At 39.5% G+C, this 65,069-nt stretch overlaps 4 protein-coding genes across 6 annotated transcripts; 3 read left to right on the forward strand and 1 right to left on the reverse strand.

The window, feature by feature from the left end:
- The first annotated feature begins 360 nt into the window (after positions 1–360).
- On the forward strand, positions 361–34,353 carry LOC119548218 (cGMP-dependent protein kinase, isozyme 2 forms cD4/T1/T3A/T3B). 3 transcript variants are annotated; one of them, XM_037855354.1, is made up of 10 exons: positions 361–442; positions 1,995–2,303; positions 14,216–15,749; positions 21,042–21,208; positions 30,083–30,302; positions 31,639–31,875; positions 31,940–32,089; positions 32,535–33,154; positions 33,222–33,411; positions 33,467–34,353. In XM_037855354.1, exons 3-10 carry the CDS (start codon positions 14,278–14,280, stop codon positions 33,630–33,632), a joined length of 3,222 nt encoding a protein of 1,073 aa, XP_037711282.1. In that variant the 5' UTR covers positions 361–442; positions 1,995–2,303; positions 14,216–14,277; the 3' UTR covers positions 33,633–34,353. The 3 variants fall into 3 exon arrangements, with proteins under 3 accessions (XP_037711282.1, XP_037711283.1, XP_037711284.1); XM_037855355.1 differs by lacking the exons at positions 361–442; positions 1,995–2,303 and adding an exon at positions 8,047–8,288; XM_037855356.1 differs by lacking the exons at positions 361–442; positions 1,995–2,303; positions 14,216–15,749; positions 21,042–21,208 and adding exons at positions 23,531–24,138; positions 28,500–29,841.
- Positions 34,354–34,545: 192 nt separating this feature from the next.
- Positions 34,546–35,276, forward strand: LOC119548221 (serum basic protease inhibitor). The gene is made up of 2 exons (XM_037855358.1): positions 34,546–35,003; positions 35,072–35,276. The coding sequence occupies exons 1-2, from the start codon at positions 34,886–34,888 to the stop codon at positions 35,245–35,247; spliced, it is 294 nt and encodes a 97-aa protein (XP_037711286.1). The 5' UTR covers positions 34,546–34,885; the 3' UTR covers positions 35,248–35,276.
- Positions 35,005–37,245, reverse strand: LOC119548220 (UDP-glucosyltransferase 2). The gene is made up of 3 exons (XM_037855357.1): positions 36,028–37,245; positions 35,683–35,899; positions 35,005–35,623 (listed from the first exon to the last, which is right to left on the reverse strand). Exons 1-3 carry the CDS (start codon positions 37,121–37,123, stop codon positions 35,332–35,334), a joined length of 1,605 nt encoding a protein of 534 aa, XP_037711285.1. The 5' UTR covers positions 37,124–37,245; the 3' UTR covers positions 35,005–35,331.
- Positions 37,246–51,992: 14,747 nt separating this feature from the next.
- On the forward strand, positions 51,993–54,445 carry LOC119546604 (protein odd-skipped). The gene is made up of 2 exons (XM_037853042.1): positions 51,993–52,442; positions 52,683–54,445. Exons 1-2 carry the CDS (start codon positions 52,370–52,372, stop codon positions 53,810–53,812), a joined length of 1,203 nt encoding a protein of 400 aa, XP_037708970.1. The 5' UTR covers positions 51,993–52,369; the 3' UTR covers positions 53,813–54,445.
- The last annotated feature ends 10,624 nt before the right edge of the window (positions 54,446–65,069 follow it).

Raw genomic sequence — 65,069 nt, forward strand, 5'->3', positions numbered from 1 at the left:
TTATTATTAATATAATAATTAATAAGTTTGTAAAAATGATAAGTAATAAATTTACTTCGGGAATATCAAATGTACATATATCATATTATTTTTGTGTGCTTTTACTCTTGGTCTGGTCCAAATATATTTAGTAGTGTATTGTAAAATACTTTTTTGTAATATAAGCAACGCAATGGGTTTTCGGGGTCTTATCCAATTATTATATTATTATTATATTTAGCGTTCCACTTAGAAGAGTCTGACTGTACTATCGCGAGCTACCTGCTGCTGATTACGGGTTCTCTCAGTGGGGCCTCTCTGGCGCTCTCCTCATCGATTTGTGGCTCCACTGAGTTTTCTCGCTGCGCAGAGCGCTCAGATTGCTTTTCGCTCTCGCGCGCTTCACATCGCGATCCCAATCGGCGGTTTTTCAAACGACGCGTGCTTGTGTGCGTGCCACTTGGTTAGTTGTTGTTGTTGTTGCTTTCCGCTAGTCGAACGATCTAGCGCTTGTGCTCAATTCTGAATTCTAAAAACACCAACTAGCCTTTTCCATATGTGCAACTATTTGCCTTAGAAGTTAATTAAAGCAAAGGCAACGGTTAAAGTTGACTGAATGTCGGGAAAATGTGAAATGTGAATGCAGTTTTAGTGAAATGAAATGCAGGAAAAGAAGAGAGTGGGAGGGGTGGGAAGAAAGGCCAAAGAAAAAGAGAAGGAGAGTGAGAGAGCGGCTCTCTTTCGGTTTTGTGATTTAAAAGTGAAAAATTAATAAATTAAAATGCAGTCTAGCCAGCAATTAAATGCATGGAAAATCACTTGTTTGTTTCTATCTCTCTTTCGCACATGGGCATGACGCACTTTTGTGACTGATTTTCCCTGAGAAATTCCCACAAACTGGACACTTTCCTATGCATCAATCAAAGCTTTTATTGCATTTCTAAAATTCCTCTCTCTTTCTCTCTCTCTTGAACTGCATTTTTGCGTCGCATTTCCTTCTTTTGGCTTTCTTCTGCTTCTTTGCTTTTCTTCGATATATTTTGATAGAAGCCCACTTGTTGTTGTAACTACTCCTCTTCTTCTCCTTCTGTTAGTTACTCCTTGTTTTTGTTGCTCGTCATATACAATTTTTTCCAATTTGTGCGCGTTGCCGCCTTCGCTTTTTTTTTATACATATTTTTTTCCGCCGCTGCTGTTTTTCTGTTTTCTGTTTCTGTCTCGCCGCCGCGCTTCTATTTTTAGCAACAAGTATGGCTGTTGTTGTTGCTGCCGCTCAAGTTAACTACGCTACGCTGGCAGAAACAACAACAAGGCAAACTATGCGGAGAGAGAGAGCAAGTTGAAAATAAAAGAGAGTAGTGTAAGCGATAAAGTTAAAGAGAGAGAGAGAGAGTGTGCAGTACAGTGGAGCATGGCACTTAGAGTTTAGAAAGAACTAATGATCGAGATTTAAAAAATTAATAATTGTTTTTAATTGCTAAAAACTGTAAAACACATTGTGTGGAAAACATAGAAGGAAAATAAATTAAAATTTAAAAATTAAGGCCTTGGCATTGACTTTAATGTTTATCCTTCATACGCAATGTTGCCTTAACAAAATATTTTATTTTTATACTTCTGGCAAAGACTGTTTTTGTTTTCTTAATTTTAACTCTTTCTTGAGTTAAGTTAATTTTAATTAATAATTAATAAATAATTAATTAGTTGTCAAGTTTGGAAATAATTGTACGATTTTTTTGTACAAAATTATAATTGGCATACATGTACATGTTATTTTTTAACAACTTGGACCCAATTACCCTACACCTTAAAATCAAAATGCAATTTAACTAAAATTTAAGTCGAGGCCCCACTGTACTTGACTCAGGTGATAACAATAACAGCGATGAGTGAGTGAGCGTAAAAGAGAGATTGGAACGCTGCTCTCCCAGTGACTTTCTCGGCCTCTTCTTCGTTTTCAAATCTTTTGTGTTCTGCGGCTAATATCATTTAAATTTTAATGCCCAATTTGATAGAAACGAAACGCTTTTTTAGACTCGAGAAAACAAAAGTGCAGGCTCTCTAAATTGATGACGAAATTTCGTGTGCCGCCTGCATTTAGTTTATACATATAAATTTTCGGCCTTAATTCTGTGCTTCCTGTGAATTAACGAGGAAACTAAAGAGTGCGCGAGCGAGAGAGCCGATCAAATCAACAAGTGGAACCCGAGAAACTTTCTTCGCAAAAGCCGGCTGATCACAAAAACCAAGAAGAGGTGGGAAAGAGAGCGATTCTCTTGGACTTTTGCATTCGCCTCTGGAGTTTCTTCACTGCTCGTCGACATGTAAGCCCCATTTTAATATGCAATTACTGTCCGCTGTTTGTCGAACAACAGCTTATTTATTATTGTTATACCCGTTACTCGTAGAGTAAAAGGGTATACTAGATTCGTCGGAAAGTATGTAACAGGCAGAAGGAAGCGTTTCCGACCCCATAAAGTATATATATTCTTGATCAGGATCACTAGCCGAGTCGATCTAGCCATGTCCGTCTGTCCGTCTGTCCGTCTGTCCGTCTGTCCGTCTGTCCGTCTGTCCGTCTGTCCGTCTGTCCGGATGAACGCTGAGATCTCGGAAACTATGAGAGCTAGGCTATTGAGATTTGGCGAGCAGATTCCTGAGCTTCTTACGCAGCGCAAGTTTGTTTCAGTAGAGTGCCACGCCCACTCTAACGCCCACAAACCGCCCAAAACTGTGGCTCCTACAGTTTTGATGTTAGATAGAAAATTTTAACTGAAATGTATTAGTCTTGTCCATACCTATCGATTGACCCAAAAAAAAATTTTTCTACGCCCACTCTAACGCCCACAAACCTCCCAAGAAAAAAGCTATGACGTCAGAGCCAGACAGTGCGAAATGTTTTTACGCGTGTATGTGTGTGTATGTAAATAGTTGCCGGCCGAACTTAGCGGCAAAGAGAAAAGCACTGCCGGCGCTCAGAGAGAGCAAAGTGCGCGGCTAACTTATTCTATTGAACAATGAATTTGTCACGCCTACCCTAACGCACACAACGCTTAAATCTGTCTTCCGCCGGTAGGTGGCGCATTTAAATCTCGCTTTGCTGCTTGCATATCTCCATTTCCCTTTGGTCGCTTAAGCTGAGTAACGGGTATCTGATAGTCGAGGTACTCGACTATAGCGTTCTCCCTTGTTTATTTATGGATTTATGCCGCCTACAAAATATGCGATTGCACAATCGTTTTGGCCTTTGAATATTTTTTTGCGATGGCGCCCTTAAACCATTTTAGTCACTATAGCCCTCTCTTTCGCTGCTGCAGTGCTGTCTCTTTCTTGTCCGTGTCTGGAATACTTAATTAGGGCTCAGCGTTTTTAGCCCTTTTTAATACCGAACATTACAAGATATCGTAGAGAGATAAGGAAAGACACCATATCACTTCAACAGCCTTGAAATATTAATAATAATTTATATTTAATTATAATAATATGAATATGCTAAATGAAACTTAAATTAACTTTTAACTAGATTGGAGGATCCTTTTTGGCTTCTAAAATAGATTTAACATATTCATTCAAAACGTATCTAAAATTGTAAAAACGATCCATTAAGCTAAAAAGATTTAGTTATAGCAAACATAAACAACAAATAGTAAGCATTTCATAAGGTCTTTTCTAAACAAATTCACTTTATTGCATTATTGTCTTATCCATTATATACTGAAAACGTTGTATTCAAAAAAGTATGCAACAAAAAATGTTTCCTTAAAACCGAATGTGAGTCCTGGATCCCCCTGGACTTATCTGTAAAAAAAATGTTTTCAAGTTAAAAATAAGCTATAAAAATTAAAAATACGTTCTGATTGCAAATACATGTGAGTCCTGGATCCCCCTGGACTTATCTGTAAAAAAAAATGTTTTCAAGTTAAAAATAAGCTATAAAAATTAAAAATACGTTCTGATTGCAAATACATTTAGGATGCGTAAGAGAGTTCGACTAGTTATAATTTTTAAACCGATTAATGTGTACAAGTTTTTATAGTATGCGTTTTCAAATATAGGATGCAGTCGCTTCTGATAAAACTTATGGCTTATCGACCCCTTTTCTCAAGGGCACTCCAAGGATAAGTCGGGAATCTCTTTCTTCGTAGTTACATACTTGTATATTTCTTTGTGCTGATTTATATTGCACATTCATAGCAAATCACGGCGAACAAAGATCAGTTGTTGTTTTAGTTATTGCTTCTCATTTTTCTGCTTTGTTTGCTAGTTTATTTTTAGCTTTTTGTCATAAAGTTTAACAAACAAACCAACCAGGCAACAGTGAAAAATAGCTGACACTGTGTGCCATTAAAATGAATGGTTGTTTTGCGATTTGTTTTCGATCGTTTTTAGGTGTGAGGGTTTATTAACTCGGTTTTACAACTGCGCAGATTTCAAACGTAGACACACATATTGGGTAGTAATGAGGAAAAGATTTTCTTATCGGAAGTAATTCTAGAAGTCGCACAACACATGTTCAAAAGGGGAGGAATAAATTGCAAACTTTATTTGCAGGGCCTTGGAATGTTTCACTTCTTGAAAGCTAAGTCGCAATAGGGAATTGGTTTCCAGGTTTGGAAGGTAATATTTTCTTATCTGAGCTTTAAAAGATAACCACGAAATTGTAGAGATTCGAACTGGGCAGTACCTACAAATTTTATCATTTTATTTTAATATTAGCACAACAAATTCGGTTTTTTTATAAAAAACAAATCCTTAAATTCAAAAAAATACTATTTGCATAGGGGTTTTATTTTGCTCTTGAAAGTTATTTGTTTTTTCATTATACCTACAATTTCATAAATCATAAATTTGTATATCTGGTAGTAAACAGCAAAATGGATATGTTTGCTTATTCAAAAAATAGTTTCCCAAAACCATTTCGCCCATTTATAGCCCGCAAAATAAACAGTTTCGTATGCTAGCATTCTATCGACTATTCGAATTCTTCATCACTCTGTCATAAACAATTGTAATTTTAACCGCTAAAAGATTTTGTTAGGCCATCTTTTTGCAGACGTGCCCCTCTTTCAGTTCGAATTTCACGAAACGAAATCTTGAATAAGCTACATATCAAATTTATGTCAAATTGACAAATTTTCAGCAATAAAAAACGACAATGAAAATCGCTTTGCCAATCAATTTACGAAAAAATTAACACCAATTTGATTTTTCATCAATGAAACTTGTTTATTTAAAGAGAGTTATTGGATGGAAGTTGTGCTCTTACCTAAGATCTCTTTGGCTTGGAAAATATTACTCTTTAATTCTCTTTCATTCGCTCTGATCTTGAGAACAGCTGTTGATGATTTTCCTTGACATGTTTGTAAATAAATTATGGGACTCTCAATGAACTTGAAAGCTTTCCCATCAAACAATTATTGCTAAAAGTCAATGAAAAATCTTTTTTATTTATGTTCTTATTTCGATGTTTAGCCGTATTGTTTCCTATCGATATATTTAATTTTTTTCCATCACCAATAACGAAAAGCTTTTAATGTATAAGCTTTTATAAATACTTCAAGCTCTCTCCATTGTTGTTTAAATTAAAAAGCTGTCCTAAAACTTAACGGTCTAACTTGTTTTAAATTAAAAAAAAGGTAAATAAAATATTTTTAAAACGTAGTTTTTGTTTTAAAAAATATTTTTCTTCACTTTCAAAATTGTTGCTTATTTCTTTAAATATTAATATTATACAATTATGTTATCTGATTCAATAATATAATTCTGTTTACTGCCCAACCCAAATTGCATTCAGCAACGTAAAAAAACAAAAACTGGGCGGGTGCTGTGACCACACAAATGTTGCTGCTTTGTTGCCGCCCAAGTAACCTTTCCGTCCCGATTGCACCAATTAAATAAAATATATATAATTATTAACTACGCTCACCAGCGATTCTCATGACGCCTTATCAATAGCGTCAATGTCGCCAAATACAAACAAACGACAACTTGTATCGAAGCAATCTAATAAAATTATACGCAGGCCACTGAATAGATCCTCATGGGTGGAGAAACTTCTTTTAAAACAAAATTTGTATTATTAAAACCCAATATCAATGTTCTCATTACAGACATAATCATAAATAAGAAAATATTATGATTAATATAGGTTTTGCAAACATTATATATTTATAATTTAATATTATATATTTAAACCCCTTTCCGAAAGCCCATGTCTGCCAATCAACTCAATTAAACAGACATGGAAATAAATGCAATTTCCTTTATATATCCACACAAAAAAATTATTGATAAGATATAAAGGTTCTATAAAAAATGTATCAGTTTCGATCTGGGAAAAGAAAAAATAAAATTTGTTATCTTAAAAACATTCTAATACTTATGTACATGATAAAAAAAAATATTTTTCTCCTTAATAAGAAGCTCTTCAAAAAAATAGTAAAGTTATTACTAAATATGACTAAATAGGTTCGGAAAAATGTTCAAAAGCACCCAAACTTTTGTTCAGTGGTTGAAAATCTTCCATTGCTCTTTTTTTTTACTATTTCCAATTGAATTTCCATGTAAACAATTTAATAATGTTTTGATTTTTGCTTAAATCACGTCCCACGCCAAATAATTGTTGCATGCTCGACTCAATTTCCCCGTCCACACTTTTCGTGCCCCTTTTTCGCCTGCATTGAGTTGATAATATTTCCAGTTCGGCTTTGTTTACATGCCCCGTAATATTGTTTGTAATAAATAAATCAGTTTCCCTAAACGTTTTCCGCAGCAATATCGCACAAGTAGCGGCCAATTATGACATAAAAAAGAGAATAACCAGCGAACAATTTGGCTATTTCGAAATTTGGCTGAGCTACGGGATATGATTTATTAAGTGATCTGCACTAAATCATCCATTGAGTGCCGCCCCGAGAGTTTAAGTATAGTTTACAATAAATTGCCTTGGGTTGTCAACACGACGTATGCGTAATATTTTAAAGGAGCATGCAAATTAAGAATTGGCTTAAAAGAACTGGGAGTGAAAAAATAAATTGGAAAGTGTCAGTTCCTCTGGGATAACTTACAATGTTTCAAAAGCACCTGGCGTATGCGTGATATATATTTAAAATCGATTTTTAGGTCATAATAAAATATTTCCTATTTTCGATATATCTTTTACTTGTAAATATTAAAATCCGAGATTTAATTAGGTATACGCTCTGAACAATTTTGAAAAACTTTTTTTTAATAACTTGATTTAAGGTTTTTTTTTTAAAAAAAAGTATTAGGTCAACATAAATATCGAATGTTTAATAATAATGTATAATATCAAACTTAAGACATCTACTAAGTCAGTATTCGTTATTTATTGTTTTAATTTCAGCTAATTTTCCTAAATTTAAAAATCGAAATGATATACTTGAATTCAAATATTTTTTACCTCCAAAAGCTACTCGCAATTAAGATGTCTGGTGCATATCCTTTAAATTACCGGCGAAGCTAAGCTATCTTAACAGCCCAGGGCGGTTCATAAATATGCAAGTAGGGGATCTATGGAAACGATAGTGCCGGTCGATGGTGCGTGTGCCTGGAAGTAAATACTTTCGATACTAGATGGTGTTATTATTTGTGATTTTTTTTTGCCCCGAAACGCTTTTCATTCTAGCATGCCAGCCAGCAATTAGATCGCTGCCAATGCAATTTTTCCATCACACTGTGTGTGTGCCGCTACGTTACTACTATTATTTTATTTAAACGATCGGCAAAAGCCAACGCACGAATCACAGGCGAGGCGTAGACATATTGATATGATTTTATATATAGTCTATGTGGTCGTGTGCGTGCACTCAACTGGTTTCAGCCAAATTCCGAGTTTTAATTTAAGCGACAACCACAAACGAACGACAAACAAACGCTTCTGGGGTTTGGTTTGGGTTCACTTCGATAGACGACGTCGAACGCCCCGACGTCAGTCAACTACATGTACTATCGATAGGCTTACGATCTTACGATCTTACGATCGTTGCTTCCCAACACTCGCGGCGAAAAACAGTTCTCGAGCGTCGTTCAATCGGTCAACAACGAATGTTGTCGCTGCGCTGAAACAGGCAATTTTGTGCCTTAGTTTGTGAATTACAAAATACAAAATACCAAAAATAAAAATAAAAAAAAAGGAAAATAAAGCGCGTAGGAATCAACGGTTCCAACTAATTAAACAGCGGATCGGAATCTTAACGGCAATCGGGTGTGCTTGTGCGTGTGTTACACTTTGTTTTGGCTCATTAAAAGTGCAAATTGTTTACGAGAATTTTGCCAGCCTTTCAAAGGTAAAACAGCCAATTTCCTTTTACGACTTTTTTTTTTATTTCACATTGCATCGCTCCCAGGCGGGCAATTTTCCTTACCAAGTTTGTGTGAGTGTGTGTCGATGTTTTAATTAATGCCAGAGAAAAAAGGAAAAATAAGTTCTTCGGGAAGAGTTGCTCCTGAAGACAGTCATGTGACAGGCAAGGCGATCTTCAAGTCTTGAAGTGACCACCAGATATCCAATGTGTAGAGCCACGCAGAGAAAATTAGTTTTACTTTTGTACTTTGAAAAATATAAAGAGAGCACTATAGAATGATTCATATGATATGACCGTAGCACTAGGATTTTTAATTTATGAACTCATTAAAATATAATTGAACAAAATTTACTATTTGTGATGTTTTCTCGCAGTGCAACAACTGTCATACTTCGAAAAATATATATAGAGCAATATCGAATGATTCATATGATATGATTGTACAACTAGAATTTTTTATTTATGCACTCACTAAAATATAATTGAAAAAATTTTACTATTTGTGATGTTTTCTCGCAGTGCATTCGGTAGCCAACAACTGTCATAACGGATGGTATAAGGGGTCCGAAAAGAAGACGGGGGAAAAGCTACAGGCACTTGTTGTGGGGTCCAGAATCCAGAAATCTTTCCATGGTTGTCGAGTGAGTTTGCTCTGAGGAAAATAGGAACAGTGTACAAAAAAGTGTGACGGTTGATTAGCTGGTTTGATCATCGTTAGGATCATTAAGGAATGCATTAACAACTCTATATTAAAGAGGGGACTTTGGAGTCTATATAAAGATGTTTGAAATATGGCAGCAGTCATTGCATGAGTTTAACATGATTGTACAAAGGAAGTTATTTGTTTTTTCTTTATACTAGTCACACAACTTAGTTATCCCCTAAACAACATTTTTTAAATAAAAGGAATTCAACAACAATAATAACCCAATGACTTTTTTTAGCTTAGTTAAATGTGTGAAAATTGGGATAATTTGAAAATCATTAGACACCTAGGATTATATTCATGATGTGTTTAACTTTTAAACAAAGCAAATTACACTAATTTATTATAGTTTTTTTTACACATCTTGATATCTTTTTATTATTTATCCATTTTTAATCGAGTTACCACATGACTGGCAAAAGTTTCAAGTAATTTGAGTGGCTCATGAGCAAAAAGTTTGATTAGAACTTGTTTGATCACAGGCCGCGGCTCTTTTGAGTTGGCCTTTTCGTTAAGAACTTTTATGGTCTTATAATTGTCTTGTGCTTTGAAGAAACTAGAATTATCAGACACATATTGTAAACACAATATTTTACGAGGGATTGGATCATGAAAAAATGCTTTTCTAGACTATCAGAATGTAGTTTAAGTTTGCAATGAAGCTGTTTTCATTTTAATCTCGGCTTATTCATTTCTTTTTCTCGGCCCAAATATCTTGGTACCTAGCTTGGAACCATTTTCTTTATTTCAAATGGCTATTTAGGTTTTACTCTGCCAACTAATGGCTTAATGGTACTTAAAATTTTCTCTACAAAAGAAATCCCTAATAATTCCAACAGCAAACCCTTCCTCAACCTTCGGTGAGTCACCTCGAAATGGGACCAACTCCGAATTTTGCCCAACAAAACCAACTGGAATTGCAATCCAGCTGTGCGAAGGTTTTAATTGATTGAACGTGCGTTTCATACCAAACGATTCGCATGCGTTGCGCCAATTTTTGCCATACAAAATGTGGTATCCGTATCCGTAGATAGAGCTCACTTAATGCCCACTAGCCGCCTAAATCGAGCCACTAGTCTGGCCGTATCTGAATGTCTTTCGAGTGTTATCAGGCGATCAATTGCCTTCGGCATGGCGATCGATCAACGGACGTGTCGCCGGGACTAATGAACATTTGTAAGCCAAAAATAAACGATAAACAAAACGACAGAACTGAAAACTAGCCGCAAATTACACTGAATACATATCTATACATACGATCCTCGACATTGGCTCGATTGCGAGGGGACTTAAATCACTCGCTTTGATAATATTTGTTCGCAGGGGTCGGTCAGGTCGGTCTAAAAACAAACTTCTTGTGAAATTTACGACTTAGACTCACGATTCAAGTTTAATTTTTATTACATTTTTATTGATTGTTTATGCAACGTACAAAAATTGAAAATAACTTGAATAATTGCACGCCAGCGGCGTAAATGGAATCGAATCGAATGGAGTGAAATGGAATGAATTCCCCCGTTGAATCAATTTATATATGTTCATACGTATACGTATGTATGTCTAGTAGAAATCCGGAGAATTCTTGTTTCAATTTGGTGCTGTTTCTTGTGAGTTTGTTTGCTCGCATTTTGAGGAAGCGCCGGGCACTCGCCAGTAATTGAAACCTATAATTATAGCAGTCTCGGAACATATGTATCTGTTTACAGAAGACGGCGTTCCCAAATACGGTTGACATAACTCTCAATTGATGTCTCAATTCGAGAGAAGGAAAGATGGGATCGTCATTGGGCCTGACTAACCGCTTAATTATGTTTAAATGTTTCGAATGCGGCGCATTTTTGGCATGCCCATTAAGTTTATGTTGCTATTTGTTGCTACCGGTGTTTAACATGCTGTCTCCGCCTGTCACTCTCTATGCCCGTCTCTTTCGGCACGCCCTGTTGCCGTCTCTTTCTCTGATTGACAGGCGGGACATTCGGAATATTTGTTCGGGATCTCCTGATGATCGCAAATGTCAGTTTTGATTAGCCAACGTCGACAATGATCGCAATTTGCCAGAGGGGCAAGCTGAAAGTTGAAGAAAAACGATTTAAATGTTGATCATTGGAATTGACTTTGATGGATAGCAGACATCAAGGATGCAGGCTGTCAGAATAAAGTGGGTTTCTGTGGTTATTTTTTTAAGGATGGTATTTGTAAAAAAAATGTAATCGTTATATAATAATCATGTATTGTTACTGATTACAATTAATATGCAGGGTTTTGCAATCTTATTAAAAGTTTCTAAAAGTATGCTATGAAAATAGAACAGTAGAAAGAAAACGCGTATACAAAGCCCCTTTTTTTAGGAAAAAAAGGAATCAAGAAGAATGCCTGATACATAATTTTGAAAGGCTTTTATTATTATTAAAATAGTTTATAACATTTTATTCTGTCATTTATTCAAAATTCATTTTGAAATATGCTTGAGTACCATTTACCTTTTACTCCACTTCTTGCAGCAAGACAAATCGAGATCGCTTAACTCAACACTTTAACAGCAGCTAAATATATCTTGTATATCAATCTCATCTCCTGCTAAAAATATCAGCAGATCCCGATCTATGCAAATTTGTTGGCCAGCTGCTTTAATTGTCGAGTGCTCACAACCTGTATCGTTATCTGCGATCATAATGACACACTAATTGCGCTATCTGCCATCGTGAGTTGCTGGGGATTCGCAATTTTGCATGGCCAGTCACGCCGAACCGCAGAACTTCCCTAAATGGTCAGCAAAATACGATTCGATGCGAAGACCTCCCTACAATTACTCATTATATATAAGCAGTAAACATATATTTGACTCGGCTTTGGCCTGTTATCAGAGGCATGAATGAACTCACGATCGGTCGATGTTATTACCCTCCACCCAAACCGAGTTGACATTTGAAAGAATTCGAGTTTCGCGCTGTCGTTTAATAAATGTTTTCATAATACTAATTAAAAATAAACGGCAACCTGTTTGCCAGAGTTGCCACCAAAACGATTGGGATCATTTAAATTACGATAAAAGCATAAAATCGTTTAAAATATTACGTATACGCCTCGGAAGAGACCCCTTCTGTCTGATTGTCTGCTTCTTTCTTATTTATGCGCCCGTGATGAAAACAAATTGCAATCGTAATTGCGCTTAAGTGGCCCAAAAGCTGCCTCCGATCACGAGCAACGAATTCATTGAAAACCCATGGAACTGAACAGACACAAAAATATGGGGGGGAAGTAGATGAAGATGATTTTGAGTGGCCCGTCAATTGTGTTCTATAAATAAAAATACCCACAGACAATTTCTTCCTCAATTGTCTCAATTTGTTGTGTCAGTTTTTCACTATTTCGGTGTGGATCGAGAATGGCATTTAGCGAATTTGCGGGTAATTACAGATCGGTAATTGCCCGCACTTTGAGGGCATCCGTCCGAAGTTCCAACCCATTCAGCTCCCCCACCTCAATGCCGATTTCGTATTGTTTATGGAGTGTCGGTGCGGCGTATAAATAGCACGGCATACAAATCGCACATTAATCCGCTGTGCGATCATTAACATGCTAATGCCCGTCTAAAACGATCGTTTTCGTTGTAATCGAAGTCAAGAGTCTTGCGAATTCTCAGACACACTTGGATGAGCCCAGAATCAAGGTGGCGAGCTACTTGAACAAATGATCGCAAATGATCTATCTTGATTTAAACGAGTTTCTAAACGGATCTAATTTTTTTTGGCAAACATGTTAAGCGATTATGGTTGTTGTATCTTCAGAAGAATTCTATTCTGATGTTCCCAACTTGTCTTCTAATTCTTAAGTAAAGAAAATATTTGCTTAAATCAAAATGAAGTTAATTTATTGGTTTGCTCTCAGTTCAAGCATACGTTAGTTTTTGGTGATAACATTTTCACAGGACTGATAAATTAAAGCTACATGATTTTTTTATTATGTTTCTTATCTTGATAATTGTCTTAAATTTTTTTAGATTATTTTCTAAATGAAGTAATATTTTTATGAGATACAAAAATATGAACAAAAGTTTTAGTGTAATTTTAAAGGTTGATCTTGTTCAACAGCTTTTTCAAAATTTCATGTCATGTTCAACCGCAAAATAATTTAGGTGGCTGATCTTTAATTTCCCACTCTTTACCCAAGTGATCATCCCACTTGCGAATTTCGGCTGCTTTTTCTATGCTCCGCTTCAGATTCGCACATTAAATGGAAACCGAAACCAGCCACACTTGTTTATAGGGTTTCGGTGTGCTTTGTTTATAAGTTGGCCAGGCCATGTTTAACTTTTGCTGGATTTATTTTTAGCCGCGTTCATTCCACTTGAATTATTGTCTAAACGTGTCCGAAAACAATAGCAAATCCAACAGAGAAAAAGTAAATACACAAAAAATGTGCCAACTTGGTTACTTGGCATTCTTCTAATTCAAATTCTTTCAGAAAGCGTCGACTATTTGTCCAGTGTCTTATCTTGAAGGGCTTAAGGCGTGTCGTTCCCCGAAATAAAAGTCGGCGAAGACATTGTCAAGTTGTCCAACAAGTTGTGTATCCGAGGGAAATGATAACTGAATTTTATTTTGATATTGTGATAATTGTTGCCAGCCATGGGAACTTGTGGTAAAGAATGTGTACACTGAAGGAAAAGAATATGAGACTTGAGTGTATTATTATTAAGAATTTATTTTACATATATTTTAAGTAATTCACTTTTTAATATTGATTCACCGAAGCATTCCAAATTAAATATGTTTTTTTTTATTTTTTATTGACATAATATGTTTCAATTTTTCTTCGGTTGTATCCAATTATTTTCTCTTGGTGTGAAACCTTTTTTATTTCTGAAGAATTTCCCTGCATAAATTGTTCATTCAGCAATCGCTTTAACCCATCGATCGTAAATCAGTTCAGTTCAACTGATTACCCAGCGATTAGATTTCATAACAGCCTGATTGACACTCTGTCACAAAGTGATTCATGTTTACAATATTACTATATTATTAGAAAAGGCACAGAAAAACAATGCCCAATGGAAAATTAGATAATTATATATACATATGTGGCTGTTTGTTTATTAAATGATATGTATATTTTATTATTTGTTTTAAAAATGTTTATATTATTTTTCTTCTACTCTTTATTTCTTTTGGTTTGTAAAATTTTTGTTTTTTATATTTTTTAGGGCTCCTAACGTTTGGGTGACTGAGTTTTCCGTGGCGGCTGTTGATCAGGAAAGCCGCCTGGATGCGTTTCTGCTTTGATCGGCTGTGCTTCGCAACCAAGCGGCCAGCCCAAAACTCCAATAGCAATGCACCCCACTGCACCACAGTAGATGCACCACCAGGAGCAGCGGATGTAGATGTAGCCACTGTCTCAGAAGCCACAGCACCACAACAGCAGCCAGCAGTTAGTAATCTGTTCTATGCCGACTACCAGAAGCTGCAGCCGGCGATAATCGATCGGGACTGGGAGCGGGACAGAGATACAGATACGAGGAGCGAGGCCAAGCCACCGGACATTATAGAGCACATAGAACCCGTAGAGCAGCACATACAGATAGAGATACCTCCTCCTCCTCCTCAGATACAGATACAGATACAACAACAACAGCAGTGCTATCGCCGGCATAGCAGTGCCGAAGATCGAAATCAGAACACGAGGCGAACCGATTCGAATACTACGGAGGCGATACGAAAAGCAGCCAGTATGCAGCAGGAGCCGAACGCCAACTATCAGTTCCCAACCGACTTGGGTCTGGTGAGCATCGTCAATAATAATAATAACCCAAACACCCACCCGAGTGGATCTAGCAATATCAACAATAATAACAACAATATTAACAATCTGGTGGGTGGCATTGTGACCTTGCCGGCGGCTGGTGGTCTCATAGGTCTGGAGCATACGGCATCGGGTTTGCGGCTGATACCAGCACCACCTACCCACTCTGAAGTGCTGACGCACACGCTGATCTACGGAACACCACCCTCGGGGGCACAGCAACTGCATCAGGATCCCAGGAGTCTGTTGCACCAACAGGAGCTGCAATTGCAGCAGCGCTATCAGCAATTGCAACAGCTTCAGGCCCAGACCCAGGGCCTATACACCAGCCAGGGAAGTCCGGTGCTGTACCATCAGCCCAGTCCCGGATCGAGCCAACCGGTGGCCATTCCCGGAGCCAGTTGTCATTCGCCCACGCAACTGCAGCCGCCCACCACGCTGAACCTCCAGCAGCAGATGCAGAGTCTAAGGATCTCGGGATGCACGCCCAGCGGTTCGGGTGGATCGGCCACGCCCTCGCCGGTGGGCCTGGTGGATCCCAACTTTATAGTGAGCAACTATGTGGCTGCATCGCCGCAAGAGGAGCGCTTCATCCAAATCATTCAGGCCAAGGAGCTCAAGATACAGGAAATGCAAAGAGCCCTGCAGTTTAAAGACAACGAGATAGCAGAGCTCAAATCGCACTTGGACAAATTCCAAAGTGTCTTCCCCTTCAGCCGAAGCAGTGCGGCGGGATGTGCGGGAACTGGATCGGGATCGGGCTCTGGAGCGGGCGGAAATGGTGGGGCAAGTGGGCCCAGCACCGCCACAGGTGCCACTCGCAAATCAGGACAGAACTTCCAGAGGCAGAGGGCCCTGGGTATCTCCGCGGAGCCTCAGAGCGAGTCCTCACTGTTCCTCGAGCACGTCAGCTTTCCCAAATACGACAAGGATGAGCGGTAAGTTGGAAAAATAAATTTCAAAAATATATTCGGGGAGTTAAGAATTTATATTTCGAGATGGAAACCGATCCTTCAATACCCTATATAAATATAACTGTTCCGAAAACCTTTTTACTTATTTCTGCATGACTCATGTTTTCGTTGAAATGTATTTATTTTTATTACCTTGTTTCTGGTCCTCTAAAGATATTTAAAATATAGTATAGTTTCATTAAATTATGATTTGCGAAATGTAACGCCCAGGTTACTAACAGTATAAATAAAAATTTGTTTTTATTCTTTATGGCTAGTTATTATTAATCATATTTTATTTGTTGCTAACAATAATAACTATTTTGATTCTTTTTTTTTACTCCAAGAGAGAAGTTAGACTGTAGTTATAAAAGAGTTAAAAACACTTTGCCTTTCCGAGCAAAATCAGTTGAACCTAATCGCTCTGCCCAGATTAGCCCTGCATTATGTCGATCCGGGGTATACGGATGTACAAAGTTTAGACGAGTGGCCTTTATATAGTCGGGTCGATAACGATCGGCATCGGCGTCACTTCGGCGATTTTAATCAAATATTGGGAGCAGCGCCCTGTCGCCTGTCGTCGATTGCTTGTGTCGCCTGCCACAAAATGCGTTTATTAAAATTGAGTTGGGGTGACAGGCGCGGTTGCACCAGTCGCCACCCTCTCACCACCCCGCCTAATGGCCTTGGGCGGTGTCAGTACTCGGATATAAAAATCTGTATGATATTTACAGATATAAGCCACATATATGAATTGCGGCCCACAAAGAGGCTGCCAATTGGCAGCCAACTCACGCTACATTGCGTCACATTTGGTTCGTTCTATGGGGGATTTTTTAAGACACCTTTTTCGTACTTATTTGTTCGTGCAAAATTCGTTGCAGTCTTTTCGGAATATATACCCAAATAATTAAAAGAGTATAAAATTAAATCTGTGAAAATGCGTGGGCAGATCTGTCGGCTCTGGCCTTTTCACACTTTTGCCCACTGGAAGTCGTTGCTCTTGGCCAGCTTTCCCCACTTTGTCTGCTGAAAAACATAAGAAAACACAAATATTTATTCTTTGGCTATGTGGCGATGTTTCCTGAATGCTTTTTAAAAATACGGAGGGGCATGTGCGATCACATATCATTTAAATGGCGACACGCGCTGTCGAAGAATTGCTGATCCACATATTCTACTAATTTTTATTAGTATTTTGTGAATTATAATTTAATTTAATGGTGTTTTGCTTGATATCAGGGATATCCATATTTTATGTGATGAAATTCCTATTCAAATATTTTTCACGATGTTCATTCTTTGTTTTGTTGAGGCTAAGCCAAAAAATATACATATTTAAATTATTATTGCCGGTGGCGTAAACAAACAAATGTTTCCTACTTTAAATGTATTTTTTTATATTATTATATGTTTAGCCAAACATTTTAAGGAACTTCTAAAAATAACAATTTGGCTTGTTTATTGTTGTTCATTTTTTTTGTAAAAAACCAATTCATTATCTGGAGCTCAAGGATTTTCCTTAAGTATTCCAAATAATTAAAAAAGATTTTAATTCTTATCGAAGTTGATTCAATGTTTTTTACATTAAATTAATTTACAAAAAATATATAATTAAATACAGAAAAAAATCTATGACATCAAAACTTGGCTCTCGAAGTAATCTTAACTATCTTGATGTCAAAAAAATATCGATATGCATTAGTTTTCATATTTATTTTATTTATGCATACAGCTAGTGTGGTTTAATCTGAATCGGACGCTAAGTAATGCGGCAAATTTGTTTAAATCGGCCATTTTTATGACCCCAAGCTGTTGACACAATCGCAAAAAATCGCCGGCAAATTCGCGAAATCCAATTGCAATTCAAACATTTTAATGGTCGGCGACTACGGCCAACTTGGATGGGTGAGGAGGGGGGCATAAAGTCTGGATTTTGGAGCCAGCCAATTGAGGTCCATTTTATCTCTGACCAAAATCTGTGCCGACGGCGACTCTTGTGTGTGCAACAGGACATTTTTTGACACTTGCATGGCATAAATCAAAAGCGCCGTAGGCCTCCAACTCGGCTATATATATGCGTTAAATCTATGGGATCGGGATTGAGACTGAGGTTGGTCGGTTCTCAGTACTTTTGTGGCCATTTACACCACGCAACTGTCGCTTGTTGGCTTTCAACGGGGCCATCTAATAAATAATGCCAGAAAATTGTGCGAAATTGCCTTCTAAGTGGAGTTTCTAGGGGGGTGGTGTCATGTGGGCAGTGGCGTGCATAGGCAGGGGGTCTATTCAGAACTTGCTACATGCTGCACATGTGTCAACGGTCAAGATGACAATAAGAAACATTTTGTGGGTCAGGCTGTTAATGCATAATGAGACTTATATTCTGGTAGATACATTTAAGTAAGGAGTGTTACGGTTTGCATTAATTGACTTATGTTAAATACTATAAATGAATTATGATTTTGATTTATATCTTACAGATACATATACCTTTATGTTGACATACATTAAAATTATAAGTTATGAATAGTATTTAAAAGCACTTAATTCTCACTAGATATAAATCAAAACAATAAATCATAAATAGCATTTTAAAAAGTCACTAAATGTTCTACAGAGATATAAATCAAAAAGATAAATTATAGTTGCATTCTGAATTAGTAAATCAAAGCCCAAACATTTTTCACAAGCCATATGGTATTGATTCTCAAGTACTTATTACTCAAGTACTCTTTTAATTTGTTACCATAATGGCCCAAACTTAAATCAATTATTATAAAATGATAACAGTAGCTAACTACTAACTATTATTTAATTTGTTTAACAACATCAAATTGGCGTGCAATTTTTCTTTTCACTTGCATAGACTCTCGTCGAATCTCCTCCCCTTCGGCGTATATGTCTTGATTGCCATTTTATATAGTGAACCACCTCACACATGGCCATAGATATAGATTGTACCAAAAACCAAGCCCCACCCAAAATAGCTCACTTTGCTGTTGGTCTGCCGCTTCCATTGGCGCTGACTTCTATTCGCAATTTCCATTTTCAATTCCCTGGCCGAGACGCCAGATCGTTTTTATTGTCAACTGCTCTTAGCCGCAAAGTATTTGCACTTTCAATTCGTTTTGCCAGTTTTGTCAGATAGTCGCATATTAAACGCACCCGCAACTGATTGACGACCGGGGATCTCAAGAGATCTCTCTGGGGACAGGCTCCGCGTATTTCCTAAGGTGCAGCCAATTTCATTCCATATGCCTTGGCACACATTTCAAATTCAATTTACGCACAAATATAGCCATATGAATGGTTATAGCTTCCGACAACTGGAACGCTCAAGCGATCCGGCCCGTAGGTCTAATTGAAGCTATTAATTGTTTTGGCTCGTACACGCATGTGGCACCACCAGTATGCCAGTGGCACCACTTGCACCACCAGCATTGTGATTGTGCCACGCATGTGCGTGGTGCTGCAGCCAAAGAAAATGTTAATTTAGGCATATAAAAAGTGCTCCGCCGGCAAAACCCCACGGGGCAAACACCACGGAGCGACCCACCACCTCCGGCTACTCGTCTACACTCGGAAAATGTTTTTGATCTTTTGAATAACTTGTAATAAATAAATAAAGTGGTTAAAAAGATATTCCAGGACAAGCGTTAAACAAAAGAAGAATACTTTTCATAAATTTGATAAATTCTGCAATGCTTTAAGTAATATTTGATATATTAATAAAAATTAAGATTTTCGGTTTTTTTAAATGTTATCTACATTTATCCTATAAAGATTATATTATTATTTTTTATACGATTTTTTTGTGAGTGTGAGCGTCTCCTTCTTTAGTTTTATACCATTATTAAAACTCGTTTTGATTTGTGGCGCGCTGAAATCTAATACTTTAACATGCCAAAAAACTATCCATGTTATTACAGATTGTCGCTTCCTAGACCCACTTGGTCGTGACCAGGGTATCGATTAGACATGAGTTGTTTATTTTTTTTTAACTTTTTTTTATATTTTTTATTAAATTTTAATTGTGAGTGTTATGTGGTGTACCCGAAAATACCGCAAAGATACATGAATACCCGCCTAACGGGCGCCACAGGTGCCGGAGTCTGGGTGTAGTTGTACGTTTTGACCAAATGTCCCCACTCCACTGCGCAAAGCCAACTCATCACCACATTTTGGGGCAATCAGGTAGCTGCTGGTTTCTCCCAACTCAGATTGCTGCCAAAAACGAGGCTTACAAATTGGCCCCCAACCCCATCGACGACAGCCATGTGCAACGCCTTCGTGATTAACTTGATCATTGGGCAGATATTTGATTGGTGGGACCACTTTGTCGGGGTAGATCTATAAAGAATTTTTGGAATTCTCAAAAAAAGATCGGATCGGTGGGACCATTTTGTCGGGGTAGATCTAAAAAGAATTTAGAAATTGTTTAAATGTAATGAAAATAATATTATTTGTATCATTTAATTTTTTTAGATAAATCTAAGTGATGTAAAATTATATATTTTTAGATATTTGTTGATGACTTTTCCGTTCTTTGCGTCGCATAAAGAATTGGTCACACTGGCCTTTAGTCGCCATTTTAAATCTCTTGCTTTTATTTCTGTCAGACTCACAGCATCTATTCCCCTAACTTTCATCTCATATTCTTTATATTTTTATCAACTAACTAATTGATTTTTCGAGTACGATTCTAGGTATTTTTGTAGTTTTTGAAGTCTAACAAAATGTTGGCCACACTGTCTTTTGTCTGACTGGCTTTAATTAATCACCAGAGCTGCGCTCTGGCTTCCAATTTTATCCGATACACTGCTTCTAGTCCCATTACTGTTTCTCTGGCCTGGGCCAGTTGTCAAGTTCGCTGACAGATAAAGTCATTTGACATTTACAGGCATAGCCGACATGGCATAGCATGGCATGGTCCATGGATATGGATCCCCACTCCCCCGAAAACAAGCAATCTCCCCCACTTCCAAAATCGAAGCATACAATTTTCAAATTTGTATTAATTTCATATCGGTCGATTGCGCGCATGCCAACATCCATCGATATTGGGCTTCAAAAAAAATATGGTTAAAATGCCGCAAAATTTTGGTGGCACAACTTGTTGCCCGGCTTGTAAGCCAAACTGGCCAACCAGATAAAAACGATTTATATGTGTCAGTCGGAAAATTAATTGGAATCTTGCCTTTGCTCATTTCATTGACAGTCTCTTGCCATTTTTAATATCCATATCTAATTGCATTTATATATCGTTTTGTGCAGCTCCCGAGAACTTATCAAGTCTGCCATTTTGGATAATGATTTCATGAAGAACCTGGATCTGACGCAGATACGCGAGATTGTCGACTGCATGTACCCGGTTAAATATCCAGCCAAGAATTTAATCATCAAGGAGGGCGATGTCGGGAGCATTGTTTATGTCATGGAAGGTGAGTTTAAAGTTGAATCAGTACTGGGATACTTATAAGTGAATTAGGGGTTAGAGAGGAAATATGATAGATTGATGAAAGAACAAGTAGATTAAGAAGTTTAAATTATATTTGGTTAAATAAGGTAACATGAAATATGTTATAGAATCTAGATATGTTCGTACATTTTGTTATTATTATTTGAAATTTGATGTGGGACTTGGTATATTTCGGCCAAGATCGACCATGTTTTTCAGATACAATTACATTTTTCATTTTCAGCCTAAAAGTATGCTAAGAAAAGGTTATTAAATGCAATCAGAAAGGTGTAAAATGCATGTAAAAGGTTTGGTTTTTATAAACTCTATTGTCCACAAGGTATTTTTTGATATAGGGGTGTGAATATACCTTTTTTTTCCTGCGGGATTCTTGCCCTGATTTGATTTGTAATAATTTATGTACCAAAATATTTAAATCACATTCTTGATAACTGTTCTTCAGGGATTTGCCAACTTGTTTCTCGCTTTTCCTACATTTTTCTGTATCCCTCCATGTACCTAAATATATGTGTTCACCTTGCCCCGCCAAGATCGTGCAACTAGTGCCGCAGATAAGCATATACTCCTTCAGTTTGGCTAGCTGCACGTGTGCTTTTTGGCCAGATGTGGAATACCTGAGCTGTGGGCTGGGACTGGAACGCGGTTTGAAAAAGATATAGGGGGTATAGGGGGGTCCTCAGGGGACTGCGTCACACCCACGCCGCCAGAAGAAGAGAAGTTCAGAGTCTCGCCTTGCAGCGAAATGTCAGCGACTGACTGCCGACTCGAACAACGAACAATGCCCAAGAAGCGGGTTTTCCTTTCAATTTTTGCTTAGCATTTTGTTTAATAGTTTTTTGCACGTTTTTCTGCGTTTGTCTTGCAACCTTTTTTATATCTGGGTGTGCTCTGGGCCTTTTGACTTGAGCTTCGTGGCTAATTGTTGGCTTAAATATTTGCTCGATATGGGCTCGGTTTCGCTTGAGTTCTGTGTTTGAATAGCTTTCGTGTGTTAATTTAGTCGCCGACTTGATTTACGTACTAACATTAGCATTTTAATTGCAGCCAGTCGGGTGAGGATTATGCCTCGCACAAAAGTAATAATAATGATTATAATCAACATCCGAATTATGCATTCGCAAGTGGCAAGATGAATTGAAAGAGAGGATGCTTCCTCAATCTTGCAACATCATCGTCTGGGATTTTCGCTTCCTTAACCTGAAGCACCAATGTCCGCCACTCGAAACCGATGAACAGATGTCACGGCATCTGTCTATATATCATATATAGTCTCGCACATATGATACTTTAAAGAGAAAATTCAGAGAGGGAAATGATATATGATTAAAAAATCCCGACCAGCAGATGTTTAAGAGACTGGCAAGGTTTCGGCCTCGCTGATTATTCCAATGCCCTGAAAATGCACTCAAAATAATGGGATTAAAAAAAAGAGCAAATATTTCTGAGATAGTAAACCTATTGATTATAACATTCTATCTGGGGTCTGATTTATTTGAATACTCTTTGCTGATTACCAAACCGAAGCTAATTACTGTGCTTTGAGTAGGCAACACTTAATGCTAGATTGTTCTCATTTTATTAGCTATCTGTGAGGTCACTGGACCTGGGAATCTATTAATACTTCTGCACGTTCACTGTTCCATTTATGAATTGTTACGTTTTCCAGATGATAACGACTGTATTTCTTTTGCTTTGTGTAGCGAATCGACATGTCACATATGACCAAACCCGTTCACTGATTTGGCACTCTATAGGTACACTCGGGAAAATAATCTAAGTACTGAGAAAAAATATATTGTTAAATAACATTTTATGGGAAACTGTGATTCTTTTAACATTCTTCAACTAATTAACGATTGCCATTAAGAACACGTACAATGTATTAGGGGAACCAATCCTAAAAAATTAAAACATTTGATTAATTAGTCTTATCGGATGTTTTATATTTCTAGTCTAAAATTATTTATTGTAAACACATCTCCTAAAATATTGATATATTTTTTCTCAGTGCACAGCACTTGCTTTTGCTCAGCTCTTTACCTGTGATAGTGTCTCTCCCTGCCTTATATACATACATATATCCCCCGATGGCGCTCTCACCCACAAACAAAAACAAAGCGTGGCCAGCTGAGCTGCTGCCTCATATCTCTCCCACTATCTATAGAGACTATAGAGACGGCTCTCTGGTAGCTCTTTCTTCTCTTTCGGTGGCGAATGAGTAATACACCAGTATTTCGAATCCCCGATCTTCGGGCAATTCGTCATTCGTCCGGCAGGCTGCGTACCGATTAAACGTGTGAGGCGCATGCGCGCTCGGTTGCAGAAACTGCACCTGGATTTGATTTTTACCTACAAGAATTACTGAAAACAAAACTCCCACTTCGCGTTTCTCGATTTCGTCGGGTCTTCTGAGTTGTGGATCGTGTACGCTTAACGGTTTCATTTCATTTTCGCATATGGCGCAGTCCCAAGTGAAATATTAATAATAAAACCCACATACCGGACAATTGCAATGCCCCTCGCATATTCGCCTTTGCGCGCTATTTCCAACAATGCTTACATAAATAGCTCTAGTTGCTCTGTTCTACATAACAAGTAAACAAAAACCACACATTTTTCCCATCGTGTCTGTAATTATGCTGAAAGAGATCAGCAAACGATTCGTGTTAATTTCTTTGAACTACTCGTAAATTCTTGGAATAAAGTGAATTAAAAGTGAAAGTGCATTTTTTAAATACTTGTATTACGGAAAGGAAAAAAAAACTAAAACGCCTACAGAGTGCGAGAAACAGAGACAAATAATGTGCGGAGAATGAGGCACAGAAACGGCGACTTGACTTGGATTTTGCTCTTTTTCTCGAATTGAACGAAAAGATCACTTGAAGAATTCCGGTTTGTGGTTTTCCTTTGCAGCTGTTGTTGTTTTTATTGCTGTTACTGCTCCGTTGAATTGTATTTGTATTATGTCTCGGTCATTGGTCCGAAATTTAAACCAAAAAAATCAACCAAAATGGTGTAGAAATACAGATATTATAAAGCTTTTTTTTTTATGGCCAAACTGTGTAATGCCAAATGTCACTACTCCGATTTGAACGTGCAAGAATGTGAGAACATAAATCCCGCAGAGAATCTGATATGGCCCCAAAAATGAAAGAAATTCACTTGAAGTGCGGAAGAATGCGGAAAATTAAATTAAATATTGCTAGAAACATAAAACAAAGACCCAAAATTTAGAAATCGTGTGAAGACTAAGTCGAAAGTCTGGCAAGAATGATGATGTTGATCATCGCGAGGGAGAGGCTGAAGCATCAGAAGCTAATGTCATGCCCTGGAACCGGGTCTCAACCTGCCATTTGACTTCTTTTGTCATTTTCCCAACTTAACTCGGTGGATAGTTACAGCTGGGGGAACCTCAGACTCAGACCTGAGACCGGTCGGAACTCGGAGATTCCGGGGCCTTTGGGCTTGGGGGCTCGGAACCGAGGGGCACTCTCACTTTTAAGTAACCCAACGAGTTTTGCATTCGCCTTTTGACATGCCAAATGAACTGGCTTCGCTTGGGCGCTCAAATAAGATTGAGTAATAGATGAAAAGTGGAAAATGATCGCTGGCGGGAAGTAGATCACAAGATGATTGGGAAATTTGAGTCTGAATTGGTCAAAATTATAGTGCTCCGTAGCTGTTTCTAATTGATCTCAAACAAGTGGAACGAATTTGGTAGAGGGCTTTTGTTGTCTTTTTGGCATTGTAGAGAAATTGGAAATGTATTGCACAATTTATGCTGTTTTTTAATGATCTCAAACTGGTACTTAAAAAAATGATTAAAGGTTTTGATTTCTTAAAATTTGTGCTCTAAAAATTTGAATGAACTGAAATTGTTTCCTGTTAGCAAGGCAAACCTATCTTTTTAAAAATATCTAAAAATAATAATTAGTGTTTTCTTTATTTCTTTATGAGAAAAGAAGAAGAGCTTTATTAACTTATTATGTCGATGGCCAAGAGCTATTCCATGTTGATTAATCGAAAGTTAATGATACAAGGCCATTAAGTCGTTTCTATGACTCTTCGTCTGCTAATATGTATATAATATATCACTTAAATGAGACTTGTAAGAAAGTCCCCGTTTGAGAATCTGTGGGGCATTTCCCAATGATATTGCAAACTAATCAGTATCTTGAGCTCGGATTCCAGCGCCAATCAGTGCATAGAACCCTATAGATCGATTCAGAATCTTGTTTGTCAGCTTGATCGCTGTTTTTAATGAATTTTTTTTTCAAAACAAGAAGCACGAATATGCGAATTCGATCGGACTCGTTTAGCTGATTCTCAATCTCAATTCCCTCTCGATCTTGCTTGACTACAATCTAAATTGTATACACAAAAGATCTTTCGTCCCTCTGATCTTTTCCCTCCCTCATTCTTTCATTTTTTATAACTTTCTTCATATGTGACTTTCATTAGCATAGACAAACAAAAGAGACGTGAACAGAGCAATATGGCCATAAATATTTATTGCGATGATTTACAAGCCAATGTGTGTGTGCCAAAATGCGGTCATGTTGGCAAAAGGCAGAAATAATCCAAAAAATAGTGACTAAGCCATTGAAGTTTTTGTCTTGCCTTAATTGTCAGTCAAAAGGGCGGACCAAGTTTTTTGTGTGTGTAATTACGAGCTGTCATGCAAAACCGAAACTGACTTGGATCCGGACTCGGACTCGATCTGAATCCGAATCCAAAAAAAACTGCCCTTGGCACACAAGCCAATGTCTGTGACTAACTTTGCCTTAATCGAGGCTTCCGAAAGACTGCTCTGGAGATCCGTTAGCTTCTATAAATAGCAGTTTTAAAAGGCCAAGTGGTGGAGAATACAGGGAAAAATATTTAAGAAATCGATACACTTTGTGACCAGAACAGATTTACCAATTGATTAATATTTAAATATCCTACTTAATAAATGTACATTAATTTGTTTAAGCCCTTCATTATAAAACGACCGTTCTGTAAAAATAATATCAACATTTTTTATTGAGTGTTATCCCACGAATACTATTTATAATGATAATTGGTATTTCCTATGATTAAATTCCACAATAAGTGAGCTATTATCAGACTTTTATGCGTTTCCCGCAGTGCAAAGTAAATCTAAAGTTGCTCTTAACGAATTCTTGTTTCCCTCCGCTTGTGCGATTGTATTCAAATCGGCGAATCAGACACTGGCTGACCTTGCCAACACTCGACATCCAACAACCATTAATACCCGAAGCCAGTCTCTGGGCAAAATTGCAAAATGTCTGCAGTTTCAATTTGTACACATTTTTCTCTCCTTTAGTTGTTATTTTTCGTTTTGGGGTGTTCAGCTGGGCCTGACGGATTTCCGCATTTTTAAAAGTCAGCAAACCTCGACCCCTCTGAACTCGTCGAACCCCAAACTTGGCAGACTGGCGCTTTCTACACATTTAGTTTTGGGAAAAACTTGCCCATTATTAAAAATAAATTTATATAAATTGTTTTGAATACCTAGGAAAATTTATATTTGGCCTGCAATCTCAGTCGTGTGTTGTTTACCCATAATCACTTTAAAAAGCCAAGGCACGAGGGGTTCTCACAGGGAAAACCACGTAGTGATAACGAATTCTCGAAATATCCCACCCCCTACTCTTACGCAAATGTATAGTATCTGTATCTCTGACTGTGTTTGTACGGTAATTTATTTGCTATTAGCTAAGAGTATAGTTCAACAACACTTTTGTTTACTGTTTGATTGATCATGTTCAAGGTGCTACAAATGATCATTGTTTGCTGTTTGTGCTCGCCGCTCGTTATTGTTGCTCGTCGCCGGTGTTTGTTTAGTCACCGTTTCCGATTGTGCGTAGTCGTGACAATCGAGTGTTTTCAATTGGATCGCAGATGTTGTGGAATCTTTTAGCGTGGTGTTTAACAACAGTTTATTAAATGGGAAAAATTTATTAATGTAAATGCTTTTATTGTGTATTTAAACCAGTTAAAGTACAAGAGAATTTTCTTTTTCTGACAGATATATTTATGATATTCCTAGAAGTTATACTAACTTTGTATGAAAGACTTTTGAAAGTAGAGTGTTTTTTATTTCCCATTAACATTTACAATTTGTTTAGCCTTTTAAATATCCCATCCTAAAAATCCTAATGTTTATTGATAAACCCATAAAAATTTCTCATTCGTGATTAATAAACACTTTTAGAGCACACCCAATTCCGAAAATTCCAGACTTTCTAATTTACTGTGCACATTTTTTCTAGTCATGCATGCCCTCTCCAAAAGCTTATTGAATATTAACTAAAGTCTACTTAGAGTAAATATTTGCCTGGATCACCCGCAGATTTTGAACACACCCCCTGAAAAACTGAGTCATAAAACACACACAAGATCATTTGCGTCAGTTTATCCGATCAATTAGCGTAAATGAATCCACAGACGATCGATTGGAAATCCCTCGTAGCTAACAACTCCCTTCCAATTCAGAGTCACGCTCCATTTTATTATTTCGAGCCCAGCACCGATGGTCACTTGATTTATTTTTGGGTTTTCTAGGTCGGGCACTACGTCACCTTTGATTGTTAAACGCCTTTATTATTGTTTACCTTTGGCAATATCGCCAATTGTCACTTCCCCTTTTCACCGCGTCGCCCAAATTCATTCACAACTGGCTAATTTGTCGATGATTAAGCTTTCGTTGCATTCGCCAGTGGAAAAAATCGAGACTCACTCATTCACACGCTCTTACCAATTGCCCGAAATTAATTTGCAACTTTAGCTAAATGCTATTGTATCTTGTAAATGCTTAAAACGTGCGTAATTCCCCAAATCCGTTCAAGATTTATGGTTTTCTATACATAGTAGTGAATTACCCAATAGGAAAAAAGTCAATTAAAGTTTAACTACTGTTAACGGAATATTAAAAATCCCATGTTTATAATTGTTTACGAGAAAGCTTTTAAAAATTACCCATTCCCTTGGATTGGCCCAATTTGAATTTAAATTTATTGTTATTATTCTGCTCACCATTGTGAAAGAGTTGTCAAAGTGGGTAGATCAACTGGCCATAAACAAAATCAAAGCACAAACGTGAGGCAAGTCGCGAAAACATGGAAAGTTTACAACATCGACAACAGCGGCAGAAACACAGCAACTGAAACAGCAAAGAGCCACCAAACGTGTGCGGCTTTTGCAATATAAATAACAAATAAATTTTGTTATTTTGTTACCAACATAAGGCCTGAAAACCATAGGCATCGCCATTCCCAGTGACTCTTCAAATATTCCGTGCGCGAAATTTCCGAACTCTTGGGTTATGCAAAAGAGCCCGAAAAAAACAAAAACAAAAGAAAAACAGAAAGAAAAAAACATAAACTAAACGGATAAGTGAAGACAAACAAAGCACGTCGCTGCAGCTGGTCAAGTGAAATTTGTTGTCTTTCGTAATGAAAATCAAACATTATCCGGGCAAAGCCGTCGATGCGAGTCTTTCGCTGGAGGGCAGCAGTGCCATGGGTGCTTTGTATGAGGAAAACTGGCTAAGGGCGGCGAATCAGGCTAATCAGGCGATTCAGGCGAGCCAACCCCCACGTTCGACGAGCTCCAAATTGATCCGGCAGAGCAGTTCCGCCGGCAGTAGTTTCCTCATCGAAGGCATATCTGCCCTGAGCAAGTACCAAATGACCCTGGAGAATATCCGCCAATTGGAACAGCAATCGAGGGATAAACGTATAGTAAGCACGATCAAGGAACTAAATGGCTATAGGCCATCGGCATTGCAGCATCATCAGCAGCAGCAGATGCACAATGGTTGGGTGGCCGAGGATCAGGATGAGATCGAAGAGATCCGTCCACCTGTGGAGGGTAAGGAAAAGTCGCCTAATCTGCAGGAATCTCCCGCAGTCAACCATTATGTCCTGGATCCCACGGAGAGGCCCAGATTTCCACGACCACGACAACAGTTCTCGGTGAAACCGCCCTCGCTGCGTCGCTCCCAAACGATGTCACAACCACCCAGCTTTGCCACCCTGAGATCACCCCAGAAAATCTCCAGCAAAACGCAGCAGAATCTCAGCAACAGTTCCTCCTCCGCCTACTCCACATTCTCCTCCGCTGCAGAGGATTCTCAGGATCAGGTAGTGATATGCCAGCAGCCACAGAGACTGATGGCACCGCCGCCCAGGGAACCTCCTCCAGAACCACCCAAAAGGGTATCCAAACCACTCAGTAGATCGCAAACTTCTGTTCAGAGATATGCCACTATAAGGATGCCCAACCAATCGACTTCCTCCAGCAGAAGTATAGGCAGATCCAGGGATTCCAATGCATCGCTGAGACGTCATAGTTTGGAGCAGGCGATCAAGGAACTCAAACTGGAGGAGGAGAAGGAGGTTCGTCAGAAGAGTCCCCACATCTCGCCCGCTGCCAGCAGTAATGGCAGCTCCAAGGATCTCAACGGGGAAGGGTTTTGTATCCCACGACCTCGTCTCGTCGTTCCAGTGCACACATATGCCCGGCGACGAAGGACCGGAAATCTCAAGGAGCAGTCGAGTGGGGGGCAGGAGGAAGAAGCAGAGAAGGGTAAGGGTAAGATGATTGGATTTAGTTAAAAAGATCATAACAGTAATACGTTTATTCCATATTTACTTTGATCATGGAGAAATATAAGATCAGTTAAGATTATATCTAGTTTGGATCAGTTTTAAATATGATACTGTTTTTCCAATGTATCATAGAATTACGACTTAGACTAGCAAATAGTGGGGAATTTTTATCCAAAACTTTTGTATTCATCCTATTAATTTGATTATTTCTTCCCCAGATGGACGCGTGGAGGTTTCCCGCGAGGGCAAGTACCTTTCGACCCTTTCGGGGGCAAAGGTCCTTGGCGAACTTGCGATCCTGTACAACTGCCAGAGGACGGCGACCATCACTGCGATCACCGAGTGCAACCTGTGGGCCATCGAGCGCCAGTGCTTCCAGACCATCATGATGCGAACGGGCCTCATTCGTCAGGCGGAGTACAGCGACTTCCTCAAGAGGTGAGTAGCCCTCCGCCAGGTCCGCCGCTTTCCTTTCTGGCCAACAGCCTCTCGAAGACCAGACCCGACTTCCCCATTGCCAATCGGCAATTTAATGTGCATTTTAATGAGCCTTTGGGCCTGTGGCGATGGCGAGATGGTGCCGACTGGTTATTTGCAATTTGGGCGTAATTAATGTTCATTTGCACTTAATTATATCAATTCCGCAGAGCACTTCGTGTATGGTCATTACTTTATAATGGCAAATGTAAAAATCGCTTAGTTTAAGGATTTTTTTTTTTGTTGCTTTTCTTAGCCCCGGTCGATTTGTGTTTTCAAATCGTGCAAGGTTTGTCGAATAAAGTAAGGTAACTTTCTCCGCCGGCCCCATCGACGGCATCTCTTCAGATCGAATCCACCATTATGGCCATCCCGTCATCGTCATGGTCATGGGCGTCCATATGACGTGCAATGGCTCAAACTGAAAACTCAAGCTGAAAACTCACAGCTCACTTCAGCTAAACTTCAAACTGCGGCCAACGAACGCATAGAAATTTCTTTTTCCAATGGCAGCCGTGGCAACCAGTTTTTGGCCAAGTCTGTGCAATGATCAGCTTCCAGTCTCACTTCCACCTCCAGTCGCTCCTTCCCAAAGTGACCGGCAAATTAATCGCGTTTAATTGGTCGTCCGTAAAAACTGCTAAAAACCATAATTGAGGCCTCGACCATGCACTCGTTGCCTATTCCACATTCAAAGAAGTAGCGGAAAAAAAACGGATAGAAAATGAAAGTGCATTGGGATGATGATGATGATGATGAAAGATTCAGATACAGATATTGCAGCTGCCAGATACATGTGGGCATTCACTAAAAAATGCCAGCCAGCAGGGAAAAGAATGGGCGGAGTAGTAGTTCGATTATCTTGGTCTACAGTTTGAGAAAATGTTATATTCTGTAAAATCATACCTTATATGAAAGGTTTACCAGAAACCCAAGAAATCTATCTAGCTTCTATTTTGTTTAAAACTGTTTTATAACTTGTAAAACTAATAGCTTGGTTCCAAGACGAGTTTATTTTTACTTCTATTTTATTTTCTTTATTTCCAAAAGTTCAAAAATTGTTGTTGAGTGTAGAGATTAGAGATATATGCGATGCACAAAGCCAGAGGGAAAGACATAATGGGAGGAGTTCTGGTGCGACTCTCAGTGATCGATGTAGGTCAACAATAGACCTACCATTACTGTGGAATTCTCTTATCTGGATCGAACTTGCCGCGACCACTAATTAAACCACTTTCTTTATGATCATCTCTCTCGAAAAAAAACTAACAATTTTTGCTTTCTTATCTTCCGCCAGCGTGCCCATCTTCAAAGACCTGGCGGATGACACGCTTATCAAGATCTCCGATGTCTTGGAGGAGACGCACTACCAGCGAGGCGACTACATTGTGCGCCAAGGAGCCAGAGGCGACACCTTCTTCATCATTTCAAAGGGCAAAGTTCGGGTGACGATCAAACAGCAGGATACGCAGGAGGAGAAATTCATTCGCATGCTGGGCAAGGGAGATTTCTTTGGAGAAAAGGCTCTCCAGGGGTGAGTTTTACATTAGAAAACTCTTTATTACGTACCAAAACTAATTAAATTATTTATTATATAGCGATGATCTGCGCACGGCGAATATTATTTGCGAATCCGCTGATGGCGTCAGTTGTCTGGTCATCGATCGCGAGACCTTCAATCAGCTGATTTCAAATCTGGACGAGATCAAGCATCGCTACGACGACGAGGGAGCCATGGAGCGCAGAAAGTAAGCAAACAATTATTTAACAAAAAAAATTAATCAAGATTAGCACTAAGGAATGGAATCAACGTACAACAAGGTCAATAAACTGCCTCGAAATCAACTCAAATCTATTTAAATTTTGAAGTGTATAATTATTTGATAGTCAAGTGATCGCCACACGTAATTACCACATTTGTTTTGAACATAGCTAGTAGTTAATATACAAATCTTGAGAGGAAGACTAATAATATAGTTAAAAAGCGCTAATTAGAATTGGATGTATTCAAAATGTTAGTTAATTTTAGATTTCAATTGAGGCAAATATATTATTACTTGTTATTTTAAAAAAGATTATAAGATTAAGATTTAGCAAGGCTTAAAATTTTCCCCAAAGGCCTTTTACTCATTTAAATCATAGATATTTGTCTTTATCAAGTACATATTGACTAACAACCAATACTCTTTTCAGGATCAATGAGGAATTCCGGGACATAAACCTCACAGATCTGCGAGTTATCGCGACTCTAGGAGTTGGCGGCTTTGGCCGCGTGGAGCTGGTCCAAACCAATGGAGATAGCTCCAGATCCTTCGCCCTCAAGCAGATGAAGAAGTCACAGATCGTGGAGACGCGACAGCAGCAGCATATCATGTCCGAAAAAGAGATCATGGGCGAGGCGAATTGCCAGTTCATCGTGAAGCTGTTCAAAACCTTCAAGGACAAAAAGTACCTGTACATGCTGATGGAGAGCTGCCTGGGCGGAGAGCTCTGGACGATTCTGCGGGACAAGGGCAACTTTGATGACAGCACCACCCGCTTCTACACAGCGTGTGTGGTGGAGGCCTTTGATTACCTGCATTCGCGGAACATCATCTACAGGGATTTGAAGCCGGAGAACCTGCTGCTCAACGAACGGGGCTATGTGAAGCTGGTGGACTTTGGCTTCGCCAAGAAGCTGCAGACGGGCAGGAAGACCTGGACTTTCTGCGGCACGCCGGAGTATGTGGCTCCCGAGGTGATTCTCAACCGAGGTCACGACATTAGTGCGGATTACTGGTCGCTGGGAGTGCTCATGTTCGAGTTGCTAACGGGTGAGTTGGGGAAATAATTGGGAGAATAAAGCCAATGGAATAAACATTATCTTTTCCCTTTTTCTAGGTACCCCTCCATTTACTGGCTCGGATCCTATGCGTACCTACAATATCATACTTAAGGGCATCGATGCCATCGAGTTCCCCAGGAATATCACGCGTAATGCCAGCAACCTGATCAAGAAGCTGTGCCGAGACAATCCCGCAGAGCGTTTGGGCTACCAGCGTGGTGGAATCAGCGAGATACAGAAGCACAAGTAAGATTCCCTATAAAAGTATCTTTAAATCAAACTAATTTTTGGTTTCGTAAAGATGGTTCGATGGCTTTTACTGGTGGGGCCTACAGAACTGCACTCTGGAACCGCCCATTAAACCCGCCGTGAAGAGCGTGGTGGATACGACAAACTTTGATGACTACCCCGCCGATCCGGAGGGTCCACCGCCAGACGATGTCACTGGATGGGACAAGGACTTCTAGGGGGAGTTAAGGTCCCGCTTTCCAGACGATGCTCTCTATACGCTTCTGCTACAGAAAACCAGAGCAGATGAAAGCAAGGAAGGAGAAGAAACTGATCTTAAGTGCGCCATATGTACGCCAAAGCCAACAGCAACAGTCAGCAGCTCGCATTGAAAAGCTGCCCCAAAAAACAAAGAAACGTAGCAGTCGCAAGGCCAAGGGCCGACACAAAAGCACACAATCATCCATCGTTTTTTAGCTCTTTTAGATTTATAGATATACGTCTCCGTGACGTGTTATCCCCATGATGTGCAACGCAATGAATTTATTAACGAGTTTATAACTATTATTTTGTAATGAGGATATGTGTCTAGTTCGCCTGGAATTGGTGTAAATTGTAAGTAGGACTCTGTGACTCTGTTTTGGAGCTCTATTAGCCATGTGCATTGTATAAATTCTTTTTATTTGTATCTATTAAATATTATTACCATAATTATTATATATCATTGTTAATGCATACAAATCGGGTTGCCTTATAGACTGTAAGAACATTTTAAAGCAACATCTGACCAAGGTCTTCCGTCATACGCCCTAAAAACATTTGTTAAAACTCTATCTAGCCTCTCTTCTATCTTTCATTAGTCCTAGCGATCATGTCTATTATGTGTACGAATAACATGCCCTTTTAATTGTCTCTTTTAAGTAAATCAGTTAGAAATTGAATAAACAAATTTATGCGATAGTTCTTTGTATTTTTTCTAGACTTTTATAGAAACAATTTAGCAAGCTCTTCCCTTAAGAGACTTCTTTGGTGGTAAAAGATAAGAATATTATGACATTCAAAGAAAACTGTGTAATTTCTTTAAGTGAAAAACGAAATTTACATTGTGTTTACATCATGTATATGCCGTCCACCTAAATTAACCTTATCCAAGGTTCTTCCTATATGGGCGCTTCTCTTTGCACACGTTTTCACTTGGCAGAGAGTGCATTGGAAAATATGCAATAAAAAGAGGAAACGCTGAAATGAAAACGAAGTTGGCCAAAAACAAAACTCAGGTACGTGACGAACGGAAGAAGAATCGTCACACAGAGAAAGCTGAGAAAAATCAGTCAAAATGCCAGACAAATTAAATGAGAACATTCTGTGCCCGACGTTACTGCAGATCGCACCGGAAAACTGAAGCTCTATTGTTGAAAAACGAAAGTTTAACAGGAAGATTAAGTGTCATTAAATTTGTTTAGCTTGTTGCTATATTTATGAAGTAATCAAAATGGCCTTGATTGTGAGGTGGAGGCAACTTTGTCTAGTGTTGTTTTTGATCGTTGGCCTCTCTTTGGGTCTTCCCAGCTTGGAAAATCAGACGCACGACCAAATCGAACAGATAATAGGTGAGCTATTTAAGCTTTTAAAAAATAGATTTTATTATATGTTTTATAAACTTTAACATTTTTTCCAGCTTGCAGACAGCCCAAGGCACCTGGTTTATGCAAAGGACGTCAATTGCGATATGCCTACAACAAGAAGACCGGAAATTGCGAGAGCTTCTACTACACGGGCTGTGCCTCCACTGAGAATAATTTCCTGACCTTTGAGGAGTGTCGCAGGGACTGCATGCAACGCCTGCGCTACTGAAATCCTCATTAAACTGTACTTACTATATATTTGTTGTTACAAAAATTAGCATGTCATTCGTAATGTTTAGTAGACTCGTGAGGCTTAAGATCTCTTTGGCTTCTTGCCAAGTTTCTTATTGGCAGGCGTAGATGGCTTTCCTCTGCACATATAACTTAAGATTATTATCAAGAAAACTACTGGTATGAATATCAGGGCTATACTATCCAATGAGTGGTAGATAAATCCATTAAGTTCAATGCCTGGCGATTGAAGTAGTTCTGCGGCTACTAAACCATTTTTAATTACATGTTCCACAGACCAAATAGCTGTCTCCAGCGGCGCTTTCTCACGCTCATTGAAAATCTTCGAGATCTGAAGAGAACGTTGAGCGTAACTGAAAGAATAATATAGATTTAAAGAGTTTGGTTTCGTAAAAATGTATTAAAGATCTACCTCTTTTTGCTTAGCTCTGTAAAGGCACGCTTAAGGTTTGGTATAGTGATATCTTCATAGTTCAATTTTAGACCCATACCACGATTTTGTACCGAAAATGCATTTAGGAATTGATCTCCATAGATCGGAGTGACTAGTAGGGGTTTGCCACAATGTACCGATTCGGTGGTTCCAAGTAGGCCGCCATGAGACCAGAACAACTTTACTTTGGGGTGACCTAAAATAGAAATGTAAAGGGCTCTAATCCGGTTTTTACGCAATAACTGGTTTTATGTTTTGAATTTAATATTCAACAACTAATGAAAATTAAATCAGGGCTTGAGGAATTTTATAAGTATTACTTACAAAGAAGAGCTAATTGAGGAGCCCATTTGACGAAGAGAAATTTGGAGGAATCTGTTTTTGGCGTCTCATCCCCCTCCCACTTCCAAATGATTCTTAAGGGCTGATTTTGTAGAACTTCCAAAATAGATGTTAGTTTATCCTCATCGATGCTTGAAGCTCGCACCATAGAACCCCAGCTAATGAAGATCACACCTTCGTTTGACCGATTTAGGAAAGTGGTGATACTCTCTGGTAATTCCTGTTCTGCCTTTTTAGTGATGTGCACTCCTCCAATTTCCACAAATTGTAGGGATTGTGGACGACTGCCCATTAGCGAGTAATGCTGATTTCCGAAAATAAAAGCAGTTTGGGTGCGAGCTACTTCCTCTACATCTATTTCCACTCCAAGATACTTTCGTATCAATAGGTTATCGGCTCTATTGGAGTGATATTTGTAGAGAAACTTTAATAACTTAGCTTGTATAAAGTTTAGCAAGCGCTCATGCCATTTCAGTTGGCCAGAAAATCCCACAAATTCAGATTGTATAAACGCGGGAGAATCCGGCAGATCAATGCGATCGTAATAGTAGGGCATCAGGGCGCAGGTACTCAAGCCTATAATTGGGAGATTCAATAACTTGGCCAAGGCCAGTTGGCAGTCGGAGTTGAAATATTCCGTGAGTAGAAGATCATAGGGTTTGTTTTGGTGTCGTTCGATAACTCTGTCTATGTGACCACTGGCAAAGAGATGGTCACATGTCTTCTGACCCTCATTGTGCAGGGCTTTATATTCCCGGATCAGTGCTGGCAGGGATCTTGTGGGTGTGTTTTCCGTCAGGGAAACCAAATTGATCGTGGTGCTCGACTGATCCTCACCAGGCGCTGAGATCAGCAGTTCCTCGTAGTTGGGAAAGGCTTCTGCATGTGGATTCTTCACATACGAGATCACTGTAATGTCGTGTCCCCGAGTCGCCAGCTCATTTAGTATGGGCATCACCACTTTAAAGTGGCTAAAACCAAAGTGGGGATAAACAGCCAGAACATTACCAGCCGAGATCGGTGGAGGAACCCCCAGAATCCCCAGGAATACAATAAACACTCCGCTGCGCACCCACATCGCTCCGTACTTTTCCACCGATTGAATCGGTTACCCAACTTTTAGATCCGATAACCTTATCTTTCATTGTGCCGTGGGGTTCTAATGACTTGGCTAATCAAAGCGTTTTGTTGTGGTTTCTTAATGGAGAGTGCAATTGCACAAAATGCACTTGCTTGGCTTCCCTTCCTGTGGAAAGTTCCAACTGGAACTGCTATCGATAGCGATATATCGATAGTATTAGCCAAATTATTAAAGTGAAAAAGTAATTAAAGAGTCAGGATAAATGAATTGGTTTAATTATTTCAATTCTAATATATTGCGCTTTAAGTCCTTTATTGTTTTTGTTATTATAACCAAAATTAATTCCTTTTTAAAACCAAACTTATATATTAAACACAAAGTATAGCCTATCTCAAAGGAAAGAGCTTGAAAATATGAATTTATAGCATACTTTTGGGATATGTAAAGGTTTGTAGTTGTGTTGCCACCTGGCTTAAAAACTGAAACTCTATAAAGATGGCGCCACTTACACTGTTCAGATTCAAAAATATTTATATGACTGACTGGCTTTACGATAATTTTGCACGTCCTAAATAAGGTATAAACTAGAAAAATGTTAAGCTTTATTATATTATTTAAACTAACTATGAAAGAAAAAACATAACGGATTGCAATTCTCGTAAGTTATTGTATCTTGAGCAATTTTTAAACGAATCTCTGGTAATGGAATAAACCCAGAATGCTGGCAATAATACTTAAAATTAAATTATCCGTTTAGAAATCAAGTCAAGTGTTAACTTAAGTCATCTGTCTTAACTGTCGATTGCAAAACGGCCTCAAGATATTCAACTGGACAATTGAATTGCGACGGCGATGCGAAACGCCCTCCAAACATAGCGATAATGGACAGTAGTAAGCGTTAATTGAACCTCAAGCGATATGGAGCGATAATAAATGCAATTGCCATTCGAAATGCAGCAACGGATCCAAAGAATATACGCCCAGAGTTACAGATACATTTTCAGATACAGATACATTTGGCAGCTGCTGCAGCTGGCTGTCTATCAAGTGCACTCTGCACTTTGAGCTGTGGTCCTGGGTCGTTGGTTTTTGGTTTTGGATTTGAATTCGGCTTTCGGCTTGGGCACTGGGATCTGTCAATGGTTTGGCCGGGTCCGGCTGACATGCCCACAAGATTAGTGGCGGTAATTTGAAGTGCCTGGCCCTGCCCAGAAATGCACTCAGAGAAATGTCTCAAGAAAGTTTGAAATGTTTTACCATTACCCGAAGGTGCATGATATGTATCTTAATGAAAAGAAATGCTTAATTTGTTGTAAAATATGATATAAAGCAAATAAGATTCAAATAGCTGATTTGGAATAAAATCTTTATTTTAAGACTACAAACCGAGCTTTAATTTCGCAGTTTTTTGTTTGTTCTTGTGAAATTATCTTAGCGTGTATATTATAGGCTTTAATTAATCAAAATAAAAATTGTTGTACACAAAATACTTATATTAAGAAAAATAATTAGTGTTTTACATGTGCAAAAAGAATTATATAAAATTGGAAATATTATAAATATAACAAATTGTTTAAGGGGAAAACACATTATTATGAAACCAATTCAATGAGGAAAATATCTTTTAAGTGTGTCACATTTGAGGACGGAAGAAGAAACGGCCTCTAGCATTAATTCGATTGGAGTCGTTCGATGATGGCTCGTTGGGAAATGCAAAGGGAACCCGAATGGTGGGTGGTTGGGGAGTTATGTTTTAGAGTGGCTCCACACCAGCTAATGGGAGTGGGCGTTATATCGACCCACTTCCCAGGCCCTTTCGATGCCGATTGGCTCTGGGCGAAACACTCTCTCACACTTGATAGCGGCCAGTTAACGCTAAGTGTTTTTTCTCGGTAAGTGTTCCTCTTCTTTTTTCATTCCCGATAAAAAGTGTGTAAAATTCAACAAAGGCATCAGCATGAGCAAATTGTACAAAACGGGGCAATTAAAAAACGAACATTCCGAGCGATAAGTAGGTGCCCCTTGGGACCAATTGTATTTCGATGGAGTGTGGTGCTGGTGGTTCTACTGATTCTGGTGGCTGTGAGTGGCTTCGATCAGTAGTTTCGCCCCCATTATAAACCCAGATTGTTGATATTGCGTCCATCGAGTTGAGAGTTGTTTCTGTTTTTGTGTCGGGAAATTGTTTCTGAAATCTGGATAATATCTGGCAATATTCAATACACATGAGAAACGCCCCACACACTTTGGGGACTTCTGGTCTTGCCTTATCGCGAGCCTGGTTTTCGAGGATCACGCGATTCCCAAGGCCCGCTACGACGTGAGGCCACTCTGACCCTTTCTTCTTCTTCAATCCCCAAAGTGCCTACGTGAAGAAATTTGTTTAATTTTTTCCGCAAACAATTATACTTTTATGGACTTGTTACAAATATTTTTGAATTAAAGAAAATAATAATCTTGGGTTTTTATCGCACCTCTTTTAAAATGTCTACTTTATTTTTAGAAACCAGCTGACGTCAGAACCCTCCCCCGAGGCCTTTTTCTTCCCCAAGTTGTTAATTCCCAATACAAGTCAACGCTCTTGTGACGCAATTCAGAAAACACGCACCCACATTGTCCGGCTTTAATGGTCCTGGCTATTTGGAGCGTGGTCCGATGTCCTTTTTATGTGAGCCTTCTCCGCAGGACTTAATTAGAGCGCTGTTTGCACAGATTTCAGCATTTCAGCATTTCGCAGTTATGATCCAATTTGGCTCGTTTAAGGACACACGCCCCGGCTCATTTGTTTGCCCATTTGTCTGGCTGTTTACTTCGATTGTCGCCTGAGCATCGATGGCCAGGATTAGTAGGCAATCAAAGGAGGACACATCGCAGGACATGTGTGCCCAGCGGGCGTCGTTCAGCAGACAGCTGCCAAGACTGGAACCGGGAGTAGGTCCTACTGGGGTCCAGCAGTGATCCAATTAACGTCCGGTCAAAGGCAAACAGCACACTCGAAGGAAAGATTCAAAAATTATAACCAAGAAATGTAAGAATTACAAATTTAAAATAGTCAAATTATTATGGTAGATATTTTTTTAACCAGCGAAAAATTTATCCAAAAGAAAAAGATGCTTGTAAGCAATATTATTAAATTATCATACAAAATATTATACTAGACAATGAGTTTTTTAGATGTATAATTCTTAAAACGTCTAGTTTATGAATATACTCTGTTTTGTAAAACAATTTTTTGTTACAAATAATTCCCGTTTATAAGTCTGAGTAATATTCAGGGGGTATAACTATAAAAGAATGGTGCATTTTGGGGGAATGATCATAGTGTAGCAAAATGGTTTGACATAAAAATGCTAAACAAAAATCCAAAAATTCGGGAATAGTTTGTAGGAGGAATTTTAAAATTTTCGCCACAAAGCTTGAGTATTTTTCTCCCAGTGCACACCTTTCCCTAGCAACTAATCGAGCTCGTGCCTCCGGACAATGACGGGTAGCTATCTGCTGGACAGAGGAACTGGGGAGGAGTGACGACTATGGACTGACATCAGATAACTGGCCAATCTCGAGTCCGAAATGCAGTTGCAGTGGCGGTCACTTGGAGCTGCAGTTTCCTGTCCCCCGTCGAGTGCCGAATGTTGAATGCCGAACGCCGAGAGGCGCATTAAGGTGAACTGCACGAGCTACTTGAATTGGGTTTGGTTTCGGGCTTTTGATTTTAGGCTTTTCGGTCCGAACTGCCACTTGTGGGAGCTACTCGAGGGGTTTCAGCTGATATAAGCTGTTCCACAGACAGACAATCGCCGATAGCTTATCGGGGTGTTTGATTCTTGAAGAAGCTCTTCTGATCGGGAGCTTAAGGGGAAAAACATCCAGACGGGAGCTTAACTGCAACTTGTCCAACGTTTCAAGGGCCGCGATTGCCGATGATAAGCAACTTACTATTTGAATAGGCTCTAATCAGAGTTGCAGTGTACTAAAATATTGCGGAAATCAATAGAATATGACAGATTGCGATTTTGTAATCTTCACGAGGGTTTGCAGCCCCTTTTATATGTTATATTTTGTTTCCGAATTTACAAACAAGCATTATGATCACTATATAAAAGTAATATAATTATTCAGCATATTGATTTTTAAATATTTGTATAATTTATTTCGGGGCTTGCTAGTCAGTTAATTTAAAGGAAAATGTTTTTATTTTAGAATGAGATAGATTAAAACATTTTTAAAGCTTTACTAATCACATAAGAGGATTTTCCATAAAGTTTTTATGGAATAAAATACAGTTATAATCAAAATTAATACCATAAAATCTCAAATTATGAATCCTCAATTTTTTGATATCATGGATGAAGAAAAGATATATATTTGACCTATTATAATAAATATAAGGTAATTACTAGGAGTAAAAGGTTATTTCTAGTACATTTTAATATTTTATTCAGTTAGTATAAACATTCTATATCCCATTTTATAGGCTCTTTTGACAAGGCCACTACCATTATAACATTACTTCGCTTTCCCCTTGGCAAGTGTTAAAAGAACTTAATTCGTGCGCCTAAAATTCAGGGGAATCGACAATGGGATGGGTCGCCCAGCATTTGTTTGTTCATTACTTGATTTTAAATTCCGGATTCCGGGCGTACGCCTCTAAAAAGGAAGTCCAAAGGAGTCCCCGAGGAAGGGCGTGCGCGCAATGTAAACAAATGGAGAGGTGCGCACGCGCAATCTTCGAGTTCAGTTTTTCGTTTTGGTACAGAGGGGAAATGGCCGAAAGGGAACTTGGCATTCGGCATGTTTTACACGTGAATTACGATGACAAAAAGGCCAATAAAACAGGCAAACAGGGCCAACAGGCAACAGAGCCAAGTGAAGGTGAGGCTGTTGCTGAAAAAGCAGAAGTTTGTCCTTCTCCCGGTTACAATATCTCATAGTTTGCGTATCTGTATCTGCGCGCCTTCACCACGCGACGCGTTTTATGGCCTTTGTGCGCATTCGTGGAAACTATTCAATTGATTCGAAATTGCTGCAATATAAACGCAGTGCTGCCGATCGGATCTCTACGGATCGTAGGTAGATGTATGCCTAGACCCAGTCCATAAGGCCATGTTTTTCGGTATGTGGACATATATATTTCTCCCTCTCGTATCCTCAGGGACGCGCGTGTGTTGTTTCAAGTCCGGGATCGGTATCGGAATCGGAAAGTGTGGCGAAATGCCTGGCAATTTGTTTACGGCCGGGGACAAAAGTCAGCCGAAGGTTGAGAAATCGAAGACCCAATGATGTTGCAATTATTGAACCTTCTGTATTTTCAAATTTCCATCATTAATAACACAGGCGGGGACCAAGGTGAAACATGGTTTCGGTTCGGCTCAGTTCGGTACGGATCGTATCGTATCGGACGACTTGCTGTGACCATTAGCGAGTTTCGGCGGAATACGCGTGAATATATATAGCTGCTAACAAAGCGCGACTCGAGCGCATCAATTGAAGGTGAAGGAAGGAAATTTCAGGAATGCCAGAGGAAACGCCGCAGGTAATCCTCCTGCCATTGGAACGGAACGGAACGGAACCCATACTCCGTAGAACCCCTGGAACCACGCGACTCAACTTGAGCATTAACGGTCCCAGCGAGGAGCCGGTGCTAGCATAAAGATCACCCATAATTATTCATCTTGGGTGGGGTTCGTCTTCCAGTGCCAGTTCCCTCTATTCCGTAGATGTGAAAAACTCAAGAAACTGCATGGCAGGATCTTCGCCTTGGGACCGCTCACTGTGTTTGTCAACGCAGATGCTAATCACAGCATTAGTCGCAGAGATTCCACTTCAGAGGACGTGTTCGATTCCTTGGGATTCGATATGCCAGTTCCGAAACCCAAAACTCTGATGGTTGGGCTAACCTCGGTGCCCCAGCGGCGACTCAAGGTCACTGGCTTTTAATTGCAATTGGATGGACGGTTGGTTGAGATGGCCAGTTCTCCGGATAAAGTTGTCCCCGAGTATTTGGGAAACAGATAATTATTTGTAACTAGTTAGCAGCAGGACCTGTAGAATAACCTGCTGGATACTACCTCTAGGATCCGGAATGTGTGTGGTCCAAGGTGACGGAGCGGGCAGTCTGGGGTTAACCGTGAAACTAAGTTCGATTAGTTTAATCACTTAATGTGTTGGCAGGGGACTTTTTCAGGACGAAAATTAAGACATTTAAGCAATGCGTTCTTTTAGGAGATTATAAGGTTATAGGGTAATTGAACTCAATTTGGAAAGGAAGGCAACATTTCATCTGATATCTAGATCAAAGGGTTTAAAGTACGTAAGACTCTTAAAGTAGGGGGCGTATAATTCGTTTGACATATATTAGTATCCACCCCATGAATTGATCATTCTAATAATTTGTTTGTCACCTAAAAGGAAAATAAAGTACTTACCCAACTTCCTTTTCTTAAATTTAATAAAGACCGAGGCTGGTAAGTACGGAAAGCAATTTAATTTCATCGAAGTCGCTTTTAAGTAAAGCTTGTTTGAGATGACACCTCTGCAAGATTTCGACGCAGAACACTTACATTTTGAAAGTAACTTAAAACATCTAATAAAATTTGAATGAATAGATAGTGAGTGCAGCGAAATGGGAAGACATACACTTAAGTTTTTTTTATGATCCCGACTGGCACTCCCGGGAATCGATGGCCGCGATATCTGAAACTTCCCGCTTCGACTTTAGTGGCATGGTTGTTTTGTAACAACCACAAGAGTGCATAACATGGCTCCTTTCGCAGGCCTGTCAAAACGAAACCAAACAAAACCGAACTGATAAGCAGGTTTGGAATTTTTTTTAAGGAGTGTGGTTCGGTAGTGGGTTAAGTCGTATAGCTGGAACTCCACGGGCAGCCACTTGAGTGGTGCAACTATTTACTACCGTATTCGAATCTCCAGATTCCCCGAACCGGGCATTAGTCTTAAGTAGTCGTAAAAACGCAACTGCGAAACGCAAATGCGATTATGGACCACACAAGCAACACGAACATCCAAAGATTTGACCAATAAATTTCAAATACTTAGTTGGAAATGGAAGCACTTTTGCTTAGTGCCCGAAAGTCTCTGCCATTTCGAATACAATGTCGACAATTAGTCTCAGGGAAAATGTAAACAAACTTGGGGGCTGGGTAGATTTTCCAGAAATTGAAATTCCGCATCGGGTTACGGGTTACGGGTTACGAACTGGAGATCTGCTTTCTCCGCTACAGATCATTGGGAATATGTTTGTAATTTATGGATAGCGCCGCACTGTAAACACTGCCCTAATAGCTGGATCGAAATAACCAACATAGCATGTAATCGGAGCAAACAAACACTTGACACCCCCGCAAGTGGCGCTGAAGGATCGGGAGAATCATCCTGAAGGATCTCCATCTGGCATGGAGCCTTTGGACATTGTTTTTTTGTGGGTCGCACATGTTTTGCCATCATAAATCACCTAATGTCAGGGGTGCAACCTTTCATGTATTTCTGAACGCATTTTCACACTTTTCGTCGCCCCGTAATTTGAATACTTTACGAGACGTCGAGATCTTCACTGGAAATCATCGAAAAGCGAGAAGCGTGGCCCTTGGGGCATTATTAATTACGCACTTGTCTTGGATTACATGCCCGGCGATGTTGGGGTTATATCAGTCACCATGATTATCTATCAATGGGTGGTCATCACCCTAGATTCCGATCCCCGGATCAAAGGGGTCGCCCTTCATTAATACTCCTCGTAATTAGACGTGGCTCGAATCGAAAGCGCGAACACTCTCCCCAGGTGATTTTTTCGGGCTAATTGAAAAGATTGAACGAGCTGAAAGGGACCCCCAAGTAAACTCATTCATGCCATTTCAATTAGTCCTCTGTGCTGGCACCCCAACTGATCACCAGTTGAACTCTAGCAATTCCATTATTAATTAATCAAAGCATCGTTTCGAAAGGAAGACAAAGTCGAGCTGACTCTTAACACTTGGTGGGCTGAAGGGAAATAAAAAATGGTGGCTCGGGAATAAACAAATGAAATGTTAGTTTATAAAATGACAGTCATATTATTTTGTTAAAAGTTTTAATAAAACTGAATACTTTTCTTATTTCATTTTTATTTATTCGTATAATTTAAGATTGGGCTGAAGGGAAATAAAAAATGGTGGCTCGGGAATAAACAAATTAAATTTCCGCTTTTAAAGTGAAAATCATATTATTTTGTTAGAAGTTTTAACAAAACTGAATATCTTTTTAACTTCATTTTTATTTTTTCGTATAATTAAAGATTGTTTCCCAAAAATGTTCTTGTAGATGGCATAAGTAAGTTAGATATTGATTTGTATTCTTTAAAATCATTGTTAAATGCTTACAATGGCTTAAAAATACCATAAAGGAATACTTTAAAAATTATAACATACTACCTTATTATATTGAAATAAATTAAAATAATATTCGAATTCCAAATCTCATTTCCAATAAAATAAGTTATTGTGTTTCTATCCATCCCTGTTTTATTTTGTCCACATATGCTGCCTTTGATTGTAAAGGGCCAACTATCCAATCATCAGATTCCTCAGTGGGTTAATTCCGGACTCGCATTTTGATTGGCGGCTGGCGGTTTACTTTGGGGGCTGCCGACAGAGAGGCCATGAATATGGGAACCCAACCACCGAACCACTGAACCACCGGATAAGTTAACCACCATATCCACCGAACCGTCCGCCATATTGCTAAATCACAAACGCAAATAAAGCATAAAAGGAAAATAAATGGAAAAAAAGAGGGAAACAGCCGGCGAAATATGAAAGTCGGCCGATGTTTATGACAAGCGCTGCGGCTAAAATCAAAGTCGCTGGCTGGTCACCCGTCCCTTTCTACCGCCTTAGCCCCATCCCACTCGCTCTAACTGTGGGCCATCGTCGTAAAGGTGTTGTCGCCCCTCGTGCCGTTTTTTTATTATTAGATTTCTACCAACTCATTCTGTTTTTGCGACATTTTCGAGGCCCTTATCAAAATACGGGGTTGGCTCCGGGCTCCGTTTATTACCATACGGCAAACAGCAACGCAATCATGGTGGGGATAGGATATGATGATATGATGGTGACTGCCGCCCGATCGATAAGGCAACCAGGGAACGAGGTGCTTTCAGGTAGCTGACAACCCACAAAGCGCCGATGTCGATAACGCCAAAGGGGAGGAGTTTTGGGAGGTGAGACACGATTTGGGTGGAAATCACGCGGAAAGGAAGCCAAGGGAGTCTATTGAGCAGTAACAATAACCAGAACTTATTAAAACAGGATAAAGATAGAAATTATCTAAGGAACCGGTGCTAAGTTCTTTTTAGCTTTAACTTCATTAAAAAAAATCTACAATTCGGGTTCCAGATTTGGTTAAAGTTCAAGTAATATTTTAAATAGAACATATATTTAAATAGAATTACGAACATTATTGCTAGAACACAAATCTTAACTTTAAAATATTTGATATATAATATTTAAATATCTGAGGTAACTGGTAATACATTTTGTAGAAATTTGAATGTCGAAAGCATTAATTTTTTTTGGTAATTTGTATTTTGCTTATCATCCATCCTCATAGACCTCTTATAACACTCTTTCGGCAAACATAACCCGAAACTAATCTGTTGCCAAGTTAAAGGATTAATCTAATTATTTTGGCAAATAGAGTGTCAATCCTTTCGGGGAGTTGCTCGCCCAAAACCGAACTCAACCCTAAACCCTTTGGATTCGCTACAGGAAATCGCAGGTTTGTTGTGGGGGAGTTGCCTTGCACTGGACTAATATGACCAGACAAGTCAACTGCCCTCAGGATCAATCTAATTATTTTTGCAAATAAAGTGCAACCCTTTTTGCGGACTAACCCTTTCCGAATTCGCTACACCCGAATTCAGCCAAGGGAAACTGGACAAGGCCACACACACACGCGAAATGTGCAAATACCATTCGAAGGATACTCGGTCCAAGCTCACTAATCCTTGGGCTACTCCTTTTGTTCGCGCGATCTTCCAGGTACGATGGTCGTGCGTGAACGAGGGAATATATCTGGATGTATTCATCCTTCTTGAAGGAGTAAAAGTGCGTCGCGCCCACCGCAATGCGAAAGACAATGTCCCCGAAGCCAAAGTCCAGTTCAGGGTAACGTTTAGGGTTAGGGTTGCTGGTCCTGGAACCCGGGTTTACGACCCCTACAGCACCGTTCCAAGATGGTATCAGCTACCTGGGCACCTACCCGTACACACCCCTTTAATTACGCTAGTAAAGGGTACACCCCTTTTTCTCCAGATAGAGAGAGTTTTGGTTTTGGTCGTGGCAACTTATGGCCACGATGTCCTTGGGTTTACGATTCGCGGAGTCGCGGGCGTGACGCGTTTATGGTGTGTTTAGATACTTTTCGCAAGCAATTGAAATCGCAACAATGCCGCATGCACCCGTCTTTTTCGGCAGCCTTGACTTCTGCACATCCCTTCAAAATACCAATCCCAATACCATATATATTTACCTAATTATCATGCGAATCCCAAGGACTGCTGTGGAACAATTTTAGCGACTTTTTGGCGTTTTGCTTGGGAAATCGAGGTTGCGTTGTTGGTTGTTGTTGTTGCCCAGTTCGTTGGAAGAATTTCCAATAACTGAAATTGTTTTTTCCTTTACCTCATCGTTGTTACTATACTTGGTCTGTTTTTGCCATGAAATTGCAAATTGCTTTTGAGTGAAGCCTTGAACTGATGCTTTTGGCCCTCTTCCATCTTAACTTGGGGCATGAGAAAATTGTGCTGCATTTTAACCCCTCCCATCTGGGGGAAATTATGTAAAATTGTACCTAGAGATGGATTTTATTGCAACGCAGAAAAATGGCGTATTGAAATCTGTATTATCTAAAATATTTCAATCTGAGGAGCTCAACCATTTATATATAACATTTAAATGGAATATCATGGTAAATACATAAATCTTTAAAATGATTAAAATAAATCATGCATTCAAACCATTTGATTTTATATCCCATTTTCTAGTGCACAATCAAAATGTTTCTTAATATAAAAACTTAACTTTATATTGATTGCAAGTGACTTCCTCTATTGACATCGAAAATACTTCTTTACTATTATGACTTCCTCGAATAGAAATAAAAATCTTGGTTAACTTCTTTCAGTAGCTTAAAGAAGTTCCATTCGCTGGAAAAAATTAAAAGATTTCGCTATAAGTGAAGGTCATCAAATTGAGATTCCCAAAAAATAGGACTCTTCATTTTCCTTCTTTTTTCCATGGCTAACAAAAAGCGATTTTAGTGGAAACGCGAAACCTCTGGCATATGGCCCACTAAAAAGTCATTTAACAATTATTGCCCATGACTCTGCCACATCGACTCTGACATTTCTGCTCTAAAAAATCTAATTTTATTCGTGGAACACGAAAAAAATACCATAAAATATGCATGGCTGTGGCCCAAAAAAAATGCAGACAATGAAAGCAAACCAAAAAAAGAAGAACATTGCTAAAAACCGGGTCAGAGTCCGGAGATCTGAGAGTCAACCAAAACCAAGGGTCTTCTGCGAAGTGTCTTTTGGGCGTTTTTATGATGCCAAAGAAGCGACTAAGTAAGTTGTCATTTTCGGTTTATGATGATTTTGTGATTTTTTGCTCTCGTTGTTATATTTTTTACGCTCTACATTTTTGTATTTCGATATTTTTTCCGCCGAGCAGGACCCCCGGAAACAATGACAGGCTACTAATGTCGAGCAGGTCGAGAGTTTTATAGTTTTTTATGGCTTTATGGCCGAGCCAATGACTTCTTTATTGGTGCAGGTCCTTGGCCCGGAATTTCAGGTCTTCCCATTTTTTTATGGCCATCTCATCCTTCGGTTTCCGTTTCCGCGATTTCGGGGATCTCTGGCTCTCGCGTTTTCCACATGCAAATAATGGACACAGACGACATGTGTTTCCCCCGAGAGATGGCTAATCCTTTTGGCCATGTGTTGACAAGAGCAACAACAATAGTAATAATATTAGTATCAACAACAAATGGATACAGCAGGAAGTCAGCCAGTGCGATGCCATATATCATGTGCTGGGAAATATTCGGCCTGTGTCTTTCATGTGTCTCCACTCCATCCACTCCGTGTTTATCTATTTATTTATTTATTTGCCTTTGTACACTTATGACATGATGTTAATTACCGCTCGCGACTCCAAGCCAAAGGCAGGGAAATGAAAGGGTAGGCGGAGTCAGTTCCAGTCCCATTCCCATTCCCATTCCGAGTCCCAGTCCCAGTCACTTTGAAATGGAAAAGTTCGCCGACTGTTTGTCAACTGTCAACAGCGGCGACAATTGCCAAACGCCGAGGTTAAAGCTGTCAGGCACTGACAAACCGACGGCACATCCGATGTTTAAACGGATCGAAAATCAAATCCGGCCAACACAGAATCCCAGACACACGCACTCAGGGAAAATCCTACAGGACCTATTGATTCAGCCTGTTTGATCTTTGACTCTCCACCGCCTGGGAAAGTTTGTACTAAATGTTGTGTAAATATTGCTTAATTTAATCACCCAAAGTCAATCCACCAAAAGGACCGCTTGTGACGGAGTGTGTCGCAATGGGCTTAGTCTCAAAATTCCCTCGGATCCCGAATCCTGATCCTGGTAAAACCAATCAATGGGAATGTTTCTTGTTTTGCCAAGTTAAAGGATTAGCCGCAGATCCATTGCGGAAATGCTTCACCGGTAAAGTCGACAAGTCAAAGTCATGGGAATGTACAGGATTCGGAAGCAGGATAATGGGATATACTTTTTCCTTGTTTTGTAAAAATTGGGAAATATGTTTTAATATGCGGAAAGTCCAGGCGGATTTAGTTCGGAAGCAGAAAAGTAACATGTGAAACTCTGAAATATTTAATAATGAGAAAAAATTAATTGAAATGTGTATATGTTAAAGAACATGAAAATGGTATTTATAATTTTCTAATGCATGTGAAACTAAAAACTATTTTACGAAATCCAGATAAGCATTGGACGTAAATTTATGAAACAGAAAATATATGATTTTTTCAAAAATGTTTGATAGAAATTTGTTTGAATCCATTAAAGGATGTTGGCTAAGTAAAACACTTTTTAAAATTATTAGTTTCTTTATTGCTTAAATTAGTAATATAACTTCAAAATATATGTTAGTTAAAGTATGAGTTTTCAACTATTCTGGAAACACAATATTAAAGAATTCCAAATTTCTAAACTAATTGCTAACATTTGGCATGAGCTATACCACTTATAGGCCTTCAGCTCTTTAGGTTTAATAACATTTCATTTTGTTTTCATTGGTCTACTTGAGTCTAGATTATCTTTTATATGATTAGATAGATCAAATGATCAGATAGTTTTTTCTTAGTTATCTAATACTTCTTTGTAAAACTATTTCCATCTATGGTTGCATATGTTTTTGGATCTCCAAGTATTTTCTTTTAATACAGTTCAAAACAACTGTGCAGGTGCACTTGCCTCGATTCAATTACAGCTTATTAAATAATTATCCAAGTGAGTAGCATGAAGCATTTCGAATGAGAAACTCATGAAAGATGATTTGACAGGCCCGAGTCGTACTTCACCTGGAAATTGTGAAAGTTCACTACGGTAAAATACTAAAGTATCGCCATAGATTATTTAACTGAATTGTTACACAAAGCAGAAGTAAAAAATTAAATTAAATTTTAAAATCGTTTAATTTAAATCGTAGTATAGGAAATTAGAAATATAATTTTATCCATTTTAAAATTATATTGTAACCAAAAATAAACTGTGGTCTTACGAAGATTTGTTGTTAAATGTATCAATAAATTTAAAATGGCTATCGCTGAAACCCTTTTTAATACCACAAATTTAATGTCCCTAGATAATTAAACTCAAAATGAAACTCTTCAAATTACATTAGCAATATACCGAACCGAAATAATGTAAATTTTCTGTAAAATATGTCCATCACATCCTGCCGGAAACCCTTTTAAAAACCAATCAATTTTCGCCACAAACGGCCATTTCCACCCACTGGAAACTTTTATCGCCATCGCTTTGAAGCGGCTAATTGAATTCCAGATTAAAGTGTAAACCAAAGTGGGGGAAATGCAGAAAAAAAAGAAACTGATTTGTATTGCAAATTAAAATTTAAGTAAAAACGAATCAGGCACAAACACAAGCAGGGACAATAGATTACAATATCCTGGGGCGCAGACAGCATGACATTAAAAAGGCACGAGGACGAGAGAGCTGGCGGGGCATGGAAAGTGGATGAGGAGGCGGAGGGCCAAAGGACATGCCGGGATTCAGGACACACGGGGCCTTCGTGCAGCTGCTCCTGATGGCACATGCGCCTGGGAGGGAATCGTTTCGGATTGGGATTGGGATGCGGGCTGGACTTAAGCGATGGCTGCTGATGCCAGCCAGCAGCTACGGCAGCAGCAGCAGCAACAGCAGCAGCAGCAGCAGCAACTACGGCAGCAACATCAGCAGCAGCAGCAGCAGCAACACCAACAAAATACCACGCTTGCGACCGTCAGGCCAACGGTTTCCGCTTGTTTACTGCTCGGAACGGAAAAAGCCAAAAAGATACAGAGCCACACATCCATATCCATGAGATACAGATACCGAGCGCTGAGCACGAGGGCCAATCCGAAAGCAGCAGGTAGGCGTGGACGTATCTACCATTTCCAAATAACTTCAACCCCGCCACAGGCAGCTGCCGTTGGTCGGGCCGCTCGTCACCCTCGTCGCCCTCCTCCGCACTTCTCGGCGGGTTCAAAAACGGGTCGCCACTCCGTCAGTTGCAGTCAGTTATTAACGAGCGCTACTCCCAACAGCAACATCGCTCAGGCAGCAGCAGCAGCAACAGCAACAGCACGGCAGCAACACCAAACAAGTCACTCAAAAGGGGAAACAGAGACGGGGATATAACACATACACTCCACTCGTTTCGTTTCACTTCACTTCGATTTTCAACCGTTTGAGTCGGAGAGCGGCGAACGGCCAACGAATTCAGTTTGTGTCGAGACGTTGTCGGTGGCACGTCGCATCCAAAAGAACGCTCAGTCAGCCAGCTAACAAAAAAAAAAAGAAAACAACGCAGAGATACAGATACAAGTGCTAAGCCAAAGTGAACCGTGCAGTTCCCACTAAACCATAAATCTACATAACCAAATAAACCAACAAACGGCCAAAAAAGACAGTATAATGTCTTCCACATCGGCCTCGCCCATCAGCAACATAACCGTGGATGACGAGCTCAACTTAAGCAGAGAACAAGGTGGGTTCACGTGCGAAACGCGTTAAGACTAGGGATTTACCGACGGCTAAATGGATAACGCTGCTTTGATTAAAAAATCTATTTCAAACTTTAACTTTGTCTTAACAATTTGAATAACTATTTTGTTATAAAGAAAGTATCTTTAGACTCTTTTACAATTACATTTTAGATTTGAATTTTTTGATAATACCTATATTAAACCTTAACTAACTAGATAACATTTTTCTCTACTCTTTTTAGACTTTGCTGAGGAGGATTTCATAGTGATCAAGGAGGAGCGTGAGACGAGTCTCTCCCCCATGTTGACGCCCCCACATACGCCCACTGAGGAGCCACTGAGGAGAGTGCATCCGGCGATCAGTGACGAGGCTGTGGCCACGCAACTGCACATGCGACACATGGCCCACTACCAGCAGCAGCAGCAGCAACAGCAACAGCAGCAACAGCAGCAGCAGCAGCAGCAGCATCGCTTGTGGCTGCAGATGCAACAACAGCAGCAGCAACATCAGGCGCCGCAGCAATATCCGGTTTATCCCGGAGCCACCGCCGATCCCGTGGCAGTGCATCAGCAGTTGGTGAGCCACTGGTTCCGCAATGCAGCCATCTACCAGCAGCAACAACAGCAGCAGCAGCAGCAACATCCGCACCACCATCACCACCATGGACATCCGCACCACCCGCACCCACATCCCCACCATGTGCGCCCCTATCCCGCTGGCCTTCATACGCTGCATGCCGCAGTTGTGGGTCGACATTTTGGAGCCATGCCCACACTTAAGCTCGGTGGTGTTGGTGGTGCCGCTGGTGGACCCACCGGTGGTGCTGCCACCGGCAGCAGTCGCCCAAAGAAGCAGTTCATCTGCAAGTACTGCAACCGGCAGTTCACCAAGTCCTACAATCTCCTCATCCACGAGAGGACACACACGGACGAGAGGCCCTACTCCTGCGACATTTGCGGCAAGGCCTTCCGGCGACAGGATCATCTGAGGGATCACCGCTACATCCACTCCAAGGACAAGCCCTTCAAGTGCAGCGATTGCGGCAAGGGTTTCTGCCAGTCCCGCACCCTGGCCGTCCACAAGGTTACCCATCTGGAGGAGGGTCCGCACAAGTGCCCCATCTGCCAGCGGAGCTTCAACCAGCGGGCCAACCTGAAGAGTCACCTGCAGAGCCACAGCGAGCAGAGCACCAAGGAAGTGGCCACCTTACCGGCCACTTCGCATTCCGTGCCAAACCAGGCATTGAGCCCGCCTCAACCTGAGAATTTGGTACAACATCTGCCCGTCCTCGATCTATCCTCCTCATCATCGAGCTCCGAGAAGCCCAAGCGAACGCTGGGCTTCACCATCGATGAGATCATGAGCAGATAGATTGGCGGATATCCAAACAAAACCGACATCTGGTTTCTGTTGAGAGATTCTAGAAGGGATTCAGAGAGCTGGACAGCCGCCAGGCATGGGAAATGCCTGGAATGGAAAATCAACCGAGTCCAGCTCGCATTCTGGCCAAAGGTGCAAGTGGAAAATCCTCGCCAGCAATTCGCAATCGCAATCGCAACCCAGTGAGCAGAAGTAGTTGAAGAAGAAGTCATCATCCGTGCAATCGGTTCTATATAACCCGGAAATATAGCAAACCCCAATTGCATTAAACAAATGCCAAAGTTAAATAGCAGAGGAAATCTGATGAAAAATCTAATGAAAAGTATTGCTAGCACAAGCCTCCTACAAAACAATTCCAAATCACACACAATTGTAAACTATAAATTAAAATAAATACCATATAATTGTAATTATAACTTAACTATATATTATTGTATTGTACCTTATAGTCGTAGTAGCCCATTCAGTTTGTAATGCTTATGGAGTAAAAGTAAACCAAATGTTATGTTACAATAGTTCAATCAAACAAAACCTCAAACCCGCTTTGGTTATTGAAAGACTGTTTTAATTATTATATTTAAATAATAAATGAATAAATCAATCCATCGATTGTGTAATGTTAAACCGAGACGATTGTCATGATTACTTACTGTATAGATTTAACAACTTAATTGTCGCTATAGCAAATGTGACTAAGCACAAAGATACAACGATCTCATTATCGTCTATACCTATAGTCTGTATATAGATACGCCTACAAATATTTGCATTGATATGAAGTTATCACAAAAAATACTTAAATATAAACGGAAAGAAATTTTCAACTGAAATTTCAAAAGCCTTTTTGCTATCGCAGGGAATTTGGGGTTTCTGGGGTTTATATAATGGAGTTATCGCACTGATTTGTGATTATTTTTCCTTCAAACTGATTGAATTATCTTTAGGGTATTTTTATATACGATTTTTAGGACTGGATTTTGAAAAACAAAATGTTTGTTTGGGTATAAGACTTGTTAGCATGGTAAAATAGTTCAAAATGCAAACATCATTGTGTTCAGATATCTTTCAGATTCATCTTATACTAAAACATTTTATTTGCCCATTTATTTACCTCTAAAATATAATGCCTGGTTTTGATTTACTTTTAATCAATATAAGCGTTTTCTTTATCGTATGATTAACTCCCACACCTTCCTGATCTCGACTTTATCTCATGCTGCGAACATAATTCACTTGGCTGAATTTTTGAAACCATATAAGTTGAACTATCAAACAGCAGCTGTCAAAATTTATTAACCATTCGAAAATAACTCAGTTTTTATGCAGATCTCGATTTGCGCATTTTTAAGCAGCTCTATTAATTTTCAGGTTGCCGATTATGTAAGCAGAAGTCTCGCCACCAAAAAAATATTCAATCTGTCGCATAAGTTAATTTATGAAATCGAATTGAATTGAATTTGATGTCAGTTTTGCTATGGTTTTGTCATGACTTGGTTTCGATTTCGGTGTCGGTATGGTTATTGTTTAACTTTAAGGTGCGGTCCAAATATTTATGGCCTGTGTTTCAGTTTGGTTTTCATTTTTAGTTTAGTTTTCATTGTGGCTTCTTTTGAAATTCGGGAACGTGCCAAATGTCTTGCAAAAGGTATAGTATGGTAGGTTTTCTTTAATGGGGGTTTTTCGGTTCCAGTTTTTTCCATTGGCAACTCCATTTCTCTTAGCACGCTTCTTACTTGGAACTGTCAATTTTAGATTGTGATCTTTGTCTCAAAATCGACCATAGGATTGTCTTTAATTGAGGCCTGAGGTCGTTTTGGTCACCCCCGGAGAACCCGCATGAAGGGTCTTGGGTCTACATCTGCCTCATTTGCTGCTCGATTTCCATTTCCATTACCATTTTCAATTTTCTCCACCTTGATGACATACTCTCGGGCCTTATGGCCATGTACAATTGATTTGGGCCCTCTCATTGTCCTGGCTTTGATTTTGTTTTGTTTGCGTGGCTGAAAAGTGCAAACGTATTCGCCAATTGATGTCTACATAGATGCCTTCTTTTTGCAGGATTTACTTTTGACAAGTATCCTGGGCGCGCCCCCTTGGACATATCCTGCTGGCTTTGGCCAAACCTTAACCTTAGTCTTATCTCTCCAACTTGGTCGGGTGGTCAACCGTAGGACTTGTGTTCCGTGTTTTGCAACACTTCGCCGCAGGCAGTCCTTGGGTCCCGAAAATTTAGGTGTCCTGGCATTTCGACACACCTTGTCCATAATTGCACTGCGTACAACCAAAATATTTTGTGAAAGTCCCAGCGGGACATCGAGTTATCCCGACCAGATTGATATGTGTCGGCATGGGGTTGTGTGTCCTTTTTTTTTGGGCTACAATTAAACGCATCGGTTCCGCAACTAGGGTGGCATGCATCTCGTATCCTGTGGATGTCCTGTGGATGCCCTGCCATTGTAAATTCTAGTGGCAGGACGTGCTGGAAAGTCGCCTGCCAAAAGTGAGCCATTTACTGCCACAGGGGCAGTCTCCTCCTAGTTTTCTGCTCCTACCGAGCATGCAATTTTAATGAGCTGCCCTGGGGACAAGGATCAGGATCGAGACACTGACATCCCATTGTCCAGGACACGTTCGCACTTGGCCTTGCTCGCTGTTTGGACGGCTAGATGGGACCACCCAGTAACCCAGAAATATAGTTGTGAGCTGGTCAACTGCTGAGGTGTTCAATTAAAACGTTGCAAATCAATTTCCTATCGAATCGAATCGAGGACACGCTTAAAATGGCCGTTGACAGAAACACTCATAGATGATGATGACAGCATTACCGCAGTAACATAACTTGAAAAACCATACAAGAGTTGTCGAGTGAGCCAAGCCCAAAAAGTATAGGTATGTGTATGAACAGGAAAAATAGAAAACGCAGGCAAAACAAAACTTGTCTCTCGTAATTGTACATTGTCTAGATTGTCAGCTTTGGAAGTGGTTTTTGATATGCCGACATCGCAACGCCTTTTGGCCCATAGGCATAGACATCGTAATGCCACTTCACCATATACTACCATTTGAATGCTTTTCGGGAATAATTGGGTGTACGTGAATAGGGCATTTTCTAGAAGTAAAGTTTGCAAGTATATTTATGCTGAACGTCTCAGTAACTCAGCGAACATTATCGACTATGATAAAACCTTTTTAAGTCCTTATAAAAATAATAAATCATATCTTATAAAAATGTCACTTAAATTTATAAAAAATCTGTCTCCACTTCAGAGATCACAGATTAATGGAAAATAAAATCCTACAAACCAAGGAGCAAGTTGGATACAAGATAAATCATTGTCTTTTTTATGTTTTAGAAACTATAATTGAATAATAAATCTACAAAATAAAAGAAAACAACCATTACTCATTTCTGTTCTTATCAAAACATTTCATGAGTACTTGCATAGAAAGTACTTATAGAAAACCACTTCATAGGACACAAATATTACACATCATACTGCAATCAGCCCTCTTCAAAGCCCCCTTATTATTTTAACCCCTTTCAGCCATGTCTCTGCCATATAGGAAAAACACTTTATAGTTGCACGACTATTTTCTGTTGACTGTGGCGCACAGTAGTCGCATGTGTCACAATGTCGCAGCCTAATTGCGCTACACGCGTAGTTACTTAGGGGAAAAAACTCGGAAAACTCGGCTGACAAGCCTACTTCCACTCCGCAGACGGGCGACGACACTAAAATTGGTGGGGAGATACGCAGATACAACGATACCAAGGTGCTCAGATACTCATATACCGAGATACTCGACTAAGAACCAACGACGAGCACTCGAGTCGAGTTCAATTTCAAGCGCTCTGGGTGTTCGTTTTTATGGTCGTCGCCACTATCGATCGGCTATTTTGACACTTTTGTTTTGCCTAAGAAGGTGTTTTAAATATAACTTACTTAGGTCTGAACCAATCTTAACTGACCATAACAAAAGCAAATGTCTGGGTTAGGGCACTGAGAGAAAATTCGTTAAGGCATACATTGGGATCGAAATATTCGTAAATAATAATACAATTTGTAATTCTTACTTGTAAAGATTTACAAAATGTCATTATCATCATCTTAGCAAATGTTGATTTCTATTCGATCTTCAAGTATATAATGAGAATGAATTACTTGCTTTCCAGATTTATTATTATGGGACACATTTATTAAGCAAAGATCATAATTAACCATTTATTTTTACAATTATTAAAGAACTATTGTGCCTCAAAAGTGACCTTTTTACAGTGTGTCTCTAACTATCAAAATCGCCAGAGGCAGAGGCTATTTTTCTGCCCCGACTTTTCCGCCTTATCGACTGGGCTCAATCTCCTCGAGCCAGTGCATTAATTGACACCTAGAATTGGAAAACGAAACCGGAGAACCCTTGGACCGAGAAGAACCCTGGAGACAGGGGACTGTGCTGTCAATTAGGTTGCTGAATTTATCACCGAGCACAAATCAGTTTGGGAAATTTGTTAGCCCCGAAAATAAAGTTAGCCGGGCTAAGAGAGCGATCAATTTTATAGACAGACAGCACACGGGCAGGGAGGTCCCTGAAAGTCCATGCGATAGAGAGATCGGGTTTGGGGACGGCAACCTCCCCCTCCCAATGGGAACTTAATTGAATTACCAGGGAAAAAACCACAGATAAAAGTGGAAACACCTCGGTATCAAGTTAGTTAGTGGACCAACCGGACCATCTTCCATGGTCTTGACAACTCTTTTGTTTGTTATGGCTGCGTTTTCACTTGTTTGTCCGCTGTCTGTTTTATTTTTTATTATTTCATTCCCCGTTCTTTGACATTTTAATGCGCCCGCTGGCTTTGTGTGATGTGAGCCCTCTTAAGGTGGCCACACAAACAGGCCAATGGTGTGATGGCCATAATCCGATATAAATAAGACATTATAAGAGGCTCCCCATCCAGGCAACCGAATGTAGAACCCAAACAGGATCTTCTGCGGGCCCTGGGAATGTATGCATTCTCACTCCCATTCCCATTTCGGGATTACAAGGAATCGACGACATGTGGCGCTCAAAGCTCTTATTTATTTGAGCCGAGAAAATGACTAAACCGAATCACGGCGATTGACTCATGGACCACCTAACTAGATAGAACTCTCGTCTCGTTATTTCCTCCCATCATTCATTCTCAAGTGGCTCAGCAAAATTCGATTGCGAAAATGAAAGCAAAGGTGTCAGCAGGGAAGTAGTTAAAAAGGGGATAGGATTTTTTCCGTACTAAAATAAAAGGGAGGGACTTAAAAAGCTTTTCTATCATAAGACACAGTTGAAAACAGTTTGAACCAGTTAGAGGTGAAATATACCAATGTCTGTACTATCTGAATTACTAGATTATTGAATATATAGAATATTAGAATATATGGAATATGGATTACGAATAATGGTTAATTATAATATTGAGGTTATGAGTTGAGTTTAAATCAGTTAATAGACTATTCTTGTTTTCAATTTTCATTTACTAATACAATCGATAAGTCATAGCCATTATATTAATAAAATTGTAATTTAAAATATTTATTTAGCAGAAAATTTAAATTTAGTTCCTCGTTCCGACAATACTTTCTAAAAAATACAGAAAACTCCCATTGAATTCCTAAAGGTTTCCCTTTCGGAACCCCTAAGCCTACGCTCCTGTTGATCTGCTCCCAGCGTTGATCGATTGATTTCATCGATTATGGCACAACAGTCAACAGTCTCGGCCTGGTCTGAATGTTTATTTGTTTATTTGTTTGGGCCTCGCACGCAAACAACGCGGATCGGAATCGGATCGCCAAGGGAAACGGACAAAACACATGATCAATTACAAGCTGAGGCAGGTTCCCAAGTACCCGAGTCGTAAGCTTCGGGCCCACGCTCTCCGGGGAGATCATTTCTACCCCGCTTAACCCTCTGGTGCGGTGCCCCTTTCCGCTTAACCCCTCGCCACAGGCATGCGCACAGCTTCTTTCACTTATTATTAAAAGTAACAAATTATTTTCAATTGATTTACACGCTGGCAGTTCAGCAGTTCAAAAGCGTACACCCGCGCAACCAAAAAAAAAATAAAAATGGGGAAAAAAAACCTAACCCAGCCAAACCCTGACCCTGAAACCGACCCCCTTCCATCAACCTCCCCTCTCGGCCGCCGTCACTGGCTGTTGATTAACCACTCACTGGGAACATTTAATGTGTAATAACGATTTGTATCCGAGCACAAAGTAGTTATGTTGAAATTCCTTGCTGCCGTCGCAGTTACCATCATTAATCATAAGAATGTGAATCTTTTCAGGGAGTTGGAAATCGGTGGGATTTGGGGGGAGTACACCTACATCCTACAGTGGGTTCACATGGCCAGAAGATCTTCCGAGTTCCGAACAATGATCTTGGACCAAGCGATATTTCATATCCATAAACGATACGGTGGGCATAGCGGGGGTATTTGGGGATAGTTCGGGCTCTTCTTCTTCTATGCCCCGATTTAACGCCCCGACATTTACATATGTATGTCCCGCACCTCCTCCCTGAACTTCAACCTGAATCTTATTGGCGTTGGCGTTTGCCAGTGAACGTGCCTACAAATTATGTTTCTACACGTTTACATGCCTCTGACATGCACTCCAGGGCGGGATCGGGCACTGAACGAAAAAGGGATTAAGGAACTGAAAAGAAATAGATCTTCATTAGTTATTAAATTTCTACAATTCATTCTCATTAAAAACTGATTTATTTAATAGTCATTTATAAGAAATAAATAAACACATAACTTATATTTATAAGAGACCTTTTTCATTATTAAAAACGATATTCTATATGAAGAGGTGTTACTGGTAAATAAATTAAAAAAGCAATATAAATCCAAGCTAGTTAACAGGTAAGAAATGGTTAACGGAGAATTTTTTTAAATTTATAAAGACCCAAAAAAGTTACAAAACGGAACCACTTTTCGGTTAGGTTTTTAATGGCGAATCAGGAATACTAATAGTGAAGAACACGATTTGATTTTTGAACTAAAAGATTAAGACTCTTATGGTTGAAGGCATTTATAATCTCCCATTCTTAACTTCACATCTAATTTTTCCCAGTGTGATCTCTCGGTTTCTGGATGGGATTCAGCTGGGCCTCATCCACTCCACTGGAGATGAGATGCATCCCAGTCGAGTCGGGCGGAGAAGAGTCCCTGGCTCACCGGGGTGTCCCCGAGCATCAAAGTCAAAGCCATCAGGCCTCATCGATGCCTCGTCATCCATCCCATCGAGCAATCGACAGTGTCGGTGTTTTTTAGTTGGATTTCGACCTGGGTTTATTCTGTTTTTGTTTTTATTTTGGGTGGGTGCTGCTTACCCGCTGCGTGTTCATCGGGTTCGTTGAGCTTTCTACGTTAATTTGTTAACAACAATATAAGCGATACGCGGGGCTGTGTCGCAATCGCAATCGGTGGAGATGTGAGATCATTATGATATGGTAATTATCCACCGGTTGATTGAAGAGCGTTGAAAATTTGCCAAATTTCATCTTAAGTGGTTTTGGGAGTCTCGATTGATTGAGGGGAAAAGTTTTTGATTTGTGAGTTGTAAATTTGGAACATTCCTTGGTATTGGAAGTATTCCCAGCTGTGCATCTTAATATTAAAAGATTCAAAATATAAGGTTAGCACAAACATATTTAGACAAAACGGCCGGGTCAGTTTGTAATATATTTTATTAAATATACATATCTACTAAGAGATAATGGGTTTTGATCAATAGCAGCTAACAGCTCGAAATATTTAAATTAAATGTAATAATTCAGAATCAGAATATTTTTCCCTTGACCTACAAAAGAAGTTTGCGGCTATTTTTCCCACAAATGTATATTATTTTCTTTTCTCTCTTGAAAGTTTATTTTCGTAACAAAAGCTTACCAAAAAAATCTATCACTGAACAACCATAAAATCTTTTCTTCATTCACAAAACCACGAATATCTATTCAGATGTGAATGAAACCCGATTCCCATGAAGATCCAACGATGCGAAATATGGTATATAAATCCATTGATCTCCTGCATAAATATGAATGAAGCCCGCGGCGAAAGAATTGTCTGAATAGATTTCGACCCGCTGCTAGAAGAACCGTTTCGGCCATTTTCACATGATTATGGGAATAGCAACAAAGGCCAATAAAAATCTCCACCACTTACATATGCAGAAAACGTAATACCCTTGCCTTTTCTTTATTCCTGAACCCTCCCAAGCCCCCCTCCGAAAATCCTCTTGGCCAATTCCCAACTAATTTCAAGACCATATTGCATGATGTAGTGGGTACAACAGGCGATTTTTATGTTAAGCACAAGGAATTCGGGCTATTAGCGCCAAAGGATTTTCTCATGGTTTAAAAATACTCAACGTGCGACAAATTTAGCCGCCGGCCATCTGAAGCACGAAAGCTGCACGCGGAGCAACCAGTCGATTCGAGTGGCTCGGTGGTTGGATACACAGAGAAAAACTATAGCTATAACAGACAAATATTAAAAATTTTATTTTAGAACATTTTATTATGATCAAAGTTACAAAATATAAAAACTTTGAAGACTCGCCCAGGTTGTCCTAGATCTCAACTTGATTTAATCACGATGTATTTTTTTTATACCATTTTAAGATAGGATTGACTTTGTCATAAAGGTATTGTTTTTGTATCCTCTAGATTTTGATAAAAAAATATAGATGTATTAATGAAAACTATACTGATGTCAATTTATTAATAATAATTTAATTAATACAATAAAATTAAGGTAGTTTTAAAAGCAATTTTATGTAAAGCTTAAGAAAAACTATAATTTTAAAGTATTACAAATAATTAAAGATATTTTCATTTGGTGTTTTTTGGCGGAGTGAAGGCGTTCCTTTGGGGGAGGTTTAAGGGGATTGGGGAGGGACTGACCGGCTGCTGACCGGCTGTGACTTGGACCCGGAGCTGCTCCAAAGTTGGGCTTGCGACTGAGGGCTGGACAGGCCATGGCGAACGGGCTGGGGCACAACACATCTGATTGCTCGGTAGGCAGCGGCGTGCTTTATGGAGGGACAACCCCCATCCATCCCCACCACCCCTGCGCCGCACTACGCCCCTCCTCTTTGGGGTCGCCCATGACCGGTCAGAGTGCGATGAAGGGGTCAGGAGCGGATTCGGGACAAGAAAATGTATTTATTTTATTACCAACATAAAAGCAAAATAACTTTTAAAATTGCAGTATTTCCTTGTTTCCTATGAACAAGGAAACATTTGATAGACTATTATTTAAAAAATCATTACTTACATAAATTATTTCGAAAAAAATTTGGAGGTGCTTTACTATTATCTTGTATATCTTTATTATATCTTCACATTATGTAATTTACTGCCTAAATATAAACACATATTACAAAGATCATATATTATATACATACCTTTTGAAACAAGTTCCAAGTTCACATTAAAATAGGAAATACATTTATCTTTATAAAATTAGAAATAGATTTAAATTCGAGTAGGATTTTCCCTAACCAACTCTACAACGCAGTTAAGTCCGTCCCTGGATTTTCGGGGTCTTGCCCACCTTGGCCGGGGCATACAATTTAATATTAAAGTTGATAAACATTTTGACCACGGCAGTTAGTAAGCAAACGTACGATCCACCTACTCGCCTTCTTTAACGGCAGCCAAAGTAAAAAAAAACCGAGGCTTTTGGGGCTGCTGAAGCTGCAACTTCAACTTCGGCAGCGGCGGCACCGCCATCATCATCATCAGCATCAGTGGTCCTCAAAGACGTGGTCGTGAACCGACTTTTGGGGTCGGGACTCCAGCTCGGAGACTCGGACTCCAGCCCCAGACTCTTGCCGCGGAAACTGGTGAAATAAATTCAAAAACTATGCCAGCGAGCCGACTTGTGGTCAACTGATTGCGCCACAGATTCGCACTTAGTCAGTGGCTGACTTGGCTGACTTTTGTGGTCGATCTCCAAGGGAGCGGGTATGGGTTCAGGTTGACCGGCAAAGGGTTAACGGGGGGCTGTCGGATTTGGGACATAAACGGGGGCGTGTTGAGCGCAAAGTTGGCGTGGCAATGAGCTTTGGTAGTCGCCAAAAGTCGAGTCAAGTGTGCGGCAGCAGGGACCCCAAATCCAACTAAAATTAAACTAAATCGAACATCAAAATTTAAAATGCGGAGTTTCTAAAAAAGAATTTAAGGATCGTGTTCCGCATTTGCACATTATAAAAAAATCTATTTTCAATCCTAGTTGATGAAGAAGGAACAAATTCGTCTCCTAAGTTTTAGACGAACAGAAAAGACAAGATATATTTTGAATAAATGTATATATGTACTTTTTCGTTTAGATACCATTACAATGCTGTCTTTAATTAAAATCAATTTATAATGATGAGTGAGCGGAGTAATCTATTTTAGTTGTTATAATTCAGAACCTAATAAATTGTAAACTAATTTTACCGGTCAAATTCATTATTTAACAATAACATAAAAAATGTTTTAAAACTAATTTTATAGAACTAAGCATATATAAGATTTTCTTTGTAAATTTATTTTAAATGTTTCTTGTAAGGTATATTAAAGGACTTTTCGCATTTAATTGACACTCCCAATTTTTCTTAAAATTGGAATTTATTGAAATGGGAGAAATCGAAAATGGGAACAGTCGATAAACAATGGCAAGTCGCTGGATAATTTGCGTCGGGAGTGGAGCTTCTTCAGCCCACGCCCCAAAGCCGAAAATCTGGCTCCACCTTCGGCATTTTTTACGCGCCAGGCTTTCCTGCAGCCCTGGCTGGATTATATATACACTCGCTCCTACGTATATACCCGTACCCGATTTATATATATATACATATGTATGATCGTATAAAGCTGGTTCCTGGACCTCCGAACCAAACGGGCGAACGAACGAACGCTTTTCGAGAAATCAACGTCCAACGCGATTGTTCCCATGCAAGTTTCTACAAATATTTTTTTGTGAATTATTACCTTCGTATTTTTCCAGTTCGCGAGGAGTCAAATTGGTCGGCACACGCTCGAGGGCACACGCCATTTCCCACGGAGCGCATTTATGGTTGCTGCCAGTCGGCCGAAAGGCCCAGTCCCCCGCCTTTTTGCCCCGTGATTGCTGATCGAGGATCGCAACTGGTCGGTTCGAAGTCGAGTTATAGGCAAACTTAAAACCAAAAAAAAAGTGGAAAAATATATGCAG

Source organism: Drosophila subpulchrella, chromosome 2L (genome assembly GCF_014743375.2).
Source record: "Drosophila subpulchrella strain 33 F10 #4 breed RU33 chromosome 2L, RU_Dsub_v1.1 Primary Assembly, whole genome shotgun sequence".
Lineage (NCBI taxonomy): Eukaryota > Metazoa > Arthropoda > Insecta > Diptera > Drosophilidae > Drosophila > Drosophila subpulchrella.

What these genes read in the sequence shown, in the direction of transcription:
- LOC119548218 (XM_037855354.1), top strand. Translation starts at nt 14,278, where the DNA reads ATGCGTTTCTGCTTTGATCGGCTGTGCTTCGCAACCAAGCGGCCAGCC. An exon ending in GGAGAAAAGGCTCTCCAGGG is followed by an intron (nt 31,876 to 31,939) that starts GTGAGTTTTACA and finishes TTTATTATATAG; the next exon opens with CGATGATCTGCGCACGGCGA. An exon ending in GGAGCCATGGAGCGCAGAAA is followed by an intron (nt 32,090 to 32,534) that starts GTAAGCAAACAA and finishes TACTCTTTTCAG; the next exon opens with GATCAATGAGGAATTCCGGG.
- LOC119548221 (XM_037855358.1), top strand. Translation starts at nt 34,886, where the DNA reads ATGGCCTTGATTGTGAGGTGGAGGCAACTTTGTCTAGTGTTGTTTTTG. An exon ending in CCAAATCGAACAGATAATAG is followed by an intron (nt 35,004 to 35,071) that starts GTGAGCTATTTA and finishes CATTTTTTCCAG; the next exon opens with CTTGCAGACAGCCCAAGGCA.
- LOC119548220 (XM_037855357.1), bottom strand. Translation starts at nt 37,123, where the DNA reads ATGTGGGTGCGCAGCGGAGTGTTTATTGTATTCCTGGGGATTCTGGGG. An exon ending in TCCTCAATTAGCTCTTCTTT is followed by an intron (nt 35,900 to 36,027) that starts GTAAGTAATACT and finishes TTTCTATTTTAG; the next exon opens with GTCACCCCAAAGTAAAGTTG. An exon ending in ACAGAGCTAAGCAAAAAGAG is followed by an intron (nt 35,624 to 35,682) that starts GTAGATCTTTAA and finishes TTATTCTTTCAG; the next exon opens with TTACGCTCAACGTTCTCTTC.
- LOC119546604 (XM_037853042.1), top strand. Translation starts at nt 52,370, where the DNA reads ATGTCTTCCACATCGGCCTCGCCCATCAGCAACATAACCGTGGATGAC. An exon ending in CAACTTAAGCAGAGAACAAG is followed by an intron (nt 52,443 to 52,682) that starts GTGGGTTCACGT and finishes TACTCTTTTTAG; the next exon opens with ACTTTGCTGAGGAGGATTTC.